At 41.0% G+C, this 71,855-nt stretch overlaps 6 protein-coding genes across 6 annotated transcripts in view; 2 read left to right on the forward strand and 4 right to left on the reverse strand.

The window, feature by feature from the left end:
• Positions 1-7,040: 7,040 nt before the first annotated feature.
• On the reverse strand, positions 7,041-11,334 carry LOC115793952 (aquaporin-10). Its single transcript, XM_075074429.1, is given in 7 exon segments — positions 7,041-7,651; positions 8,061-8,278; positions 8,356-8,474; positions 8,558-8,695; positions 9,075-9,114; positions 9,116-9,202; positions 11,144-11,334. Coding segments are annotated over 7 exon segments (894 nt in total). The 5' UTR covers positions 11,228-11,334; the 3' UTR covers positions 7,041-7,443.
• Positions 11,335-12,537: 1,203 nt separating this feature from the next.
• LOC115794040 (pro-interleukin-16) lies at positions 12,538-19,002 on the reverse strand. Its single transcript, XM_075074430.1, is given in 15 exon segments — positions 12,538-13,111; positions 13,790-13,903; positions 13,991-14,174; positions 14,176-14,244; positions 14,346-14,444; positions 14,756-14,773; positions 14,775-14,884; positions 14,887-14,929; positions 14,931-14,952; positions 15,050-15,077; positions 15,080-15,100; positions 15,103-15,891; positions 16,928-17,199; positions 17,201-17,813; positions 18,873-19,002. Coding segments are annotated over 14 exon segments (2,193 nt in total). The 5' UTR covers positions 17,461-17,813; positions 18,873-19,002; the 3' UTR covers positions 12,538-12,947.
• A 1,875-nt stretch (positions 19,003-20,877) lies between these two features.
• Positions 20,878-26,822, forward strand: ltap1 (lipid transport auxiliary protein 1). Its single transcript, XM_030749170.1, is given in 13 exon segments — positions 20,878-21,133; positions 23,376-23,477; positions 23,570-23,582; positions 23,585-23,677; positions 23,777-23,836; positions 23,947-23,993; positions 23,995-24,088; positions 24,091-24,107; positions 25,636-25,683; positions 25,685-25,695; positions 25,814-25,955; positions 25,957-25,995; positions 25,997-26,822. Coding segments are annotated over 13 exon segments (765 nt in total). The 5' UTR covers positions 20,878-21,070; the 3' UTR covers positions 26,033-26,822.
• Positions 26,823-27,139: 317 nt separating this feature from the next.
• Positions 27,140-37,604, reverse strand: tuft1a (tuftelin 1a). Its single transcript, XM_030749125.1, has 12 exons — positions 37,406-37,604; positions 31,802-31,879; positions 30,827-30,928; positions 30,657-30,743; positions 30,339-30,389; positions 30,150-30,233; positions 29,417-29,527; positions 29,082-29,305; positions 28,877-28,982; positions 28,690-28,773; positions 28,386-28,480; positions 27,140-28,234 (listed from the first exon to the last, which is right to left on the reverse strand). Exons 1-12 carry the CDS (start codon positions 37,463-37,465, stop codon positions 28,162-28,164), a joined length of 1,155 nt encoding a protein of 384 aa, XP_030604985.1. The 5' UTR covers positions 37,466-37,604; the 3' UTR covers positions 27,140-28,161.
• A 7,519-nt stretch (positions 37,605-45,123) lies between these two features.
• On the reverse strand, positions 45,124-60,717 carry cgna (cingulin a). Its single transcript, XM_030749169.1, is given in 24 exon segments — positions 45,124-46,874; positions 50,451-50,614; positions 50,708-50,816; positions 51,424-51,542; positions 51,722-51,759; positions 51,762-51,930; positions 52,259-52,420; positions 52,720-52,890; positions 53,020-53,044; positions 53,046-53,266; positions 53,366-53,587; positions 53,736-53,951; positions 54,043-54,163; positions 55,564-55,712; positions 57,425-57,637; positions 57,890-58,001; positions 58,099-58,127; positions 58,129-58,221; positions 59,229-59,324; positions 59,426-59,495; positions 59,626-59,723; positions 59,833-60,242; positions 60,245-60,671; positions 60,673-60,717. Coding segments are annotated over 24 exon segments (3,615 nt in total). The 3' UTR covers positions 45,124-46,738.
• An 8,198-nt stretch (positions 60,718-68,915) lies between these two features.
• she (Src homology 2 domain containing E) overlaps positions 68,916-71,855 on the forward strand; it is a 7,570-nt gene continuing 4,630 nt past the window's right edge. The window contains exons 1-2 of the mRNA XM_030749120.1: positions 68,916-69,832; positions 70,236-70,362. Of these exons, the coding sequence (XP_030604980.1) occupies positions 69,386-69,832; positions 70,236-70,362 (574 nt within the window). The 5' untranslated portion in view covers positions 68,916-69,385. The remainder of the gene's footprint in view (positions 69,833-70,235; positions 70,363-71,855) is intronic.

Genomic DNA, 71,855 nt, shown 5'->3' on the forward strand with positions numbered 1-71,855 from the left:
TTTTGCCAGTATATGTCTATGTGGACAAATATGTGAATACATTCTTGCATTAGAGCACTCCTAACACTGCTCTTTCTGTGTATAGATTAATATGTGGTCATTTGGTTAACTGCAATTGTCACTGTCGACCCACCAGGATTAGATGAAACTAGTTTAATTGCAGATGTGATGAATGTGTTTAATGTGTCGTGCTGACCTGGAGGAGGCCTCTTTCTGAACATATCCACTCTGCTGGCGTCCTTCTGCTATGGCCCATGGGACTGTCTGCCAAGGGAAAGAATGGAGGTGCATGAGACAGTCATAAAGAGAGACTGAGCAGGACACAGTGGAGACTACAGAGTTGACTGGTTACAGAGCATGAGCAGGAAAAAAGTGAAACGAGAGCCGTAAAAATCTGATTGCGCATGGAAGAGAAACAACCCTTTTTGTTTCAAACTAAACCATGGTCAGGTGATGCATCCTATTTACTGTAAAGTATCCTGTTTGCTTTTCACAGCTTTGAGCTTGCAGTGAGAAAGTGAAAATCAGTCATGCTTTAAAACCGCTGCACAACAGGACACACACACACACACACACACACACACACACACACACACACACACACACACACGACCCTCTCTGGTCTTCTTTGAGCCATAATGAGGAAATGACATTCAGCAGAGAGCTGCATCTGTCTCTGTAGCACTGTGTCTGGGGACTGGTGGCTGGGGCCAGATCCATTGTCAGTCTCACCCTATAGTGGATCAGAGAGAGTAATGGAGCAGCATTTTTTGCATGCATAGCACAGTTAAGCATCTTCTCTTCTCCCACTTCTCTCCTCTCTCCATTTATGCTGACCTGTTAATCTCACCCATCTAACTGCTTTTATTCACTGTGTTTTACCACATCTAAGTACAAAAAGCTGAAAGGCAGAGGATGAGAAATGAGGCTGCAAAGGTGAGGCATTACAATCTTTGCCTTGGATTTGTTGTGCATACTACAAGATACACACAATATGACAGTCAGGGGGCTCAAGGGAGCCAGAATCCAATCGATACTCTTGAGAAAGAGCTGCTCTGTCTTTCTCCACGCGAGCTGGACTGATCAGCTTTCAGCTACAGTTTCCAGCACTATCCCTGGCCCTGACATATAGTCCTTTTTCCATGTTCTCTACTCACTTTCTATCCTATATACTCACCATTTATCATTCTAACAGATACTAATGAGAGAGAGTGTTTGCCATGTTCTTGCATCCCCCTCCTCTCGCCACCCTTTCAGTCCCCCCCCCCCCCCACACACACACACACTCCATCTGTGGCTGGCATCTTGTATAACCCATAAGACCCACAAAATGCCCTTATGAAATAATGCTGGCAGCCAGGGGAGTGAGGACACACCAAATATCTGACCACCTTTCTTGCCCTCTGAGTGAAATTCCTTTCGACTCTCCCGCTGGCGTTTGGCTGACATTTCAGAGGATTTGAAGCTCCAAAGTTCCTTATTAAGCCATTTTACAGTGTTGTTAATCACCTCAAAAGCGAAAAGCTAAAATACAGCAGAATAATACAGCAGTCCTGCTAGGATGTAATTAGGAAAATGGTCACAATGCATGCTATACAGAACACTTTTCAGCCCCCTTTAGAAATGCATTACAGTTACTTTTCAATATCTGCATGCCACCCCTGAAATAAATCTCAAGAGTACTACTTTTGTGCCACAACTTTCATAAGGAAGTACACAACATGAAACTGAAACAACAAAAGATTAAACGATAACTAACAAAGTTAAGACGTTATGCAACCAGTCTGCTACCAGAACAGGCTATATATTTCCTGAGGTCAAATTAAATGACTAGATTTTCCTCTTGTGTCTTGTAGGCGGTACATTCATTTGATCTTTTCCTAGTATACACCTTCTCTACACAGGGTCATATCAAAGCATTTTGCAGGCTAAGCTCTGATATACTGATACTGTAAAACCTAAATACATAAAATCTGCATTATATTCTACGACAGTAAAATGAAACACCACAGAGCTATTAATATCATAAGGAAAACAACAAAGTGGAACACTATCAAAGTTAAACCAATACATGCTGGATGCTCTGATAACAAGCTGTGCAGCATTTGAGGTTAATTTGACCTAAACAAGTTGATCAGCTTTATCAGATAATCTACTTTTATAGACTACCTGCCTTTGAAGCCATCCACTCCATTACAAGTCAATTCTGTCTGATATCAGGTTAATATACTATCATAAATTCTACTAATATACTAAGAAAAATGTTGGGTCCGCCATTCAAAGTAAAGCTATAAGCCGGCTGTTTGCCACTGAGGCAATTTCCAAAAGGAAGCATAGAACAAAAAGTTGGATAATTTTCACACAGTATTATTTTAATGCTTTCTAGTCTATGCTTACACACTCTGTACATCCTGTTTTTATTGCTGCTCTCCACGAGCATATTAATAAATATTTGTTCTAGCTAAACAGAACCCTATTAAAAACAGCTCTAACAAAGGTAAGCCGATATGCCCTGCCTTGAATGCAGTCATTTCTTAAGTAAGCTTACTGTACCTCAAAGGTCATGCCGCTGTTTTCTGCAACCTTTAGAGCAAATGCGTTCAGTCTAGTGATGTCTGGAGTCGCTCCAGTGACAGGACTAACTTTCACTTTGAGTTTGGGAAATGTTATCATGACTAATACCAGCCTACAGTCTTTGCAGCAGAGGTGTGAGGTTGAAACTGTACCTACTGTACACCGGTGCAGTAACAAGAGCTGAGCACTTCTCAACGTAAAGCGAGACTCGCATCAGTATTTGCAAATAATTAAGTAACAGATTGCACAGCAAATCCTCACGGCCGTTTAAGAAGATGAGGGCCAGCCACCCAAGGCTAAGACAGCTCGGATCTTACCTTGGCTAATTTGCGTTATAAACGGGTTTCTTTTGGAGGCGTCCTCGCTGCTCCCGTCGCCGAGGTCATGATGAGGTTTGGGAGATGAAGAGGCGCCGCTATATGATATATGATAAAGGCCACTGAGGTGGGAGGGGGAGACGGGCACAGGGGATGCGCTACATGCACCGTGCAGAGGTGAGGGAGGGTTTGGCTTCAGCTGCGGGAGAAGAGGAGGAGAAGAAGGAGCAGGCGGAGAGGTTGCACCTCCTTCACTTTCTCCTCTTTCTGAACTTCCTGCAATCAGGAAGCAAATTTTACATCACACTGGGCGTCACCTGGGTGTTTTATTACTGTATTAATCCTGGCAGCACAATCTTCTTCAACATTTCACTGACTGCACGTGCTGATGGCTTTTCAACACTTTATGACTGATAACCAGTCGCTCCCTCAGCAGCTTGAACACACCTCACAGTGTTTGAAGTTTTTTATTTAGTGTGTGTGTTATACCGCCCTCTATTGGTCCATCAGCGCTATCTCCTCCAACATCTGTTCACTCCACTCAATTGATATCATGATGCAAATAATACTTCACTAGATATAGATTTGACAATGAAATTGTAAACATGTGTTATAACAGGCTAATATTCTGATGCGTATTATGGCAACATGGTTTCCGTTCGCGAAGAGAAAAACCAGTAATTTGAAACCATCGTTCAGAATTTAATACATTTTTTCAGAGTTTGCAATAATAGAGAGCAAGGCTGCTTTGAAGACACAATCCTCCCAGACAGTGTGTTTTGTAAATGAGCTGCACTGTGGGTAATCTATATTAGAGTTCTAGGTTTTTAAGCAATGGGTATGTCTTAATGGGTACAGGTAAATAAACGTATGCATACTAGGGACAAAGTGTGAGCAAAAATAATTTTTATATGTTCAAAAATACTTTGAGAGTTATTAAATTCAGAAACACAGTCCATATATGTCTATTATTGCTCAAATGGATGCAGAAATATGCAAAAACAGAGCTTAAATTTATTAAACCATCACCCAGTGTAAGGTTTATCCCACAGATGCCCTAAATTAGCAGCACAGGAAATGACCAAAATCATGTTTTATGTTTGTGTAAAATGTCAAATTAAAGTTATTTACCTGCATTCCTGAACAGAAAAGTTTTGTTTCAGTGGTTGAATGTTACGCTTGATTTCAGACTTCTCGGAGAAGCACAGCGTGCTGGCTAAAATTTGGTATAAAAACGCGGATTTGGTTTCTTATTGGCCTAATAGATCATTTTTAGCTTTAAACAAGTTTTTTTTTTTTTGACAGTTTTCTAAAATGTGTTTGTTTTTATGAAAGGTGGTCTAATAAATTTAAGTACTGAAAATGACCTAACCCTGCGTGCAAAGCAGTCGAGCAGTGAGGGGATTTTGTCCTTAATCAAACAAGGATTCAGAGTTAGCTGGAAAATAAGTTTATTTTGCATTATTTTTACATTTTAACAGCAGTTATTCCTGATAGTGAAGACATGTGTTCATCTTTTTCTCTACATGAAAGATGCTGTGTTGAACGTTTGTTGAACGTCTGTCAGACTCGAACATTTTGATGTTTGACAGTGACTATCATCACTGGGGGTATTATGCTCTATCATATACTATAATGTGCACAGCCTTTGCCTTATTTATTAACACATAGAAAAAAGTTGGGACACTAAAATGTTAAACAGAATGCAATGATTTGCAAATCTCATAAAGCCGGATTTTATTCAGAATAGAAAACATCAAATGCTTCAACTGAGAAAATGAACCATTTCAAGAAAAATGAAACAAAAAAGGCTCATTTTGAACTTTATGGCAGCAGCGCATCTAAAAAAAAGTTGGGATAAGGCCCTGCAAACATTTAGGAACCGAGACCACTTGCTGCTGGACTTTTGGGAGAGAAATGTTGTCCCATTCTTGTCTGATATGAATTCTAGCTGCTCACCAGTCCGGGGTCTTTGTCCTATTTTTTGTTTCATGATACTCCAAATGTTATCAATTGGTCAAAGGTCAGCACTCTTCTACTACAAAGCCATGCAGTTGTAATGGCTGCAGTTTAGAGTCATCTTGCTGAAATACACAGGACCGTCCCTGACAAAGACATCTGAATGGGAGCATATGTTGCTCTAAACCCTGTGTATACCTTGCACCCCCATACGATCAGTGACATGGGCTTTTAAACTAAGGGCTGATAAACCAGATGGTCCCCCTCCACCTTAGTCAAGAGAACGTGGCATCCATGTTTTCCCAAAATAATTTCAATTTTCAATTCATCTCAATTGATCTGCAGTTTTCCCACATTGCCTCAGTCCATTTTAAATTAACTTTGGCCCAAAGAAAACAGCTTTGTTGTTGGATCTTGTTCAGATGGTTTCTTTGCGTGCCCATCTTTACTTCTGAGAAACTTTCAGAAGATGCTCTTTTTTATACACAGTCATGTTAGTGACTTGTTGCCAGCTAGGTGCAAAATGTTCCTCCTGCCTTTTCTTTTCAGTACCACTTTTTCCCAGCCTTTTGTTGCACCCTCCCAAGTTGTGAGACATGCTGCTGATAAATTCAAAATATTGAGAGTTTATGATGTAGCAAGTGACCGTGAATCAAAAATAAAACCAAAGACCAAATAGAAGACAATTAAACTACATTTATTTCAGACTATGGCCCTCCCAATTCATTCACCAGACCTGGCTAATTGTATATGCTGATATCACCCTGGCTGTAATTGAGGCCTAACCCCCCCCCAAACAAACAAAAAAACAAAAACAGGTGAAAACATGTCACTATTGAAATCTATACATACTTTGTCCACACAATTCAGGCAAACTGGGTGTCAGTACTACCAACAATTGGAGCATCAACTGCAGCAGATTTAGAAAGGGAAGTTGCACAATAAAATAAAGAGAAGTTAGCCTGCCCTCACAAGATACTCTTCCCGATGTTTTTATATAATGGGCCTACAAGGCTGGATAGTATAAACCAAAATTACAACTTAAAAAAAAAAAAAATAAAAACACAAAAAACAAATTAAAATTGAGTTTTGTCTGCAAGTGTTTAAACAATTTGTATGAATCTAAAAACTACCGACTATACCTGCGACGTCAATCAGCCCCCCCCCCCCCCCCCCCCCCCCCCAACCACACACACACACACACACACACACACACACACACACACACACACACACACACACATCTTAATTATTTTATAAAAACTTGTGGGCACACTGGAATGTCCAAATGCATGTTAAAGCAGCACCTGTGTCACCAGATGACCCAACTCCAAAAACTACCAACGCTAAAATTCCTCACTACAGCACAAACTCACCAGCAAGAGGACATCATCTCCTGGAGCTTCCACAGAAGAGAACTAATACACCTCCCCACCCACACACACACACACACACACACACACACACACACACCTCTTCCATCCAAGACTCCTCTGTCAAACACATGACAGTGAGCAGCAAACAGTCAGGTGATGCTCGTTACAGCGAGATTTACAAATCGCTGCATTCTGTTTATTTTAATTTTGCATAGCATCCCAACTTTTTTGGAACTTGGGTTCCATTTATGCCATAAGCAAAGAACTTTGAGACATAGTTAATACACAACTGAAAACGCAGCTTCATGGACAAAGAAACTGGACCACAAGTGGAAAAATCTTTGTTAGATTAGTAGATAAACTTTGGCTGTTACACACTACAACAGAGAAGAGCCACAGTCTGTTACCACAGACCATGAATGTTGTTCTTGCCTTCATCTCTAATCTGCTGCTTGTGGATTAATGTCACATTGTGACCATATCAGTATCTCGCATGCTGCGAAATAGATCCCTCAATAGTTTGAGTACAGATAAATTTGTTCAAGCTACATATCATATATGTATTTAAAATGCTTACATTTTATGTCCATCTCTAACCTCTGTAAGAGAGCGCAAATCTAACACTAATGAACAAACTCAGTTACGCAGACCTGTGCGTGATGTACAACTGTCCCTCATTTAAACATCTTCTTACATGCTATCTATACATGTCCTGACAGACTTATGGCAAAACAGCATTACTAAGAAACAAGGTGGGGTCTCTGTCACCACCAAGTAAAAGTTTAAAAAAAAAAAAAAAAAAAAAGGCCAGAACTGTCTTTTCACAAATTAAGTCAAAGCGTTACATGGATTTCTTGGGTTGCAAGAATGTGAATATAAAAAACCCCAAACATCTAATCTCAAAAGCTTATGCTAACAATTTTCCTAGCTGGATATAAAGTGAAGGAGAGTCAGTGATTGTTATATTAAATCATCATTCTGGAAAAAAAGCAGATGTCATTGCAAAGAACTTTATCTTATGGTTGACACACATTTCAGCTGCCTCCCCTCTGCTGGCTGTGTTTAGGAGGCAAACAGTGACATCATTTGAAAAAGGATACCACCCCCCACCCCCCAAACAGTCACTTAGAAGATGTCTGAGACTTAACAGTGGATAAGCTCAGATTGGTTTTAGCTGAAAGCAGTGAATTTTTGAGATATTTCTAATACAGCAACAGTTAAAGATGTGCAACCTTTAACTCATCTCCTTTTTCCCAGGTGGCGGCTGGCTGCTCTTCTGCAAGTTTTTCACTGATGGTGGAGATCCTCTCATGGTGGTCTGGGTCAGGCAGCTGCCAGTCGATGAAGAACAGATACATGAAACTACCGAAAATACCTCCAACAAGTGGAGCCACCAGTGGTACCCAGAACCAGTAATTGTAACACCTGCAGAACAAAGCGCAGCAGGACAACACCGTTTCATTATTGTCATTTTTTACATTAGGAACAAATGAAGTGATAAAGTTTTTTCACAGTGAGAAACTTTTACAGTCATTTTAATGTTAATAATGACTTATCAAGGCTCTAGAAAAACAGGTTCAATAAACCCATTTGTACCTTTCAGTAACAAAGAATCTAATTAGCTAAAAAAAAAAACAAACAAAAAAAAAAAAAACCACATTTAAATAAAATAATAAAACTACTAAGAATCTGAATGAATTCTGCAGCTCAGATGGGCCCTAAAAACATGTATCATTTGTATATTGCTTAACTTAAAAAAAAAAAAAAAAAAAAAAAAAAAAAAAATCCACAGTTGTCCACGTGCTCTGTACAGTAAGACAGATAAGATACTTACGTGAAGACCTCTGTCCCCCAGCCTGCAGCCAGTGTAAAGAGGCGAGGCCCCAGATCCCGAGCAGGATTTATGGCAGCACCACAGTTAGCTGACATTGACATGGAGATCCCCAGGACAATTCCTGCTACTATAACAGGAACCAGGTCAGAGGGAGCGGGGGTGTTCCTCTTTTCCTCCAAACCCAGTATACACAACAGCAACATGCTGGTGCCCACTACCTAGTGAAATATGCAATTATTAAGTTAAGTACAGGAACAGCTGCTCAAGATCGGATCCTGTTAACAATCATACTCACTTGGTCAAGGAAACTTCTGCCCAAACTCAAGAAGTCTGAGGGGTATGTGGCAAATATTGACGCGGTCTCATTTCTGCCATATACAGTCAACACTCCTCCACTAAAATTCATTATAGCATCTGCGACAGGAACAGAGGTATTGTAGGAGACAGAAAAACAAACTAATTTGTATTTATGTGTGACAGACAATAGAAAGACAAACCGTAGTAGACAAGATAGACAACCCCTGATGCCACAAAAGCCCCCACCAACTGGGAGAGGCAATAGGGCACCAGCCTTGACCAGGACACCTTCTCCAAAACACAGAAACTCAGAGTCACCGCTGGGTTCAGATGAGCACCTGCAGGGATTGACGGGACATATTAGAGGAATAAAGGAAGGTGAAAGTTAAAAAGGGAAGGTAATTAGACACATTGGAAGGTAATGACATCTCTGATTATCTGTATTATTGGTGCTTTATGGTGTGATGTAACAGGATTTTTATAGGTATGAGCCAAGGGAAATACTTCAAGATAAATAATGCCTCTTTGTAGAGAGGCCTGGTGATAAACCTAACCATGACTTTTATTGCAATTATTAACACTTTGACTTTATAGACTGTGAAAAGCTGATGGGTTTTAGACTGAATAGAGCAGTTTAAATGTGATAGCATATTAAAAAAAAAAAAAAAAAAAAAAAAAAAAAAAGTGTGTCCATTTTAGATTTCTTTAACTTATTACCTGAGATGCCCTTGGTGAGATACATAGCTGACATAACACCCCACAGAGAAGGCCATGTTGACAGACAGAAACTGGCCTTTAGTCTCATTGCTGGTTTTTACTTGTGCAGCAGCAGCGCAGCCGAAGAGCTTCATGGCAAATAAAGAGGACAGAGAAAGTTAGAAGTTATCGCAAACGTCAGGTGAACAAGGAACAAAAATCTTTTCATGCCTAAAATCCAGACATCAAAGCTCACTTCAAGTAGAGAAACCAAAATACATGCGCACATTTCACCATTTCTTTGACTAATTATTAATAGTTCAAAGACAAATTTGCCATTAAAGTGTCATTTAATCTCCTCCTCTTTAGACTTTGCAATGAACAGTCTTATCTAAATGACCACGTAACAGACAATTGTCTCACCACAGATAACATGTTACACAGACAATCCAAGAGATGGAAAACTAATGAAAATTTCTGTGCCATAAAACACTAATTGTTGTAAACTGCATTACTTGTAGGCCAAGGTTACATTATGTAAATCCCTCTATCACCTTGATTCTGCACTCAAAAAATATTGTTTTCCAAAATGTTGACTGTAAGTAATTACATGTACATTTTCCATGTAATTTGTTAAGTACAAAGTAAAATGTTAAATTTTATGGAATCTGGTCAAATGAAATTTACATGATTGATACCAAGCAGTTTATACCAAGCAGATTTTCCTTAATGATTAATTATTTGAATAAATAAACCTTTGACTTGTTCTATTTAAAATGCATTTTACTCAAAATTATTGCTTCATGTTTATGGAGGGCCACGAATAATTTTTTGAGTGAAGTGGAGTTTTTTTTCTCTCTCTCTGCATAAACTACCTTCACCTGACTTCAGTCTTAGATTTAGTGATATATACAGTCATGTGAAGAGCTTTCACAGCACAGTCCTGTGAAAAACTGAATACCCTCCATGACTCCACCTTCATCAGCAACAGGTTGAAGTAATAATTTTCTGTGTGACTAGCAGTCTCTCACGTCAATGTGGAGGATTTTTGTTCCACCCTTCTTTCAAATGTTGCTTCAGTTCATTGAGATTTGTGGGTATTCCTTTATGCATTGCTCTCTTGAGGTCCTGCCACAGCATTTCAGTTGGCTTTGACTTTGACTGTGTCATTGCAGCACTGTGATTCTTCTCTTTGTCAGCCAGTCTATTGGAGATTTGCTGCTGTGCTTGGGATCATTGTCCTTTTGCATGACCTGTTGGACAGATGGCCTCATATCTGACTCAAGAATACTTTGGTTTACAGAGGATTTTGTGGTCGACTCAATGACTTCAAGGTGCCCAGGTCCTGTGGTTGCAAAATAGGCACAAGTCATTACCCCTCCACCACTGTGCTCGACCGCTAGGATGAGGCATTTTTACAGATATGCTGTGTTTGGTTTTCACCATGCTGATGCTGTGCATTATGGTCAAACATGTCCAATATGTTCTCATCTGTTCAAAGGGCATTCTTCCAGAATTATTGTTTGTTCAGATGCAACTTTGCCGACCTAGGCCATGCTGTCATGATGTTTTAGCAGGAAGAGGCTTCCTCCTGGCAACCCTTCTGAACAAGCCACACTTGGACAGTCTTTTTCTAATTGTACTATGATGAACTTTAACATTTCACATGACTATACAAGATAAAGTGATATATTAATGAGTACAAAACATATCCACCATTTATATGAAAATGCTCAATGCAGTGACAAAGGCTATTTTAATGTGATGCTAATAAATAATTGAAGTTTTTGAGAGTTGTTTAATTCAATAAATATTCTATCAATGTGAGGGTAGAATTTCTAACTTGGAACTACTCACATGTTGTATGCACCAATTTAGAAACATCTTAAAATTATAACACTGAAAAATTACCAACATAAGGGTGCTTCTTAGACTGGGTCTGGAAAGAGTTTAAATTTGCATATTCACATTTTAACTTATCTTTTCTTTCTCTAAGCCGTTTCCAGGTTTGATTTTATTTTGAAGGAAACACCGTCTGATTCCTTTTGTCCTTTTGATTCAAAATCAAAATGCAACTTAAAGTCTCTTACCAGCAAGACGAAAGTTCCCAAGAATTCAGCCATGCACTCTCGGACGAGGGGATTCCTCACCCTCATTGCACGTAGCTTCATCATGGCTGGAGTTCAATGAAAGCCCTCTTCTTAGCTCACCCCGCTGAGCACAGCAGCAAATGAATGCGTCTGTCACGCCTTCCGGGGATTTGCGCACTGTATCCCACCGCCCACCCCCATCTCCTCTTTGTCCACAGCTGGACAAACACTACTCATTTATGGGGTTGTCACACCTCAGGATTGGCCAGTGCAGTGAGCGTAATTGGCGCAGCTGTTAGAGGCTGATATATGAACAAAGGCCATAAAACCCCATTATATAATAAAACCAACAGATCCCCGTTAACTTCTTAAAAGAAGCCGCCTAAAGAAAATCATATTATTATTAATTATATTTTGCGTATTACTGCTGTAAAGAGCGGCTCTATAGTGGAGTGGTTTGCACATTTGACTCCTCTGTTCGAACCCGGGTGGAGACGCAACTCCCATTGGGGGCTGGTAGGAAGGGTCTCCAGCGTAAATAATCCCCCCCACCCCCCCATGAATAAGGGAGCAACCGGAAGTAGTTCTGTGTAGGTACATCGAAGCATGGCCTTTAGGCCTCCTTAATTTTTAGCTATATATAAAATATAAATATGCGTTGTGCACGAATATAACAAATTGTGTTTACCTAAAGCAAATTTCTAAGTGTGTTTATATGTAATAAGACCAACCAGTGTTAAAGGGAACATTCTCCATTAGCGTTAAGTTGATCATTAATAATTGTTCATGTTCTTCAAACACCGGACTGCTGTAACTCCAACTCAACAACAATTAGTCTGCAAAATATGTTAAAAGTTTATTTAGCAGGATTGAAATGGATTGTGAAACCTGTTAAATATATCCTTGAATTTCCATGCAGAAAGGCGCTAAACAATAAATGCACAAATTCCTGACGCACCATTTGTTGCAGATAGAAGCCCCTCTCATCATCACCGTGATTCATGTCACTGTAACCCGTGCCACTGGACTCTGGACTCTCAAGATTATGTAACCTTAATATTTGCTGTATTATTGCTGATTATTTCCACAGAGGTACGTAATCGAGGCATGAACATGGCCGTTTGATAAGATATAACGCGAATGACTGTCACACCAGGTTAATCTTGTTCATTTTTGTTATAATTTCATCTAAATCTTTCCAAAATAGAAACCTTGACTTGGTGTTTGGAGGATGTACTTTTAAGGCGTTTATGAATGTTTAAAAAGAAAAAATACTTTTAACTCCGATGCAAACGACAGCATGAGGGCGCTTTACTCCCTCTGCTGGTTGTAAGAATGACAAACATTTTATTAAGCATTTTATTAAAAAGAAATATAAAGTCTCAATGGAAAAATTATTAACTATTTACAGTATATTACATGTTTTTTCACGTAAAGGTGTCAAATGACCTGTTTTGAACTGATCAAACTCTCTGTTACAAATGTTGAATGATTTGATGACTGTACCAGCCCCCATTATTCATTAATTTCTGGCTGATACAGACGTATGCCAGGCCTTGAGGTAGAAATAATCCTGTTTTTAAAAAGAGAATGTAAGAAAAATATACACCTTTGACCTGGTCTCCAAGCTTATCTTTCTTTTTGCTTTAGGGTATTGTTATAATGACTGTACAGAAACACTTTTTTTTTTAATGACATCATGTCCAAACTTCATCACTGCAGGCGATGCTTTCTCTTATAGACAGCTTTTTGTTTTTTGGTTCATCCTCTGAATCTTACAGGGAACAAATCACTTCCTAAATCCTCATGTTTCTGAATGCTAAAGAGAGCGACGCAGCAGCACTTCCACAGGCCCAGAGGGAAGTCCTCTGATCAAAGTCCAGGCCTCTAAGCGCCTCATCCCTACCACACTTGTCCCTTGAATTTCTAAGAGCTCATCACCAGGACAGACCGTGTCAACAGGACCTCCTGAGGGGAAAAGAGAGAAAACAAGCATTCAATAAATAGCTCAAAAGAAAAATCCTCCTTGGCATAAAATGGCAATTAATGACTACTATAAATATGCATTTGTATAACGATTGGTTATAATGAGACAAACTTGGAAGATGAATATCCTTTTTTACAGCTATACCCAACAGATTACTGAAGGAAATGTGGATTGATGGAGTGCCACAGTTACTCAGTTCTTCTGCTCAGCTGGAGCCTATCCCAGCTTTCACAAGGCAAGAGATGGGGTACACCTGGACAGGTCGCCATAGACACAGACAACCATTCATATGGATAGTTAATACCCGGAGAAAACGCAGGCAGAGGGACAATGTGAAAACGCCCACAGAAGGGCCCAGCTGGCTGGAGGGTCTCCTTGCTGTGAGTCAACAGTGCTAACCACTGTACCCACCATGCTGCCCCTATCTTTTGATAAGTGGCAGGGTACACCCTGGACATGTTGCCAATCTAGCACATATTCCTAGTTTTGGTGAAGTTAATTATTGTAGCCAGTGCTGTAAATCAATGAGTATGACTGCAAAGTAAACTTTTTGCATTTGTGTGTGTGTTCATGTCCTCCAGATTGAGGAAAAGCAACAATCTGAATCTTTAAACCTCAGGATTCGCTGAAGAACTGAAGACAAGAGTTTCAGTTCTCACCTTGGAAGATCTTCCTGCACGGTGGAGCGGTCTGTTTCCCCAGACTGGAGCCTTCACCTCCCTCCAGGCTGAAGCCCAGATCCCTGCTGTTCTTCTGCAGTTGCACCACACACTAGGTGACCTAAGGGGAGTGGAAAACAGAGATCAAGTATCTCACTTTAAATTCAAGAGTAAAGATGTCTTTTCAGATCTTTGTTGAAGTATCACCTGTCTCATAGTGTTCCTGTGTTTGCCCCTGATTATTTCCTTCCTCTCTCTTCTTAGGGGCGTCTATGATGTCCCCCTTCCTGAGGACCACAACAACCATGTCCCGAGTCTTGGCCCTTCTTAAAACCCTCAAAGCCTCCCAGTGGGCACTCCCAGATAGTGCTGTGCCATTGATGGATTAAAACATGGTCACCTTCCTTTATAGAGCCTTGCTTGGCTGCAACACCTGTGTGAAAAACTTTGTGAACCTGAGCAGAGGACAAGAAAAAAAAAAGAAAACACATGAAGATACTGAAGACAATGCATTTAAATATTTGCCAAGGCGAGGCAGGAAGGAATATTTTCTCACAGTGATGGGCTTGTTTTGGTCCACGCCTCCTGCCAAACTGAAGCCTAGTCCAGCTCCCACTTCTTTATGGAGAACCACCACCTGCACGTCGTCATAGTCCTGAGGGAGACAAAGTGTTCAAAATGTTCACTTGCATTGGACTTCAGGGGTTGCTGCTGCTTTGAGTTTAAAAAAGGCAGATTTTTGTTTGAGCCTACTCAATTTAGCCTTTTGGTTTAATAGTCAGTACATAACCTAATCAGCTGCAATAGCTGTAGCAAAATTACATGTGATGTGCTTTGGTATAATCTTATCTGGATGCAAAGCATTAAAGGGAGCAGTGAAATCACCAGTGCAACCACAGTTAGAAAAAGATCAAACAACTGATTGCAAAACATAGTAGAGTATTTTAAAAGTTTTGCTGTTTTTACCTGTAGGGCATCGTCCCCCCAGGTTCCTCACTTCCTCTATGAGCTTGTCAAGCTCCTCAGTGGGCAGCACGGACACACATGAAAAGCTTGACATATCCGAGCTCAGTGAGGCAGACCGCCGGTCAGTTGATGCCAGTCATTGCTATCAATCTCTGAATCGTAGTCAGCTCCAGCCAAAATTACACAGGTCTGAAAGACTAGGGGAAGAAAAAAAAATAGTTTGGGGTAAAAACTAATCAGATGCTTTAATGAGCATCACCATAAAACCAGAAATATACATGCCACAGTGCACACCTGAGAGAGAAGCTCTTATGATCTGACGACTAATATTACTGGTGATGGTGATGAGGACCCTCCAGAGTCTGAATCGTAGTTTGAATCTTCATCTTTCTGCGTGCTTTCATCATCATCCATATCCTCATCATCACTAAAGACCTTCAAATCTGGGTTCAACCCAGCTATCCAAGCATTCAGGTCCAAAAACCGCTTCTTCCCTTTCTGGGTTGCTGTTTTGACATCCGGGGAGATGAGATCTTGAAGGTTGCTGTGGGAGGATGTGGCAAGAGTGTGAGGATGAGAGCCTGGATCTTGAGTTTTGGCTTGATATGTGACGACAGGAGTGTTTCTGTTTTCTCTGTCCGCAGTGGGAGTGTCATTCCCCAGCTGTGCCATAGGTGAAGTAGGCTGCAAGTAGCTAGGGCTGTTTGTTGGAGTCTGTTCATCATCACTTACTGGTGAAGTCATTTCAGCATGTGTCCTCTCCTGCTGTAAAGGGTCACAGGGCAGTAGTGGGGTTGGCGTGCTGTTGGCCGTCATGTCTGTCTTGCTTGCCTCTTCAGGGCTTGAGACTTTGAAGAAATCTGTCTCATCTGTGCCATGCTTTTCACTTTTGGCTCCACCTCTTTGAGGCATTTCTGGTGTGGTTTTGAGTCCAGAATATTCACCAGAATCTTTAGAACAGTCGTTTTCCCCTTTCCGATCCAAACTATTTAATCTCATCTGTTCCTTCTCTATTCTTAGTCCAGCTTCATCCAGTGATAAAGCCCTGTCTGACCAAACTTTCTTTCCTGTTCCCATCACATTGGCTTCAGCTTTAACATGTACCTCTCCCTTCTTTGAGTCCCTCCCACTTTTTCCTTAGTTCACTTATTTCTTTTACCGACCCGCTTTTCTTCACTCCTTCATGGCCCCTACTGACTGGTGATGGAACAGAAAAGGTGCGTCTGGGGCCCGTTGCCAAACCCTGAGCTCGCTGTGTCAGAGCCTCAAACTGATTGATCTTATTTTTGACACTGGCTGCTGTTTTCACTTTGGCTTTCTGTGGATTTGTCTCAAACACATCCCCGTAAGTATTCGGTTCAGTTATTTGATTTGCTCCATCATCTGTATCTATCTCATTTTTCTGATCTTTCACACTTCTGGTTCTGTCTCTCAGCATCCCGTTTATTACATTAGTTTCACTCTTTTCCTCTCCCTGGCTTGCAATGCTCTCTTCTTTGCTTTCATTTGTTTTTTTGACTCTGAATCCATTTGAATCTCTAAAAACTCTGATGTCTCTTCTAAGAAAATGTTTGGCTGTGCGTTTGCCCTAACAGCTCTAATCTGAGCACCTACACTGGACCTACTCCTGGCTCTATCCAGGGACTTTGTACCTGTTTCCACAAACCCCTTGCCCCAGTTAACTCCACCTTCCTCTGAGTATCTTCCCTGCATCCGCACTCCCGGTGAGCTCTCTCTTGTCATGCTTATCCCAGAAGAAAATGAAGTATCGCAGCCTGAAGTATTGGTGTCTTTTTGTGTCCAGATAAATGGCTTCCTGCTTTTCACTGGACTATTATTCCCCCCTGGGAAGAAACTCCAAGGTAAAGTTCCTCTCGCTGTCTTCTCGGGTGACTTTGCCGTGGTGAAATAAGAGAATCTACTGATGTTTCAGGGTTATTACAGGAACTCCTCTGTTTATAGTCATCCACTGACCAAAACCAGCAGGTCCATAGAGTTTCTCTATCCGCTCCCGTATACTTTGCGGCTCTGGACCCCGTGAAAAGTTGTTTCTGTGCACCTAGAGCTAGACCCAGACAGGGCTCTTAACCTGGAAGGAGGTGTTACCCCTACTGGCCCTTTCCAAAGCTGGCTTCTGTCTTGAACATTACTTGCACCTGCAGAATTATAAGCCTGTAGTGAAGAAATTCCTGCCTATTGCACTGCCTTCAACTCTTGTCCGCCTTCCCTCCAAAGCTCCTGCCTGTTTACTGATGTCCCCTCCACTTTTGTTGGACAACTGAGAAATGTCAGCTCTGGTACACTGATCAGGGCTTCTAGCCCCTGTGCTGAAATCTAAACTCTTACTTCTACTTGTTAAGTTAGATCTCCTCCACTCCGACCTTCCCCGTCTTTCAAATGCAGGGTTTTCCCTTCTATCAGTGCCAATCTCTGGGATTGTCTTGTTTGTTCTGACACTGATGGCCACTCCTAGTCCTGGTTTCATATCCAGTGATTGTGTCGTCATCCTTATTTGTGACATTTGTGCCAGTGTGTGTCCCATATCGTTCTCTTTCTGCAACTTCTCCTGTGCTCTCCTGCTTCCTGACATATGACCTGCGAGAGAGACTGTATGAGGGAGAGTTAGCTGAGCGGACAGTGAATTGCATCCCTGTCCTCTGCTTACTATACTCACTCAGTGAAATGGGGAGAAAAGACGAGTCCATTGTCTGAGAGTAAACAAAGTTAATGACCTCCTGTCAAATGCCAGATCCCAAAAAAAGAGCGGAAACGTGAACTTGATATTTTGGGGAATCCAAGCAACTGTTTTTTAGACTGCACTCTGGAAGCAGTTCATCTGGAAGCTCCTGTTTGGGTGTGTAAAAAACAAATAGTGGCACAGTTACAATCCTCTCATTAGATTCTTCCATAGACAGACATCCTCAATTCAGAAGTTTGATATTCCTAATTGTCCTCTGGTTTGTGGTCTGGAAGCGAGGACTCCTCTGGCTTTTCTTCTTGTTTTGACCGCAGGAGACTTTAGCTCCCCAGCTCGACCTCAGTGAACAGCTCCCATTGCCTGCCAAGCATAAAAATGCACCAAATTTTATACTCAGAATGGATTGGACTGGAATGTAGAGATATGTGGATTGTGGTTATTCTGGTCACTCAGAACGGTCAACAGAATCTCAGAGTGTTAGAGGACAGGGAGCGTAACGTGGAGTATCATTTGGGTGGAGAACATTAAAAAATGATAGGAAATTAGAACAAAACTAGACAACACTCACCCCAAACCACTTGTCATTTTGCAACATGTTCCTGCTGTCCTAACATTCCCCTATCACTGACTCACTGAACTCGCAGAACTCACAGTGTTCTCTTGCTGTACATGCATATTACACACTATGTTTACATAGGCAACATATTTGAGACTACCTGTCAGCATCAACTAAACCTGAAGATAAACTGGTCAAACTCACCTTACAGCAATCCACTCAGTTAAAAAAAAGAAAAGAACAAAGTATTAAGTGTTACAATCAGTCTCTGCAGCACGTTTCAGTCTCATGGTAAAGGAGAGACAGCAACCTTGTGGAATTCAGTTAAATGACCATAAGCGCACAGATTGACTTTGATTTACATACAGCCCTGCAGATAGCATTACTAAGGTAATGACTCATCAGGGTTATCTGTGTATACAGCCGATGAAAACATTCGTCCTGCATAACCATCTTTGATCGCTAATCAGGTCTGACTGAAGATCCAATCATCCCTAATGCCATTAAAGATAAAAAACTGGAAGCTGATAGTTTCTTGTAATTATACATTATAAGATTAGATTTATAATATGCTGTGCTTTATTAAGTCTGAAGCAAAGAACTTCTGGACCATCTCTGGAGGTGCTTTCCAGTGCAGGTGAGTCTGAGTGTCATTTTACAGAAACACCTGTTACACGGTCACAAACCTTCCCATCTGTGTAACCGGGCAACGCATACCCTTTCACTTCAAACTTCCTTTTCGAATCGAAAGGAAGAAACAAATGCACTCTGACATCAAGAAAACATACACACATTTACTCAGTTACACAGTTACAAATTAGCCCACTAAGTCCACTCATAAATTCCAAAAACAGGTACCATACCTCCTTTAAGTGTGATTCCTGTTCTTGTCCTAGGTCATTCTGTTAACTCGGCTTCATAATGAAGACAGCACTCTGCAATGACATCAACTCCTCTGTCCTCTCTCCCGTTCTCTCAGTCTTTTGTCTGATTCTCTTTCCATCAGCTTTGCATGATAGACTGTGTACAGTGACGCAGACCTGCCACACTGGTTTGTCCTCTCTCCTTTTCTTCCTCCCTGTTGCTCTCTGTCTTTCTCTCTCCTCCCCTCCTATTGTTGTTCTCTCCCTCTTTTCCTTATTCTCACAGGGTAGCATTCCTGACTGAGGTTCAATGTGTCACCCTCTAAACGCCTTGATAGGGAATGCGCGCACAAACACACACACACACACACACACACACACACACACACACACACACACACACACACACACACACACACACATAGGTTCACCTACATTTAAATACACACCCATGTGATTTGAACATGTTATATAGCTTTAGGGAGAAGAGATAGAGTTCCGATTGTGTGAAATGGTACAAGAATGACATTTCCTAAAACAGTCTTATAATATCACCCCACCTCAGGCAAACCCAAGTCCAATCATCTGGGCTGACCAGGTAACAAAATACATAATAACAGAGCACCTTTAATTAGGTCCAGAGACCACAAAGAGCCAGAAATACTAGTGGGGGATAAATATTGCTATAAGAAAGCATCTCATGTGTCATCTGTTCAACAAAACAGAGCTGTACTGCGCACGTGCACACACACGCACACACTTTGTGAGAGTCTGTGGGTTTGTAATGCTGACTAAAGGGAAAAGTATCCGAGATTGCTGATAAGTTTCTTTCTCACAAAAGAAAGAAGTATTGTTTGGGGAACAAGCAGCTTTGAACATACAGATTAAAAAAACAGGGGCGGGCCAGACATAATGTTGAAAATAAAAAGCCAAAACAAATCCTACCGATTTATTGTCAGACGCTCATCTTCTTACTGCTGCTTCGCTGCAGGCAACTGTTACTTTTACTGTCTTCCGTTGAGACAGAGGAATTGTGGTTTACCACACTAGCTTGCTGCACTACTAAATAGAGAAGTCTTAATGTCTGTGTGTGCCTACTGAAATAAATACACTTACATACAGTGCACCTAGGATAAGAATTAGGACCCTTATGATCCAATCAATGACTAGTCTTCCAGACAGAGGGCTTTTAGGTTGCACAGTGCCTCTGGGGACAGAGATAAGTGTGTGAGTAGGGGTAAATAGCCCCATGCAACTCCACAGACCCCACCCTTGTTCCTGACAGAAGAATAGCACCCACTGTCTCTGCAGGATGGATGCAAATAACAGTTCAGCTCACACAGACACACGCTGGTGCCTTGAAATTCATCTTCAGGGTGTAGGACTTAGAACAGTCTGTGTGATACAGAAATGTTGTGGGAAAGGACAGTGTATTTAATAAGTAGGTCACACGCAGTTTTTTAAACAGACAACAAGAAATTTGGTGTCAGGGAAACACAAAATATAATAGGAAGAATGGGAAAACTATATGAAATGAATTTCTGTAGAAAGCTGAAGATGAAATGACTTGGACTGAAAATCCTTTATTTTCCACTGCAGCAACATTTTGTATTTTTATTTTTATTTTTTTGATGACTTGCCTGTTGTGTTAGTTTCAGCAGCACGTTTAGTAGAATTATTTTAAAATCTAGTACATTTTATTGAAGTAACAATAAGGTAACAAAGCAGACGGCAGCATAATAGAAGTAGGATACACTGTCAAAGAGGAGAGGACAGTAAATCCACATGAAGTCTTGATGGTTTTATGGTTTTTGTGGAAGAAATGTAGAAACACATTGCTCCATTTCCTTCATTAAAAAACAAGAAGTTAGGCTGTTTTTTTTCTTCTCTTCTTCTTCCTTTTTTTTTTTTGCTCAGCATCAGTAAATATATAGTTAATGTGGGAAGCGTCAGACCTGACGTCAACCCTGTCGTACCGTCACGTGACTAGCGCGGAAGTCAACAAATGAGGCACCGGAATGTAACCGCAACAGGAGCTTGACTCCGCTGAACTTCCCCGTTTTTGTCATGTTCGTTTAATGTTGCTTGCGCGTTGTTCAAAACAGTTTAGTTAAATGAGACTCACACCGGGCCGTGGGCGCACTTCGAACCGAGATTTATTCAGTTAATTCGTCAAAAATAAACCAGCAAATACTCAAATGTTTAACGAATCTTTTCCTTCGAGAATTAACGTGGTGCTTGTGATGGCCTACGGCAGTCTGGTGAGTTTTGTTCACATTGTTGTCAGAGATCTGATCAGACTGGAAAACAATGAAAATAATCCCTAATAATCTATTAGGCTTTGACAGGTGCATCTTTTTTTTTTCACCAAAGACTTTCAGTATATAACACCTAAAGACTCACTTTGACTTGTCAATTTGTTACTGAACACAAAATGCCGTTGTTACAAGTTCGATCCCAGCACCCACGTGACTCACAATCCTCTTTTCCTTTTGTTTGCACCATTGAAATGTGTTAAGTTACTAATAGTATGTAAAATATGGTTTTTAATATTCAATATTTAATATATTTCTGTAATGCGGGGATTGATCACATTAAGAGTCAGAATTACTGCAATGTTCAGTCAGACTTGCACCCACACTGTGTGTGATTTTAAAGGATTTAGAGTAATACTGACAGCATTTAAACATTGGGGTTCTCACAGCCTGGCTCATGGACTGTGGTAAGGAACTGAATACAAAACAGGACAACTATTGGCAAAAATATAATAAAAGTAAATCAGTGTGTGTTTCTCAGCAGGTCTGTAGTGTAATGTATGTTATAGATGAGTGGCTGTGGAAACCAAAAGAAATAAAACCGAGGAGCATTCTACAGACGGACCAGTTAAACACTAATCAGACTGAGTATAGGAAAGAGGAAAGTTTTATAGCTGAGCACACCAGGGCCCAGGTGCAGCTCATGGCAATGACCGTGTTATTTAGATATTACATTTCATTATACTTAAACTCAATGTTCTTAACACAGAAGATAAAAACCTAAAACCCATGTAGGTTTAAAATTTCTTAAAGCAGTGAAAACGACAAAATAAAACATAACTTGTATTTCACTTATTTGTAAACGTGTGTGTGCGCGCGCGCGCACACACACACACACACACACCACACACACACACACACACACACACACACAAACAGCTATTGCATGTAGGCCTTTGAGAACAAAAGGCTTTGGTTGTTTTTGAATGTATGCACAGATTTGATTGTCCTTGTAGCAGCCCAGGCAGCTTGTTCCAAAGACAGGTCCACAGGAACTGAAAGCACCCTCAGCACACTTTGATCTAATTCAGTTAAAAGATCTGCACCTGATGACCTGAGAGGGCTGACGGGGGTTATTGACAGAGATGATCTTGGGGGCCAAACCATTAAGAGCTTTATGAATTAAAAAGGGGGATTTTAAAGGTAATTCTGTATAGAACTGGAAGCTGATGAAGTGACTTTAATACTGGGGTAATTCAGATTTCTGTGTGTGTGTGTGCAGACATTCTGAATAAGCTGAAGTTGTCCTACTCATGATTTAGATACTCTGCAAATAGAGCGCTACAGTAGTCTAACTTGCTTGATATGAATGCACAAGCCAATTTCTCAAGAGTCATTTTGAGATAAGAACTTCTAACTTTAGATATAATCTACAAGTGGTAGAAAACAGTTCTGGTGACCTTATTAAAATGATCAAAAAAAGAGATCATGTCCAAAATGAAGCGAAGGTTTCTGACTTGCTTACTGTGTTTCAGAGAAAGGTGGTTGATAAATATGAGCAAACCGTGAGTCTGACTTTTTGGAAAAACAACATGTTTAAAAAAAATGCAGCTAATTATTGCTCCACTTTGCCCCTGCAGGACAAAATAAGGCACTTAGGGCCTGGATAGCCTATAAGCAGTCATAGGGGTTATGCTTATTTACGCTACATGGACAAAAGTACTGGGCCACCTGCAGGAGCTGCTTGGTGATGGAAACCCATCCCATGAAGCTCTTGGCGCATCGTTTTGTGCTGATGTTAATGCCACAGCAGGTTTGGACTTCTGCGGTTTTTTGAGTCAGCAGAACGGTGGCAACGTTTAAGCACTATGTGCCTCAGCACCCGGCGACCCGCTCCCTAACTTCCTAAATGTCTAGGAGGTAAAAAAATGTCATCAATGACTTGTTTCAACAGCGCCACCTATTGGCAGTACCACACTTGAATTCAGTGAGCTCTTAGAATGACCCATTCTTTCACAGATGATTGTAAAGCTGGACGCCATGGCTGCGAGACCTTATACACTTGTGGCAATGTGACTGAAAACACCTGAATTCAAAGATTAAGAGGTGTGGCCAATAGTTTTGCCATATCACATCATATTGTTTGCATTGTGTTTCTTGTAAGGAACAAAATGAACAAACTCAGTTTAATGTGTTTGAAACGGAGAAGCAAAAGAGAGAATCGTCTACAACATTTAACTTTCTTCAGATTTTTGTCTTGTTGTTCATCTTTGTCAAGAGACAAATTATGCGACTTGCCATGAAGTCTCGAAGAGGACCACATGTATCCCTTGGCCACAATGCACCTAAGGTAAAACAAACAGCATGCAGGCATATGATCCTGAAAAGTATTCTGATGGGGGGTTTATGTGTGCGTGCTGAAGAATTGTGTGTATATTGCAGGAGCTGAGACAAGAATTGAAGCCAAGCTGAACCTAGTCCAGAAAATCCATTTTGAGCCTCGTCTGCTGGCTCCAGATGATGACCGATTAACGCAGAGCGAACAGTCTGGTTAGAGGAACAAACACACACACACACACCACTCCTGAAGCTATCCACATAAATAGTTTTCATGCCTGTGCACGTAAGGAGTCTGTGTGTGTGTTGCAGGGTCCTGTGACTATTTGTATAGAATGAGAGCACTTGATGCCATCAGAGATGCTGGTGAGCTTTTCTGTCACCATTTAATTTTGGTTTTGCCATGAATCCAAATCCAACCCAATCATAGTATATCCTCCCCACTGTTACAGCAACATCTTCAACTTTTTGTCATTAGATTTCCTTTCGTGAACTTGGAGGAACGTCCACCGCTGTGACTGGAAAAAGAATTTCGGACCTGGCTTCTGCAGCTACGAAATTCCCCATGCATGTTCAGAGACAACGAGAGCTCTGTCATTGACACAGTGCTAGATGGCTACAATAAGCTCGTCATGGGGCCGAGGTCAGCATTATTTGTGTATGTACGTGTGTACCACAGACAATCCACAATTCAGTGCTCTCATTCAAACTCACTGACCAACTTCATTAGGTACACCTTGCTAGTATCATGCTGGACATCCTTTTGCCTTCAGAACTGCTTTAATCTTCATGGCACCAATTCAGCAAACGCTTGCAGTTCCATCCAAAGGTGCTCTATTGGATTGAGATCGGGTGATTGTAGAGGCCCTTTGAGTTACAGGAGCTCAGTGTCATGTTCAAGAAACCCGTTTGTTATGATTTGAGCTTTGTGACATGGTGCATCAGAAGATGGGCACACTGGTCCTAAAGGGATGGACATGGTCAGTGATAATACTCAGGTAGGCTGTGGTGTTTAAACTGCTTTAAATGCTCAGCTAGGGGTAAGGGGCCCAAAGTGTTCCAAGAAAATATCCCCCACACTATACACCACCAAGCTGAACAGGAATCCATCTATAAAGCAGGATGAATCCATACTTTCATGTTACGCCAAATTCAGACCTTACCATCTGAATGCTCAAATCATCAGACCACACAATGTTTTTCCAGTCTTCTGCTGTCCAATTTTGATGAACTATAGCTTGAGTTTTCTGCTCTAGCTAATAGTAGAGGCACGTGGTGTGGTCTTCTGCTGCTGTAGACCAAGGTTTGATGTGTTGTGCCTTCAGAGTTGTTCTTCAGCATACCTTGGCTGTAATGAGTGGTTATTTGTGTTACTGTTGCCCTCCTTTCAGCTTGAAGCAATCCGCCCATTCTAACCTGACATTTTCACCCAGAGAACTGCCGCTCAGTGGATATTTTCTCCTATTGTTTGAACCATTCTCTGTAAACCCTAGAGATGGTTGTGTAAGAAAATCCCAGTAGATCAGCAGTTTCTGAAATACTTGGATCAGCTCGTCTGACACCAGCAGCAACGCTACATTCAAAGTCACTTAAATCACCGTTCTGCTCCCTTTATGATGCTCAGTTTGAACTTCAGCAGGTCATCTTGACCATGTCCACAAGCCTGAATGTCCTGAGTTGCTACCATGTGATTGGCTGTGTTGTGTTAACATGTAGTTGAACAGATGTGCCTGGTGAGTGTGTATCATCATCAAACACATTAGGTAATGTGGTCCACAGTTCCATGAAAAAGTGGTTAACAGCCGTGCTGAACGAACATCTCCATGTTGACCATCCACAGTAACTGTGGGAGTTCTGGTGCACTTGGCACCATTTTGCTCAGTGATTCTGTGGGTTTTTCTTAACAAAAACATCACAAAGATAAAAACTTTTGCAGACTTATCAGTGGTGATTTTTGTGGTACACTAAAGCCAGAGGTATAAGCTTTATTAACCATTAATCTGTATGCCCAGCATGCCATCTACTGCATTTTTCAATGCCATTAAAAGCACTAAAAGCATTTTTATGGGATGCATAAAAATGTATCACATGTGAAGATTTTGTCCTTGATGCACCACAGAATGTCTTTCCTGATCTTGATGTTTTCCTCTTTTTTTTTTTTTTATCTTTAGGCTTTTGGTGAAACAGAATTCTTGAAGTATCAGGAAGCTCTAACAGAAACTAGCCTCCATGTAAGAACACACATCCATTGCTCATGCTGCTCCCTTACAGCTTTTCCTTTTTGCTAATCCCAGCATGGAATGTTAATCAGGCAGCAGGAACAATCTGTTTCTCCTTGCATTGTTTCAGTGTGAAGTCTCAGAGCCAGCAGCACTTAAGTCAGCAACATCAGTCGGCAGCCAAAGACTTGACCAGCACATCGGAGCCCGCAAGCACCTCCTCTCCTTCCCCCACCCAGCCCATCTACCTCACATCTACAATGCAGCAGCGCAAGCAAGAGGCCCAGACACTTCCTGGAGCTGAAGAACTTTAAAGGACAACTACAACACTCTAGACAGTACACTCTGAAAATAAGCCCATCCAACAGAAGGTGAAGGACAAAATAGTGCTGCCAGTGATTACAGTGCCTAAAGTTTTAGAGTGAAAAGACTAAAACACTGCCTTCATATACTAACTTGTATTGCCTTGTTTACACTGTTGTGCATATCAGATTACTGTTACAGTGCTCTTTACCTAAGTGTAGCATATGCGTATTATTGCATGTATGTATTATTGCATGTGTGAGCGCTATATTTGGGCTATGCAATGAATAAAAGACCATCAGTATTTAATGCACAATGTAAAGGCCTATGCAGACTTGTTGAAATAACCAACTGTTTAAAAATGCTAATAGTACGTTTTCAGAGAAAACCAGCATTAATGGTTGCTTATTGAGGAAAAATACGCTGTTTATGACACTTCTGTTTACACGTACATTTTCACTGTCCTTTGTTGCAGAGTGAATTTGTTTACCTGTTTTTCTTTTGGTTGGTTTTTTTTTAGCCTTGCTTATTTCCTTTTACAGAAGCCATAGTGCTACTTGTTTTCAGGAACTGTGATAAGTGTTTTTTTTTTTGTTGTTGTTTAATTATTACCTCAGCGCAATGTAAATTAACAGTATTTCAGTGCATTGATGTATTCTGAATGTGAGGTATTGCATCAGGGGCTCCTCTTCCTTGCTCTTATGGACAGGCATACTGATATCTGAGCTTCTTTTTTTTCCCATCTACTATTATGGGTTCCCAGGGAGGCATTTTAATGCCTGAATAATTTATTTTATGTGGTGCCTACTATACAATTTTCCGTCCAAATAAAACTGTGACATACAGTTGAGTCATGAATTTTCTTTGATAAGAAAAGCCTAATATACACTTCATTAGGGTTGGGTCAGGAAGGGCATTCAATGTAAAACTCAGACTCTGTGATGCTCAGTTTGAATTTCATCCAGCTGTCTTGACCATGTCTACATGCCTGAATGCATTGAGTGCTGCCATATAATAGGCTATTGAACAGGTGTATCTAATAAAGTGACCAGTAAATGTACTTTTTGTCATGTGAATGGTGTCCAGCAGAGGGAGCCCACTTCACCTTATTCACTAGTCCTTTTGGAGTAAGAACTGAAAGGAAGCCCATTCATTTCAGGGATTTATTCAAAACCATAAACACAGATAACAGATTAAGATGTACTTCATACAAAAGCTTTCATATCAAACTGTCTAAGGTTTTATTTAATATTAATAAATACAAAGGAAAAAGCTGTTAGCTAGAAATTAAAACATCAAATCACATCGACATGTACAACAACAAGGTGACCGACAGGGAACTGAAATGCTTTACAAGAAATATGGAGAATAAGGACGCCTCTGAAGCAGCAGCGCTGCCAAACATCCTCACAGTTTCATAAAGTGCCATACTTTCATTGGAGTCTTGACAACCATATATTTACTTAAAAAAAAAAAACAGATCAAAGAAAAATAAATAGCCTATAAAATAATCACAGGGTGTCGCCCTTTTATAGGCTACAGTTAGTATTTACATGTTAAAGCATCACATCGTTCACATAGCAAGCGAACAGTCACGGGGGAGTCAGTAATGAGCACAAAGACTGAATTTAGATCGAGTTAATGATTCTTCACATCATGTGTCGTGAAGCTGGTGTTAGCTACGGTTTATTGATGCTGCGCTGCTGCATGTGAACTTTATCATGTCATTAGGAATTATGGCCTCCCGCCTTCCTGCACTTACAGTTTTGTTTTGATCAAACAAACACTGTAAACTCAAAAGGTCAAAACGTAGCAGGTCAAGGAAAAACACTTGCACACAGTTTGCAGTATTACATGTAAACTTAAAATGCACATCACTGTCTCTAATGCATCTACATTAAAGCTGACCATACACGTATCCATTCATTATGCATATGCGCAGACACACAAGCCCCGGTGTGTGAATGCGTACGTGTGCTGAACCCCCCCCCTTTCCTTCAAGACTGTTTGGTTTGGTAGTTGAAATTGTTGCAGTCCCCGATGTTCAGCACAGACATCGGAAACAATCATTCTTTCGTGGTCGTTGGTGGAGCTGTCAGTCAGCATCGAACAGATGATTGGTGGTTCTGAGCCCTTCTCAACAGTAACTGATTTTTATTCTTCTGGGCAGCTGGTTCACGACTTGATCTCGATGACTTTGATGAAAGGAAGTGGTTTGTTTGTTGAAGTGGACGGCCTGATTGGTTTGCTGTGGTGATGAGAGGAAGATAGATTACTTTTGAGATGGTAAACAGCATTAAGTGTATTAACCAAAGCCATGCATAAGTAAACGAGGGTGATGTGCGACCTATCAGCATTCTGGAGTGTTTACAGGTGAAATATGAGCAAAAATAAGTCACCTGTAGACAATCTGGGCGTTGCGTTCTGATGAAAGGTAGGAATTTGACCTTTGTCCTCCCAGAAAATAGTCCACTTGGTCATGCATTTCTCGGTTCTGTGCACACAGGAAGATTTCAGAGGTCACGTACAATAAAAGCAGGAAAGAAATGTGCAAATGATAAACACAGAACAGACACTGGCTTCAGCTTTTCTCCTTTTATCTTCTCTCTTTTTGCAGAGATTAGCTCAGCACATCCATTTTTTTACTCTGACCCTTCAATTTAAATTCCTCAGATATAGCTTTACAGGAGAAGCAGTCCTCACCTCAGCCTCCAAAAATGCCACCTTCTCCTCCAGCTCCTTGATCACGCGGTCTCGCTCCTGGATCACCATGCGAGAGTTCTGGAGCTAAAGATGAACAAACACGCAGTCAGACACTGAGTGATCCCTACGCAAACATGAAAATGGAGACAATGTGTTTGCTTTATAAAGTCACACATGCTCATCCCACCTGCTCGATCATGTGTCTGACTTTTCTCTGTTGACTTTTCAGCATGTCATCCAGATGGTGGATCTTTTCTTTGAGTATAGCCACCTCCTTCTCCAACTGCTCAGCTCTAAAAATACACACAGAGATTTACAGCAAACTATTGAACACACCATTGTCAGATAATTGATAAGTGTAGAGTTTTGGTTGTGTGTGTGTATTAGCTGACCTCTCCTCCCCTTTGTGGCCCTCCTCTCTGATCTTCCGGAGTTCCCGTAGTTCATCCTCACGGTTGCGGATGGCATCCCGCAGTGTGGCGCTCTCCTGCTCCATTCCTCCCAGCAGCCTCTGGAGCTCTTCGATGCGCTTGTCTTTCTTCTCGCTGGCCTCTTCTGTAATCCTCAACTTGTCCTCCTGGTCACTCAGACGCTCTCTAAGCCTGCTGCCTTCAGCCTGGATGGGTCAAGGAGGTTGATTTATTCTAAATATCACTTTCATACAACATATAAATATAAATATTGTCCGCAGTAATGCATGATGAATGTAAAAATAAGTCCGTGTTACCTGCAGTCTGTCTTTCTCCTCCAGGTGTTTCTTTTCTGCTTCCTGCAGCTGTGCATATAAGCGCTTGCTGACTTCTCTCAGCTTGGCTCTCTCTACTTCGTCATCCACATCCTAATAGAGAATAAAGCACTGGATTACTCTAATAGTACTTGCATGTTTTCATCATGATGTAATATACAATCTTGGCTCAGTTTCGGAGAAGCTGTGGGTGTGGCTGTTACGAAGAAAACAGGCGTGTCAGCGTGCGTCACTGGAGTTGGAACCTGACCGGTGTTTGCCTCGTATTTCTGCCACACTAAAGCTGTGGTGTGAGTCACAAATGTTGCTATAATCGGTGCAAAAAACAGTTAGACCAAACACAATGGTGTCACTTTTTTGTGTTTGTGCAAAACATTGCTCACACGCACACAGCAAGTGGATGCAATGTCTGGTTTAAAGGCGGCGAAGGATGAAGCATGTGTGGAATGAAGGGGGGGGGCCTGAAAACAATAACAGTAACAGGCAAGCGGTACATAGTGTGCTGGAACAGCTCTTCGCACATTTTCATACACCCTGGGGTGCTGTAAATGTAGCTGCTTTTTGTTTATGACACTGCTGTTTAACGTTACACCTCATTCTGTCTGTGAGCCTCCGGGAGGTGATCGCTTTACAGGCACCTCATAGAAAACAGCCCATAGAAAAAAGACAAACAAGGTAACATGCTTGATATATAAAAGCATGCTAGTTTGCTCACCTGCCCGTCATCTTTAGCTCCTCCTTTAGCAGATGAGGTGCTCTTTTTGAAGGGGATTCCAACTTTCCACCCATTTGTGTGCGGCTGGACAGATAAGAGGAAGTGCACACGGAAAGCATTAAAGACAGTGAGGGAGAGGTGAAGGAAATGCCATCGAGCACACAGGATGCTAGGTTAACAATGGCCTACCTTGTTTTTGGCCGCCATCTGCTCCCTCAAAGTCTTCAGGCAATACCTCACCTGTGTGACACAAAAAAAAAGGAATATTGTCATAAATTATGATATTATTTGAACATCTGTATTTTCTACTTGACCAACAGACAAACAAAAGGAAAGTCATCAGCTGAAAGGAATCACAACAGAAAGGGGTAGAATCCTGTGACCGAGGGGACTCTGGGGATGAATGATGCAAATTCTTACACAAGAAACGAAATAGGAACGACAGAGACTGTAGAATTACTGTGCGCGTTTGTGAAACTCTCAGTTAGATACTGTCCAGAGACTGACCTCCTGTATCTGTGAAACTTCATCTGACAGCATCTTCAGGCTCTCTTGGTGTTTCTGCTGCTCTTGTTTGCGGGCCTCTAGATACACCTGGAACGAGGAGATACATGAATGTGTATGCTGGTTTAACACCAGCAGAATACAAAAAAGAAAACAAATATAAAGAACCCTACCTTGATGACTTCTACCTGCTCCTCTGTGGATTTGACCGGTTCGCTGGTAAAAGCTGTTCTCTCATTGGCTGGCTGCACCAGCGCAAAAGCTCGTCCGATAGGCTGGAGATTAACAGAGATAAGAGGAGTTTACAATTGGGGTTTTTTGTGTGAGCAGACAGGCTCGATGAATTTCCAACTAAATGCAAGCACGAGTGGAGATGACAACAAAGGTTTGGCTGTGTTTCTGATCAACATTCCAACATGGGATCTGTAAGAACTGAATCAGAGTAATAATTATGAAATGTTTGTCAGGAACATCTGCATGCCTGATGAAATTAAACTGCTAACAGGCAAAAATGAAGAATATGCGGTCTTATGCAGAGCCATTTCTGTCTGTGTGGGTGTGACAGACTACGAGCCTCTATAATAAGGAGCCAGAAACATTGCGCACTAATCACTATGGAGACTAACCCATAAACATCTGGTGCTTCTTGGTCAAAACCATAAGCACAGAGAGAAAAAGATGGAGACATGTTATGCAACTGCTGCTCTGGTGGTCCCGCTGGTTTTGGTAGAACAATGGCTGTCTTGAGACATTCTGAGTGTGGGAACCACAATAATGAAAGCCTGATGGCAGCTATGGCATGTTTATAAATGACTGGTGTCTTTTTTTTTTTTTTCTTTTTCAAAGCTAATTTCTAAGGATCATAGAGAAGATTAACTGTCTGAATCTTCAGATCCAAATACGGAGTGAACAAATCCACCTTCAACACTTCTTTTCTCATCCAATAAATACATTCTCTATCATGTCTACCACCACACAAATTTAAATAGGTGAAAAATCTATTCAAAAAAAAAAAAAAGTCAAAGTATAATATTTTAAACCACACTCCAAACTACTTTTCATTGCTAAGCTCTTCCATCTGCTGATGTTCTAATGCCCAGGCTGGCCTTTCTGGTGGCCAGAACTTATCAGGTGCAAGATGTTCTTACCTTGTCCCTGTGCTGCTCTATGCTCCGAGCCACCTGGTTCTGGTCGTGAAGTGTGAGCCGCAGTCGCCTGCACCCCTCCTGAAAAAGGCAGTGAAAGTAAGAGCTTGATGAAGTGAAGCCACAAAGAGACCGTTATGTGATGGAGAGACTGATTGAGGACTATTTTGAGGAGGAGAGGGGAAAAAGAGAGGAGGAGAGACTGAGTCATACTCAGAGCGAAACAGAGAAGGAGGGACAGAGGGGGGAGTATCCAGTAAGAAAGTGAGGTATGAGCATCAGACAGAAAGCAAAACTTTTTTCACAGCTGCACAGAGACAGATTGTTTGATTTAAACTGAGTGCTACGGACGTCAGAGGGACTTAAGTGGAAACCGTCCATATGCTCACAGCCAATTGGGGGCAGTGGCTGGATTTCTGGGAAAGCAGGCAGCAAATGTAACCTCAAGCAAGATGGAATATTTCCATAGCAACATAACCTCACAGTAGCAATAAACTGTATGGCGCACTAACAATACAAGAAGGAGGAGTAAGTCAGAGGGCAAACAATGCACAGATGCCATACTTGAGCAAAACACATGGATATTTCTTTTAGTCACAGGAGAAAAGTCTCTTTAACAGAACGATTCTCAAGCAGGATGCTACTCCGTGTGCGTCTTCCAGCACAGGGAAGCCTCTAATAAGCAGTGACCTTTAAGTGTCTGTGCTAATGCAAGCATGCGGATGTGAGGGAGGAGGTCAGAGACATTATATAACTCTCATTCCAGCTGAGACAACTTGTTCTGTTTATTTTCCCATGGGTATTCACTGTGTCCGCCAAACAACTCAAAACAGAAGCAATGGGAGGCCGGCACACCGGCAAGAACGAGGAGGGAGAGAGAGAGAGAGAGAGAGAGAGAGAGAGAAGAGAGAGAAGAAGAGAGAAGAGAGAGAGAGAGAGACACACACACACAGAGATAGAGAGACACACACACAAGAGAGACACACACACACAATATATAACACACACACATAATAACACACACACACACACACACACACACATACACACATATATATATATATATACACACACACACACACACACATTTTTGATTTCTACATTTGTGTTTGTTTGTGTGTGCGCACCTGCACTCTGGTGTGTTTGAGTGGGAGTGTCTGGCCCTGTTTAGCCACTTGTATGATAATAGTTAACTTGTTTTCTTTTGCTGCACTTTGTGCAGCACAAAAAAAGCCCTACCTAGTTTGTGTTACCTTTCAAAAACAATGTTTTAGGATGTGTCAACAATCTTGCCTAAATGTCAGTTTAATTGGCGTTACCTAGGATCGATTAAATCACATGAACTCCATCTGCGGATGGACTTCGCCCAGTTGTCACGGAATTATAGATGCGTGTGTTTTCTCTGAACTTTTAATACAACTTAATGATCTTAAAGCATTTGAACAATCATTCAACAGGACTGAAAGTGCAGCTAGTACGGACCTTCCAACAAGGTCAAAGGTTAAGGTATTTACCTGGATTGATATGTTAATGTAATTTATCAAACAATTAAAAAAAACGACATTCATCAATAATGGACAATAAAAATGATGTTTTAAACCTTCTATTCTCTGCTTCTGTCTGGAAACCATGTCTGACTGCATCTTGATTCTGACCAGATGAGGGGAAATGAGCTCGCTCTGTTGCGTAATGCAATGATAAAGAGCTGTTGTGTTGGAGAAGGTCTAGGGCTAGATTCGCTGGTTATCTGTTCAGGATGCAATGAAAGGAAAGGCAAAACATGTGGGACTCATATTCAGGAGATCAAATAATCGAAAATGAACAGTGAAGACAATTTAAAAAAAAAAAGGCCAGAGGAAATACTGTAAAAGTTTTGGTAGAGGTCCAACTACAGAACTCAGGGAAATGAAAGGAAAAATTCCCCCTTTGTTCTTCATGCTTTCCTCTCAGATTGCAGACGTCTGAATGCTCTAATACGGTGCACGATTACGGGATGGGGAAAAGAGGAGGGGGTGAGGAAAGGAGAACAGCGGGATGGTTGTTAAGAAGCAAACCATCATTATACGACTTTTCTGCACTTCCACAGACAACCAAACAAAGACTCTGCTAATCCCAGCTCTGAGCTATTTAGTCTCTCTGCTGGTTTCCTCTTTTATATCCTCCTGACACAAAAATGCTGTCCCTTCCACCTTCAGCCACAACCTGTAATACTAGCCTTCCTGGGAACACAGACAAAAGGACCAGTTGGCTGCATTTATGGATGCTGACGCATGCATACACACATACACAGCTAGTCGCACACAAGAAAACACACACATGAAGTTAAGTGCACACTACCTTTATAACGGCAGAAACATGAGACTAAGCTTTATGCACGGCGTCTACGCAGCTGGGTGCGCAACAATGGACACAAAAGATCACGAGGTACCTGCGGGCTGAAAGGCTCAAAGGATACGAAGATTTTTTTTGTTTCGTACTTTGGTTTCAGGAGCCTGTAATCATGAGGGGTGAATTTACCATGAGTAAATTCCCAAGACTAGCAGCTTGGGAATGTTGCTGTTCAACACGCAAAGCTTCTGAATTTGACACTTAGAAATTGATACCATTTAAAAAGAAGAGTTCAGATTTCTGAACGGAGGTAGGAGCAGGTGTTACACCCTTAAATGGTAAAGCATCCCTTGTCTCTCCAGGTGTACTTCCTGCATTCCAAAAAAAATAAAAAATTCCTCAAATATGTGTGTGTGCAAACTTAAATCACATTCTCCCTCTCTTGCACTGCTTTCCCACACACGCTGCGCAGATGTCACTTTTGTCTTTTGTCCAATCTCGGCCTTTAAAGCGACAGGTGTGATCCGAGCCAGGTTCTTCAGTAACGTCCACACTGTTGGTGAGTTTTCAGTGTCTTACTTGCATGAGGGGAAAAAAGGAACATAAACAGACTTCTGAAGAAATCTTTTATTCTCATAGGTGTAACCTAACAAACTACATCAGCGTTGTCTCCTGTGGTACAGTTTCTTTGTGTTGTTCAGAATAACACAAGGAAATATGCAATCAAAGATTAAGTAAACAAAACTGAGAATCAAAGTTTCAATACCAACTTATCAGCGACTGGAACTGGATTATATGGCCACCTTTATGTTCGCTCACACCCAGCCTCAGCTACATGAAACCGCAAAATTCAAATCAAAATAGAATTAATACGCAGCCATGCTGATAACTTATTTGGCATTTCAGTGCTTCTTCAGGTAACAAACTTGGCATTTACAAGCCTCCAGAGGGATTTACTGCTTTTCTTTATCACATGAGAGAGTAAATGAAACACCCACTTCGGCTTTTGGTCTGTTTTCTTTACAAAGAAGGAGTCATCTAGGATTATGTGATGACCTTCATTCAGTACTTCTCAAAATTTAAACGGAATGATTAATCATCTAATTTTAGACCATTACTGGAGGATTAACTTATAAATAAGTGAATCATAAGCTGTAGACCTAGTTCATGCATCTGTGGTTCCTAGGGAGTGAAAAGGTTACTGTCTAACTGACACAGCAACCTGCGCCAACTAAAGAGTTAAATTAGGTTAAGTCCATTTTAAAGAGGGCAGAGGAGCCAACTGTTGCCATCATGTAAGAACCTGAGAAGGTGAACAGGTGATGATTAAACAACAGTCCAGGATCACGGACCCGGAGCTGTCATCGGGACAGGAGAGGAGAACACTATAATTTCTGCAATCAATAATTTTCCTGGTCTGTGGGGCATGTAAAGCAGGTGTGCGCTGGCATATTGCAATCGTTTCTCACATAAATGTGCCTACATGTCATGTTTGGCCCATCCCAGCTGGTGATGTCAGACTCTCCTGACTGAGATGACTGATGATGAGGAGAGACGTTGGGAATGTGTTCAACAGCACACAAAACACTAAACAGTGCTTGGGCTGAAAATAATACCTGGATAAATTCTGCTATTCGAGAAAGAGAAAGCACCAATGTTTCAAACACAGATAAAAAATTTAAAAAAGATTTCTGGTCACTAGCATTAACTTTAGAGCACTCTCTGTTCCAGAGTTGGTGCTAGTTGTTCCTCTTGTTTTATTTTTATCACCTCATCCCAGTTCCTGAAAATCTACTTAACAAACCAGCCACTGAAGGCTCTCTGTGCTACATCAGGCGCATTCCTCCTCCTCTTGTATCGTTACAGACGTGTCGCTGATAACTGTGTCATTAACTAATCTTTCACTACCCTACAGTTGTTACAGTATGCTGGGGTGGAAGTTCCTCGGCTGCTTCATTAACTCAGAACAGCCATATCAGATGCAAATACTGCAGGTGGGTGCCTATTTGACTGTTGCTAAAAGATAAATTTCTGTTCTCTTTAGTTGATGCAAATGTGCTATCGGCCGCATGTTCAAATGTCTCGTATGATTAGATAAACACAGGCTGGACAAACATACAGTTATATATATTGCTCCATGACACATTCCTCAGAACAGCCAGTCAGTTTATTGCCTATGTGTGTGCGTGTGTGTGAGCGGGACAGCCCTCTGTACACCTTGACATTTACGTCAGTTTATGGTTACACAACATAAAGTGACATGCAGGTCTGGACCAACGGCTCCCAAATGGTGCGAGATTGTGTGTCAATCATAGATTACAGACAAATGCACAAAAAATAATGAATTAGACAGAGATTAGCGACATTCATACACTATCTGATTGATAGCGAGGAAGTAAAATAAATAATTCGCTTTCTTTTTATGCTCACTGCAGTAAATGTGTTATCAGAAGCACCTTTATCTGACTTTATATAATGAAATAAATAATTTTTAGACAAATGATGTGTGGCTTGGAAGTTTGGCTTGCTCTTTGTTTCCTATAATAAGTGCAACCTAACAAACTACAACTGTGTTGTCTTGACAGCTTTTCTACCCTGTTAGATTTTATTTAACATATTTTATATGTTTCTGTCAAATCATTAGATATGAGCTCAGTGGATGGCATGTGTGAGGCTCAGCAGTTGGGAGTGCTGAGGTGGACGGTGACCTCAAACTACAGCGCAGGTCAACAGTTTTTTTTTTTTTCCCAGGTGAGGTAAATGATTAACGTTTTTACTGTCACGAAAGCAGACAAAGCCCATTCAGTGGATGTGAAGTGCAGCTGATGATTACCGCTGATCAAACATTCACATGCGCAGGTGGTGCACATACTGCACAAGCACAACCTTCAGGACCTGAGCTGCCTTCACTGTCTGTCACAAGTGCAACTGTAAGCCTTTAAATGATGTGGCCAGAAGGTACTTTTGACAGACACAGATGTTATTTGGATTAATACTGAGCTGCGGCCTTGTCGCTGCTGGTACGAGGAGGGGGGGGGGTGACGGGCTAATACTTTAATTACAACAAAGCCAGGGACAGTAAATACAGCAATTAGAGCAGATGAAGCCACACAGAGCACCAAACCCAGTCTATAAAGCAGAGCACAGACAGAAAAAAGAAATACACTAAAAAAGGATAGACTTGTTTAAAGACCCACTTCATTACGCATCCACACAGACAACTCACACACAGACACAAAAATACACGTAAGCCTACGAGCAAAAATATAGTAAACTTACCCCATATTCTTGACTTCTGATGTCCTCAAAGGTGCACAGACTTCTCGTCACTCCGTTCATCTTTCACAGAAATAAATAAACACTCCACACACAATAAATAAAGAATAAAACGCTTCGGTGCCTCTCTGGCCACAGCAGTCAGTCAGTGACTGTTATCAATCTCCGGGCCGGTACGTGTGCGTGGGGTATTCATTGCCTCGCAGCGCTGCGCAGCTACTTTTCTCTGCACGTCACAGTGGGAGTGCGCCACGAAACCCGCCCACAGAGAGACCGAAACAGCCAAATAGGGAACTGGGAGAATCGGGAATATCTGTGAGGGGAGGGTCAGCACCGGTACAACAACTTCTAGGACAACAACATGTAAAAACTTTACATCACGATTATTACACGATGTTCAGAGAGCAATGCAAAGGCAGGAAACAGAGGAACGTTGCTGAGCTACGGCAGGCAGCTCCTCTTTAAATGCTGTCCAGTGCGCACACTGCTCAGTGAATTATTAAGTGAGGCTGAACTTCTGGCAGAGCCTTATTAGGTTACAAAGCAAGGGACTGAATTTAGTGATTATTATTTTTTAAAATTAACTTTTCCCAGCAAAACTGACATGTGACTGCAAATGCAAATGTCAATATAACACTAATGCCAAATATAATGCAATAAGATGGCCCCAAAAAAGTAAAATAGTGCCATAAAGCTAAATAAAAGAATAAAACTGAATGTAATAAGCTACTTTAATATGGTGCCATAACCTGAACCTTTCCTTTAATGTCTATAAATGCCATCAACCTGCCAGGGACTGGAGATGAAAATTAGGCTGTATGAGCAAATCTGGCATATGTACACAATGAACTTATGTGCTCATGTTAATAAATTTGCACTGCCCCCTTTAAATAAAATAAATATTGATATACTGTTTTGAGATTAACAACTACACACCATTCAGTTCAATCTGTTCTTAGAGCAACAGTTAAAATAAATTAAAAAAAGGTTCATAACAATTCTATTTACATAAAATAATACAACAACTTGTTCGGGAACTTCCAACAGCTTGACAAAAAAGGTACATCTGTTTTCTTTCTTTCTTTATCAACTCCTTTATGCTAAGCAGATTTTCAACAGCAATGTAAAACATGCAATCTAAAGCTTACAAAACATTCCTGCAGAATTCGTAGTGTTGCACAACCTGGGCTGCAGATTTCTGTTGTGTCACCCCGAAGGCACAACTGTGACAGAGCAAATCAGTAGCAGAGCGAGCGTTCCTCTGCTGGCATGTAGCTGATGCAGCAGCAGCTGATCCAGCTCTGCCCAGATCTCAAATTGGATGACGACTTTAGTGGCATTTAGGAACAAACAACAGCTCAGCGTGATATACAAAGGATGGCGTAAAGTGAATTTGAAACAGGAGCAGAAACGGACACAAGCACAAAAGCAGGGAAAAATATTTCAGCTTATCAGACATTAACAAAATCATCTACGTTACCTGGATTTTTAATAAGTAATCATTTCTCAAACTCTACACCACATCACTAACCAAGAATGTAGTTAATCTTTATATCAGAGTGATTGTTTTTTAACTAATCATTGATTTATCACTGGGAATGAGGTTCCTCCAAATGCGCCCATCTACAAAACTAGAAGACCAGCACACCTACACCTAATGAATGTGCTACCCAACAATCAGCCATAATTGCGTGTTTACATCACACCGTTGACCACACTCAGACAGACTGATCCCGAGATCAGACAGTTGACTGTTATGAGAGTTTATGTTTTCATACGTTCACGCCTGAGACTGAGACCACGGAGTGAGTCAGATTCCTGCTAGTACATACAGTCGCGCTTCTTGTCTGCTTGGAATTTGTGCCAACTTAAAATATGTACACTATATGTACACTATAATGAACTTTGTGTTTTCAGAACCTGAAGGGTGTGTTTGCACTGAAGGTTTTTTGGTTTTTTGTAGAGGACTAAATGAAAAAGTTCCATGGCTACCTCAATAGGACAAACACAAGCGAGTCAAGAAAAGTGCTGATCTGTAGAAGGGTCCCTGCTGAAACCCAGACATAACCAGAGAACAGTTTTAATGGCTTTTGTGACAGAAAAAGGGAAACACAAATGTGTTTAAAAAAAAAAAAAAAGGCAAAAAAAAAAACAACCTTCCTTTTGTGCTTACTGTATCTACTTGGCTAAGGAGTAGGAGGCGAGAACTATAAATGAAATATAGTATATTTATTCTTTACATGCTCAATGCCAAATCTATGTGTGTATTTCTTAAGTTAGAAACAGAAACATTTCCCTCAGCATTCGTGACCTGCATTTTAGTTAGTTTGGATTTGTCCATCCCACACCACCAGCAGGTCCAATATGGTTCAACATAGATTCCACCGAAAAACTCTGATTTAAAAAGCATTCTGAAACATTCTTGAAAATAATAATGTCACTAAGTGTAGCCACATATTGTAGATTAGCAAAGTGAAACACATGGAAAACAATGGCTTGTCCACCCTTTCTGCTCATTTCCTATCATCAGGGCTGAGCTCACCGCTGAGGACACAGAGGTCACGTCCTTACATGCAGATAAAAATGATGAGTCTCTCTGGAGTTACTGGAGTTTGAATGAGTTTACTTCTAGGAAACAAAATAACCATTTCTTTACTGAATTATAAATAATACCAGCAGAAACCATTTAACTCATTTTGGTAACAAGTAGAGAAATGGGATGAGGGTTTGAGCAGTTAGTGAAAAAGGTTGAGTCTCTTTTGAGAGAGAGAAAAAAAAAAGTCTTTATTGGTATCATGAGCTCAGATTCTGGACACAGCCCTCATGTGTTATTGAACACAAGAATAGGCATTTTTATAGCACTGTATAATGACAGTCTTTGCTCCACTCCTTATCTTTTTTATTAATCATGCACTGTAATTGCAACAGGACTACTGAAAGCACATTAGTCACCATGTGTTGATAATTTCATGCACTGTTTTTATTGTATTTGTACACATGAAAACACCTGCGGGCAGATGGAAATATTTTTACACCTGTGGCACGACTGCGTTCAACAGCAGCCATACGTAACAGCAAACACGCCACGCTTTCAAAACTCAACACACCCAGTCCGTTGGTGTAGCAGCTCTCGGGTTTAAGGTTGTGCCTGGAAAACAGGAAATGTATGGAAACCCAATCCCACCCATGGAAAGTATGTTCTAGTCTAGCAAAACAGGTAATGTACACAACATGTCGGAGCTGTCCAGGTTTGGGGTATCTGGTCCTACAGCAAACATTAAAGGCGTGACTTCATGCCAACAACTTTGTTCCAAGAAAATATTTTAATGTTCAGTTCCCCGTAAGAAGGCGAAGAATGGCACTTTTTTTTTTTTTTTTACATCTTTTGTAGATCAATCACACAATAGCTCCACGGGAAGTAAAATAACTTAGTTCAAATCAGCAAGAGACTTAAAGTCTGTTGTTCCAATGTGCCAAAAAGGATGTAAAGACATAAATAACCCAGGGTGTTGGTGAAGTGCCCCCTCCAGGGTGCTGACTTTGATACCAACCCAGTGAAAACAAACTCCTAAATTCATAAAATAAATAAAAATGTTGCCTCAAAGGCATGGATCTGTTCCCAGTACAGTGAAGAGATTTTGCTGATTGTCTCCTTTCATTATTTCACTTAAATTTCAGCTCTGTAGAAGCTTCCTTGAACTTGTTTTCACATGGACTCCACACATTCCTGGCATGCCTTAACCCGGTGGTGCTCCTGGCACCCACAAAAACTATCCATCACAGTGCCAGCTCAAAGACACTGGCCTATTTGTAGTAACCTGTATTACACACCATAATCCTATTTGCACAGTTAGAGGTTCGACAAACAGACATTATTAATAGACCTAAGTCTGTCAGGGTGTTGCAGAGGTTTTATTGTTTCAGGATTTTCACACTCTCTGCTGTGAACCCTGTGAAAGCTCACATTCAACTCTAAAGCAGCCATGGTGTAATGTAACTTTAATATTAATATTAACAATAAACACTTGAGTTCTGCTTATCTTCTGATTTTGTTTTTGTGAAATGTCAGATTCAACTGAGAAAAGTGTCTTTCAGAACAATATTAGTCTCGCTTGCTTGTTGGCTCATCTTTTGTTCTCTTACTGGCATCATCAGCGTGCACAATGTCAGCATTTGGCCTGAGATACTGGAGAATACATGTGTTGAGTCAGCGCACTGCACAGAAATCTGAAGTACCACACGTAAAGAAGAGAAAACCCAAACAATTCATCCAGGTTTGATTGAACCCTGTAATCACATGGATGTATGTTTATGTTGATAAACTCTTCTATCAGCCCATCGGCTGCGGCTGATTCCGCTCTGCCTGATGCATATGGCAGCCACGATGAACAAAAACGATTATGCAACAGCAGACACAAGAAGCCAAAACAACACTGGCACTCACTTGTGGCCTCTGCAATCAACTAAATCTGCAGTTTTAAAAAATATAGATTGTTGTTTTATTCTGGCACAGATTACAACAACAAGGGTGTATCTTGCTGCCCCACCACGAGCCTGAATTGGATAAGTGGACGAAGATGGATGGATTTTTGTTCTATTTGGTGTTTTCTTCACAAAACCTCAAGAAGGCTCCAAATGAAACAATGGTGTTAACTTAAAATGGGCGTCTATCAGTGCAGTGTGTGAATCTCTTGTAATTCTATCCAGTGTTAATAAATGAAGGATAAGTTTCTTCACTCATGTAAGAAAATGCACGTGCATTTAACAAATTAGTAAACCTGAACCTGCATGGTGAAAAAAAAAGAAAAAAGAAGCTAGTCCACATATTTTGACTGCAGACATTTTACCATAGCAGAAAAGCAAAGCTATATTAAAAGATTTATGAATGAAGTGCACCAGTAAGTCATGCTACTGTGTCTGAGCCTTGGGGCAGGTAAATCCAAATTAACAGAAGCTGTGTTATCAAAGTTATTCGTTTCACTTGTGGTTTTCTAGGCTGTAGAAAAAGCTAAAAGAAAAAGCTGCTGCTCCAGAATAGCAGGAAGCAGGCTGGCAGTCTGAATAAAGACTGGAGGCTGGACACAGTCACAGTCTTTGTTATATTCTTTGGCAGTGACAATAACTGTGGCATGCTTCACCAGCTCCGGATGCAAATAGCAACTGGTAATAGATTTCAGCAGAACTCGCATAAAAAAAAACACTCCTCTGATTCTCGATAAGGATGGAGCTGCAGCCAAAACAAACATGAACTAACTCTGTGATATCTTTTGAAATACCAATATTCAGTCATGTACTTGTAAAGACAAGAAGAGTGGCAGTTTCTCAACTGGAAACATGTTTCCTACTTGAACACGGTTGCTGACCATGTCCATTCCTTTATGACCACAGTGTATCCAACTTCTGATGCAGTGGTTCCCAAAGTCGAGAGTGCTGCGGCCCACCTAAAAACCAGAAAATCCCATGGATTCCCTGCCCCCCCCCCTTCCTCCAGGTGTCCGATAGCATCGGCCTGTGAAATTTTCCTGGCTAGAAGCCTGTCTTCACTCACAATAACACAGGCTGTTGACTATAAATCGCTAATGCTATGCCAATATGTGCCCCACTTGCCACTAGCACACAAACTTCAATACAAGAGCAGTAATTTTATTTAAGAGTGGTACTATCACAAACTAACCACCTCCCATTACCAGTTTTAATTCACTTTTTATATAAATACATTTATATTAATATGTAATTATGTAAACTTGTGAGGAATTTCAAACTGAAGGAAAGTGATGACTAGTGAGTGTTAGAGCCACTATCCAAGATGAAACAACAAAGATCCATGAATACATCAGGAAGTTGGCCACAAATGATCACGTACTTAGTGAATACCTCAGGCAGCAGAAACCTGAGAAAGAAGAGGAGGAAGAGCAAGAACCATCACGGAAGGACAGACCTCTGCACGGCATGTACCACCAGCAGATAGAAGAAGTGGCTGATATCAAAAAATCCTACCAATGCCTGGATTAAGTTTGATGGATAGAGGCTGGGTCTACCACAACAAGTAAGACCCCAGGTGCAGGCTGTGCAGAGATGCCCCTGAGACAATCCAGCACATAGCAGCAGGGTGCAAGATGCTAGCAGGCGGGGCATACATGGAATGCCATAACCATGTGGCTGGCATAGTGCTGAGTATGGAATGGAAGGCCCGAGGTCAAAATGGGATATAACCCATGGGTGGTTGAGAATGAGCAAGCTAAGATCCTGTGGGGCTTCCAGATACAGTTTGTCTGTATCTGGAAGTGGTGGACAAGAAGAGAAAGAAACCCACGGTGATATTATGTAGCAATACCAAGCGATGGCAACACTAGGAAGAAGGAACACGAGAAGCTTGAGAAATACCAAGCTCTGAGAGAAGAGCTAGAGAGGATGCAGAATGTGAAGGTAATAGTGGTCGCCTTGGTAATCGGAACACTCGGGGGAGTGAACCCCAAACTGGGACAGTGGCTCCAACAGGTTCCAGGAACGATATCTACGCAGTTCTAGGAACACCTAAGATACTGCACAGGATCCCAAAGCTCTATAGCTTGAAAAATATAATTTTGCTAAAATTATCTGAAAGGTGAAACATGTAGATACTATTTGTCAGTCACTGAGTGTGTGAAAGAGATGGCTAGAAACATGTTAAAATGTCATTTTATTACTAAGTGGGCTTTATTTTGAAAGGTACGAGCGCAGTACATCATTTTTATACAATAGTAGCCATAACAGGAACCACTAAGGCAGCCATGGAATAGTTCAGTATATCCAGGAAAGCAAGCATCTTGTACCAGGTAAGTGGCTTTAATATGTGTGAGCTTTTATTTTGAAGGACACTTTTATAGAGAGTTTTACTTTGAAAGTGAAACTAGTTTGTGTCTATCAACAATTTGCATGAAAGATACAGCTAAAACATCTGTTGAAGGGTCTTTTTTGTATTTATGAGATATTATTTTGAAATTCCATAATTCCAGCATTATTTGCAGCCCCTGTTAAACAGCATTATTTTTTTTAGAAGCTTTTATTTTGAAAGCCTACCACACTTCTATTGAAGGTGTTGTTCATATGATGAATAACAGCTGTGCTGATTTGCTGTTTAAAGCTGCTGTTTGAATGGTTCTGATAAAAAGATGCGATCTTGAGAGAGACACAGAAAGGAAGGCAGACTAGGAATTCGGTCTTCAACAAAAGCTCACCAAGTGAAAACAACAAGTTGTATCCAAAAGTGAGAGGCAGCAACTTCTCAAGTACAAAATGTTCATTTTTCACATTTATATATTTGTATAAATTATGCCCAAGAAGTAAGGCTCCAAAGTTGTCTGGATTTGCACACTTTTTGGGATGCTCACCCGTTAAAATTTGTAAAATCCATGTAGGGAATTAATGCCAAAAGTCATACACTATTCCAGATTGAGCTGCATGTCCTGTCGTGGGGGTTTTCTTAAAGCTGCAAGACAAGTTACACATAAACATTTTAGGTGCAAGGATATTAATAATAATAATTATAATAATAATATAAAAACAATAAGAAGAAAAACAGACAAATAATAGAGTGCCTTAATGTTACTGCATTGGTGCACCCAACAAAGAAAAATGGACTGTCTATTCTGTGCAAAAAACAAACTATACAGTAAATACAGCAAATTAAAAATCTAACGATAAGGCAAAATATGTAATTTAACTTAATAGATTTATTGGTGATTAATTAATGTAATAGAAAACGTTTTTTCTTAATACAGCCAGCATGAAATATTTCCAGTCAACATTTACAGTGTACCAGTATCTTGAAATCCAACATATTCATGCAAAAAACATCTAATAAATCATATTCAGCACCATTTTCCAGTTTAATTGAAAACAGCTTTACACTGCCAAAGAAAATGTGATTTTAAACCTCAGCTGACTGTTCAAAGAAATCTTGAAAAAATCTACAAATATGAAATACACTATACAAAACTCATTCTCAAAGAATAAATCAATTACAAATTATTCTTTCAAAGCATTATAATTACATGATAATTACATATATGTTTAACAGGCTTGATATAAGGGAATGCATACAAGTTGTGCAGCTTTAAATTTCCGGCTGATGAAATATTCTAGCCACTATTTTTTCTTTGAAAGTGAAAAGACATTTTTCTTTCATATTCTTACAAAGGACAGTTATTAAGTGAGCAGTGTCTGTCGTGGTCAACCACAAAACAAAAACACTGGTACGTTTGCCAGGAAGACTCACCGGTTAAGTCTAATCTGAACTTTCACACTTACTGTAACACTTTTGTACCATTTATCATTATACCTGAAGCAGAATGTGTGTCTCTCCTCACGACAAGATAAGAAGCCAATTTTGTTCCAATTGTACAATTCAGCATCCCTGTGTATTATGCGACACTGAATTCTGGACAGTGGAATAAACCTATGTCTCAAATGTAAAGGACATGTTCTATAGATAAAATATAAACAAAAAAATATATATTTTTGTCATTAGTGAAAAAAATCATTTCATTCAGAAAGACTGATCTGCAGCCCATATGAGGTTTATGTTAGTAAATTAACTTTCAGACAATGTAAGAATTTTATGAGGTTGCTTTTAATGCTTTCAATGTCAACATTTGGTCCATGTTTGTTAGTTAATTCTTTGCATTGTGGACAACTGCGGTACAAAAAAAAAAAAAAAAAAAAAGAGAGGAAAAGAAAAACAAGTAACCAAAGAGAAAAGTCCAACATTTAAATTGTCTACTGTGCGAGGAAATGATGGGAATATCACTGAGGATTCCATCAAGGAACCTTTAAGTGCTTGACCCAGAATCTCAACCCTGAAAAAAGACCTAATGAATTTGTGCCAAAAAAAATGCATATCATATTCTGCTTGTTTTTTGTGTGTGTGTGTGTGTGTTTCAGACTGCATTTCTTGTCATGCAGTTGACCTACTGACTTTGTTACAGATAGAGTTTTTGTATGCTGGAGAATCTTGAGTAGTCCTTAATGTCTGCTACTGTACAATGTGCATCAAATGGAGGCATTTCAACTGTGCCCTAGAGGACATGCGTGTATGCTGTAGGCTGAAGGAAACTCCCTCAAATGTTGAGGATGTTTTGTTTCCTTCAATTCACTCTGGTATGGGGAAAAAAAATAAAAAATCACTCTCCTGTTAACCCAAATATGTCATTACCACCCCAGGTTCCCCTTCCTCATTGTCTGTAGTGCCTTTTGGTTTTACTCCAAGCCTATAAAGGAACGAATGGACACCCTCCTCCACTTCCGTCTTAGCAGAGTTATATTTTCCAACCTTCAACCTGCTCCCGAAGCACTGCTTTAACAGGAGCTGGTCTGGAGGTTGCTCTCAGTGAGGATGGAGGTAATGGTGGAAGGGTCGTAAAGGCTGTCGTCATCATCTGAGCTGAGAGCGGATGAATCCAAAGTTGGGCGCATTGCTGCCTGAGTTTTCCTCCTGTGAGACATAATTATCATTATCAGTAACTACAGTGGGGGGGAAAAATTGTAAGTTTGCTCTCTTACAAATAAATGAACAACCTCTCTCTTTTTTTTTTTTTGATAGCTTTATTTTAATGGAGAGAGACAGAATATCAACCAAAAATCCAGAAAAATCACATTACATTAAAGTTATGATTTGATTTGCTTCTCATTGAGTGAACTAAGTAATTGATCCTCTACAACCCAGCCAGAATTCTGGCTCCCACAGATTGCCTGTGTGCCCACGTGACACATACTGTAGATACCAACTCACCACAGATAATCCTGAGCTCAACTTGTTATGTGTGTAAAACACACCTGTCCACAGAATCAATTTCTTCCATTCCAACCTCTCAACCACCGTGGGCAAAACCAAAGAGCTGTCAAAGGTCGTCAGGGACAAGACTGTAGACCTGCACAGAGCTAGAAGCTAGAAGGGGCTACAAGACCATCAACAAGAAGCTTGGTGAGAAGGTGCCAACTGTTGGTGCGATTATTTGGAAATGGAAGAAATATAAAATGACCATCAATCACCCTTGGTCTGGAGCTCCATGCAAGATCTTTCCTCACATGGGTGAGGACGGTCATCAGAAATATGGTGGATCAGCCTAAAACTACATGGGAGGAGCCTGTTATTGATCTGAAGGCAAAGTTAGGACCATAGTAACCAAGAACAGAATTAGCAACACTCTTTAATGGACTGACATTCTGCATCACCCACAAGGTCCCCCTGCACATGAAGGCCCATGTACAGGCCCGTCTTAGGTTTGCCAGTCAACATTTAATTGATTCAGAAAAGGCTTGGGAAAAAGTGCCGTGGTCAGATGAAACCAAGGTCAAGTTCTTTGACATCAACTTGACCCACCGTGTTTGGAAGAAGAGAAATGCTGAGCATGACCCAAAGAAAACCATCCCCACAGTCAAGCCTGGAGGTGGAAACATTATGCGTCTGGGCTGTTTTTCTGCTAAGGGTACAGGACGACTTCACTGCATTGAGAAGCCAGTGGCCAGGGCCATGAACCTCCTTCCCTCAGCCAGAACACTGAAGATGGGTCATGGTCGGGTCTTCCAGCATGACAATAACCCAAAATATACTGCCAGGAAAACAAAGAAGTGGCTAAAGAAGAAGCATGTAAGGTCATGGAGTGGCCTATCCAGTCTCCAGACCTCAGTCTTATAGAAAATCTGTGAAGGGAGCTGAAGCTTTGAGTGGCCAAGCGGTAGCCAAGAATTTAGAAAGTTCTTATAAAGAGGAGTGAGCCAGAATCCCTCCTGAGATGAGTGCAAACCTGGAGCGCAACTACAAGAAATGTCTTACTGCTGTGCTTCCCAACAAGGGTTTCTCCACCAACTACTAAGTCATGTTTTGCTTGGGGATCAAATACTTATTTCACTCAATGACATGCAAATCAATTTATAATTTTTATGTAATAAGTTTTTTTTTTCTAGATTTTTGGTTGATATTCTGTCTTATGTGTTATGTGTAAGTGAACCAACTGAAAAATTTAGCAGGGGATCAAATAATTATTAACCCCCCCCCCCCCCCACACACACACACACACACACTGTATATTCACAAAGTAAGCTGCTATCAAGGATTTAAACATTTTCCTTATCAAATCTATCTACACAAGTACAACTGTGGCCAGATGTTTACATACATCATCGTGGACATGGATGATTTTATCCTTTTAATGATTTCTTTGAACTGGGTGGACAAGTTTGAAATTATTTGGGTTTTCACTAATCCACACAGGGTCAAAATTATACATATAGGTTCAAATATATATACATACACCCCCACTAATATTTTGCTAAATGCCCTGCAGCAAGTTGTACCTCCATCAGATACTTTTGGTAGTTATCAACAAGCTTCTGTTATAATTCTGGCTGGATATTTGACCACTCTTTTGGCAGAATTGTTAAGAATTAATTTAAATTATAGTTGGTTTTCTGTAACTTTTAAGCATGGCCCACAAATTTCAAACAGGATTGAGGTCGGGGTTTTGGGAATGCCATTCCAGAAACTTAATGTTATCCTGCTTTATCCATTCCAAAAACCAGTGTGTGTGTTTGGGATCATTGTCCTGCTTGAAAACCCAACTGTATCCAAGGTTCAAGTGTCTAGCTGTTGACATACATGACAGTTGGTACAGTGTTCCAACCAAGCATAACACTTTTTTCCAGAAGACATTGGCTTGTCCATGTGGGTGGCTGCAAAATTCAGCTGAGCTTGAAGGTACCAATTTTGGAGCAGGGGCTTTTTTCTTCTTTCTTTCTTTCAGCATCCTCTCTGTCCATGGCAATGTAACGCTTGCTTCACTGTGGACAGTGATACTGGTGTTCCAGCAGTTTCCAAGTAGTGTCAGGCTTGAGCCTTGGTGGTTCCTGGGTTGTTCCTCTCATTCAAGGGTGACAGTTTGAGTCTTCTTCCAGACCTTGGCAAAGCGGTGACACATCCAATAAATTGTATTTATAGCTGTTTGAACTGATGATCCTGACATATATACCTGACTGAAACTCTTCAAATAAGCAATTCATCTGGAGATGATCCGTTAGCTGTTTTACTCATTCAAGAATTTTTGACATAAAAGGAACATTGGAGATTGATCTATAATTAGCTAAGACAGCTGGGCCAAGTGATGGCTTTTTAAGTAATGGCTTAATTGCTGCCACCGTAAAAGCCTGTGGCACATAACCAATTAATAAAGATAGACTGATCATATTTAAGATCGAAGCATTAATTAACAGTAGGACTTCTTCGAGCAGTTTTGTAGGAATGGGGTCTATTTATATATGTGAGCCTGTATATGCTTTTGACCCTATGTGGATTAGAGAGTTAAATTATTAGGATTAATTCAAACTTGTGCACCCAATTCTTGTTTTTTTAAAGTAATTAAAGATGTATGTTGTACAATCACTCCACCCTGGAAAAAAAACAATTCAAAGAAATCATTAAAAGCTCCAAATTACTGTGACATTCATGCCCACGATGAGTGTATGTAATCACCCTTAAAGTGGTTGTCATAGCCCTCCCTCTGCTGGTAATATGAGGGAACAACATGCAAGTCCTTGGAACTTGTTCGAAGACATTTGCAATTTAATTTCCCCTGTGGTACACGAGTAATGTACCATTTTACTTTAATGAAATACACGATTCACATGTGGGTGATTGCTGGAATGTTTTACATCACACTGTGTAATGCTGCACCTCAGGGAGGTTGTGTGAATCATTTCCAGGTGTCTGTATTGGTGTGTCACAGCTAAAGAATCTGGATTCACTGATTATTACATCACTTACACACAGCTTTCTTCATTCTGTGACGTACGTAGGAGGAGAGGGTGTCTCTCTCATTCACACACACACACACACACACACCACACACACACAAACACACACACACACACACACACACACACACACCACACACACACACACACACACACACTGCTGTAATAATCTGGCTGCCAGGGAGGGTCTTGCATAATCACTACCAAAAGCTCACAGTGAGTAACAAATTAGAAGGTTGGGACAGGAAAAGGAAGCACTTACTTAAGCTCAGTTTCCAGTGCTGTGACTCTGGCCTGCAGAGCCTCTTTCAGCTCCATCTGTTCCTCCAGGTCTCTCTGAGCTTTTCTTCTCAGTCCGTCTAACCTTTCCAGCTCTGTCTCTCCTTCATCCACCTGCCTCTTCAGAGCCTTCACTCTCAGTGCAAGCTGCAGCACCAATACAGATTTAATGTTTGATGTATTCCCTTTTCTGTGAGTGCATTTCTATATTTATATTCGGCACATGGTAAACGTTTATACCTGGTCTCTCTGTTCAGTGTGTGTTTGTCTCTCCTCATCCAGTGTCATATTGAGGTCTTTCAGTTTCCTCTCCAAACGGCGTTGTGTTGCCAACACAGCGTTCTTCTCTCTATACATCAGCAAAAGAAAACATGTAAAATACTTAGCAGTTACCGAGAAAAGCCACTTGCCAGCTCACTTGTTACAAGTTCCAACTAAAAAAAAATGATTCAATCACTTACGTAAAATTGATTGACCTAGAAACCCTACACTGTTAAACCTCCTAATTTTTTAAATTAGATATTTTCAGGCATAAATTCAAGCACTTTGCCATCCAGTCTGTCTTTAAAAACATTTATGAGAAAATTCTAAAGAGCTCACTGAATTGTGTATGTGACCCACTGCTTTTGTCCACATAGTGTAAGTGAAAGATGAGGGCTTTCCTGTGATTTTGGCTACATTAATCACTGTCATAGACTGCATGACTTGCTGAACAGTCAGAGGATGAGTGAGGTGTGCCTGTTGCAGGATAACAGATTTTATGACAAGTGTTTTTTTGGAAAAGATTTTTGAAAAAGCCCCCCCCCCCAAAAAAAACCCAAAAAAAACAAAAAACAAAAACCAAAGGGAAAAACCCACAACCTCTAGTCTAGTGTTATTGTCAAACAAACGCTGCAAAAAATCTGTTTGAGAGTAAAGATCTACATGAGTGCTGTAGTCGGCTGTTTTCATTGCACCTTTCCTCACTACGTAGGCGTTCTTCCAGCTCCTGAATCTTGTTTTCCAGCTGGGAGACTCCCGCAGAGGAGCGTGACTGACCCTCCATGTCAGCCACTCGACTCCTCAGCTCCTTCAGCTGCAGGGAAAGACATGGGCAAACAGCTCTTAAAAAATACTCTAGAGTGGAGCCACAGCAGCACGTGCATGTTGGACTTTAACCTAAAGGTTTTATTTCTAATTAAATAGAGAATAAAGAGGAGTGAAATTATAGTTGGTGAGTGTTAACAAACACAAATTTGGTGCATGCGCACATACATGTCTCTCCATTGCATTCTTATCCAGCTCCAGGTCTGCTTTGAGGATCTCTCCTGCATGAGCTCAGAGCGGAGCTGATCAATCTGGTCCTGCTCGAGCCACTCGCTCCGTCAGCGATCAATCTGGTCTCTGCTCCGAGCACTCGCTCCGTCAGCATGTCCACGCTGCTTCTCCTCCTCCACCTCCAACTCCAAACGCTTCAGTTTGTCCTGAGCGAAACAAGAAGAGATCGGTTTAATTAGCTGCTCAGAGGAGAGAATGCTAAAAAAAAAAAAAAACCCACACACTAACAAATACATCAAATTACTCATGTTTATTATAATTATCAGATTCATTATATTGTAATAGAGCACATAAACAGCAGACAAGTCACCATGCTACTCTTGATTTATAAATGTAAGTAATACATGTGCAGGCTGTCACACAGGCAGTGTATGCAGAGCACAACTAGTAAAAGCTGTGAGTACAGTAGCCATGGTTTACACTCCCAAATGGTTTATTCTCCCAAAGCAGGAAGAGAGCAGATGAGCCTCTTACCTCCAGGATGCGGATTTCTCGGGTTTTCTCACTGTGGCTGTTTTTGCTGGCCTCCAGCTCTCCCTCCAAGTGGCGCAGTCTGTTGGTGAGAAGCTCTTTATCCAGCTGGTGGTTGTCTCTCTCCTCACATGCAAGAAGCAGCTCCTTCTTCTGTCGTGATATCTAGTTAGATTGATCGTAATATAGAGAAACAGAAATGTCACACTCATGCAAGAGAAAGCTGAATTAAACCATTGATCTCATACATAGGGGAGGCCATGCTGTCATGGTTTGGGTCAATTCCCTTTGGAGTGAACAGTCATTTTGCAGCATGCAGGGGCCAAGGCCTTAATCAGACACTTATCATAGTTTTTCTCTTTAATTTATCATCTGTCTGTACATGAAGACAATGAGCCAAGCATGCATCAAAAACTACTACTCAAAATGTTAAAAACACAAATACTTAAATCACTGGGACACACCTCTTCCTCCATTTTCCTTATATTTATCTGGCTTCGTTCCAGCTCAGACTGAGCATCATTTCCATGACGCTGCGCCTCCTGCATTTCCTTGCGTGCTCTCTCTTTCTGTTCATCCAGCTGAACCCTGAGAGCCTGCGCTTCCTCTCTTAACGACATGTTTACAGACTCATTCTGACGGGGACGGAGGCAGACAAGACAAAACAGAAACAGAATGAATTTTTGTGCTGTGTGCAGTGAGGACAAACAAGGACACACAAACTTATCATTTGTACAGGTATATAAACGGTCTCTCCTTCTTACTTCTTTGTTGAGTTTCTCTAGAGCTCTCCTGCTGTCGTTTGGTGTCCTCCAGCTGGCTGATGGTCTGTCTGAGTGTCTCCTTGTCCTTTTCTGAATCCTCCAGATGCTGGCTGAGTTCACGGTGCTCCTGGCTCAGTCTGGAGGCTTTCCTCTTAGCCTCATCAAGCTCAGATCTCAGGCCTCTCACCTCAGTGTGGAGGGCGAGCTCTGCCTCTGAGCTCTCTGTAGCATTGCTCTGCAGCTGAGCCTGAGCAAACCACACAGGACATCCAAATAAGCCTGAACGGGAACAGTTTACAGGGCAACACTGAGCTGGATGGTGCTGTTATTGAGGATGCAACCTTACCTCTAATCTTGAGATTTTCTCTTTGAGACGAGTGTTGGCCTCCTTCTGCTCCAGCTGGGCATCTTGGAGTGAGTTCATGTCCAGGTGAGCTCTGTTTAGCTGTGTTTTACTGCTGTCCAATTCCTCTTCAGTCAGTGAGAGCTTCTTTTTGAGCTGGGTAACTTCACTCAGTGCCTCATTAAACTTCTGCTCCAGCTCTGAGATTGTTGCTGGGTCTGGCAGCTATAGGAAGGAAATCACCAAATATTCTCTTAATATAAGAATTAAAACTTTTGAACCAACTAGTCATTCAAACACATACTTTTAATACCAAAACTACTTGACCAAGCTAGCTAGTTTATATGATCCATTTCCTGCTGTAAGATCAGACATACCCGTTTATTTTCTCTTGTGCCTTAGCGAAGTCCTCTTTGGCCTTCTGTAACTGGTCCTTCAGCCTGTTAATCTCATACTTCAGTTCAGCCTCTTGGTTCTGGTGAGATTTCTTTAAGGAGATGACCTCCATGACCTTTTTGTCAAACTCTACCCGCAATTTCTCTACCTCAGACTTGGCCTTCTGCCAATCAGCTTTGGACTGCTGGAGCTCCTAAACAGAAATGTAACAAAATGCCTCATTTTTGTTAAACAGGTTATTCAGCAGTGTCTTAGTGGTTAGGTGTAGTGTTAGTTTACTGCACCTGGTTGAGACTTTGTGTGTGGCTGGGATCTGGTATTTGTTGTTTGACAGAGTTCATTTTCTCTTGGAGTTCCTTTAGCTCTTCCTCAAATTCTTCTTTCTCCAGACGGGTTTGCAGGAGCCTGAGAAATGTGCACGTGCATCTGATCTTAACCAATCGTTCCATCCATAATTATTTTAAGCATGCTTTGTTATCTGATCAAAAGCAGTCGGAATTTATGAGTGAATCATGACAAGTGATCATAATTTACTTTGGTGTCAGCGAGCTAATAAGAGATTTCATCTTTAAGCGAAGACAAAATAAATCAATTTCCTGCTATGACATTACAGTCAGATATTCAAAGGAAAAATCTACAGTAATTTTTTACTAAACACACACAAACAAGACCATCCACACCACTCTTCATGCCAAAATCTAATTTACACATTTTTTTCTCTGTAGAGCTTGTTATATATTATGTAAAAGGGGCAGCACTGGTTAGCACTGTTCGACTCCACCTTGGTCCGGGCTTTCTGTGTGGAGTTTGCATGTTCTGCCTGTGTTTGTGTGGGTTTTCTCCAGGTACTCCGGTTTCCTCCCGTAGTCCAAAGACATGCAGTTAAAGGGGTTCGATTAATTGGTGATTCTAAACTGACCATAGGCGTGAATGGTTGTCTATCTTTTTGTGTTGGCCCTGCGACAGGCTGGCGACCTGTACAGGGTGTACCCTGTCTCTCACCCTATGACAGCTGTGATAGGCAAGTATCTAATCAGCCAATCACTTGGCAGCAACTTAGTGCATTTAAGCATGTTGACATGATCAAGATGACCTGCTGAGGTTCAATCTGAGCATCAGAATGGGGAAGGAAGGTGATTTAAGGGGCTAGCAAGACGTACCTAATAAAGTGTCCACTGAGCGTATCTGCCTCAGGTAAAGGACTCATATTTGATTTTGGAGTTAACTGTCCCTTTAATTGTTTCTGCTGACATATCATGTTTACAGTAACTGAGCCCACTGTACAGACACAATGATGAACGTAAAAGTAGAATTTCCTGAAGCTCCAGTCTGTGATTGGCATTCAGCATCACGTGTGTTAAACCAAACTACAATCATCTACGTTCAAACTGGAAGCAGAATGAATATGATCCATATTTGATTGTGAGTCATACAAACACTTGGATTTGGGCTAAAAATCATGAACTACATGAATGGAGTGTGAATGGCCTTGACACTATACAGACAGTTGTTAGCACAGTTCACCACACCTACAGTATATTTGTATATCTAAAACACAAACGCTGTTTAGTTTGTGACTCTCACTGTGTTTCAGGGTGGCTGGGTGGCTCTCTGACAGAGAGGGTGAGAAACATTTACCAGGTAGAATGAGAGAGAAAGAATGGAAACACATTAGTAAAGAGAGTGCAAAGGAAAACACGAAAAGATGGTGACCAGATGAACACTGGAAATCTCAAAGCCAGGTCAGTAATGATGAATAAACTCTGAACGATGCGACTGTTAAATCTGAATGTACTGAGACTCACTCTTGCTTAGTTGTTCGAAGCTCATCTCTGGTAGAGTGAAACTGCTCCATCCAGTGGCTGCTCTCATCTCGACAGTCCTCCAACTGCTGCTGAAGGGAGCGAACTGATGCATTTACACGCAAGCGCTCGGCCTCAATTCCTGCATGAGACTTAAGTAGGAGACAGAAAAATTGATACCACCTGTCATCTCTCTTTCACAGGGTGTCTGTAAAATCACTCTACTTGCAAGTTATTTGAACAGCTTTTCTTTCAAACATTCAAAAAAAATTTGACAGATGCTGCACTTAGGATGAGCACGCTCACCGCACTTACAGCTTCATGCTGCAGATGCTCTTAGTCAGGAAAGCTTTCGTCGCAGTACTTGGAAAGGCTGTTCAAATAAAATCAGTCCTTTTCTACTGATGGGGTGGAATTTCATGGGATGGAAATGAAAGAAGCTAAGGACATCACAATTGTCTGAGTCAATTGCACCGTATAGCATGTAATATTACAGTAGTACTTAACATGCTGTGAACTTAACCATATAATCAATCTACAGGGCTTTGAGCTGTAAAAATGTCTACATGTAAAAATGATAAATTGACACTGTAAAAGAATAAAATCATTCCTAATGTTCTCTAGAAAACTGTACAACAGCCTCCTTTTTGTAACAGGTGAACACACCTGTCCGGACATAAGAGTCCACATATATTTCTGTATTATACCTTCTTGCTGCTTCAAGAACCAGGGTGATGTGCAGAACTGTAGAGGGATAAAGCTGATTGAGCTATACTGTGAATATATAGAAAAGAGTGGTTGAAGCTAGGTTAAGAAGAGAGGTGATGATCAGCGAGCAGCAGTGTGGCTTCATGCCGAGAAAGAGCGCTACAAATACGATATGGAGACGGGCAGAAGAAGCTGCACTGTGTGGATCAAGAGAAAGCATTTGATTCCAAGAGAGAAATTGTGGTACTGTATGAGGAAGTCAGGAGTGGCAGAGAAGTTATGTGAGGCTTGTGCAGGACATGCACGAGGACAGCAAGACTATGGTAAAGTGTATGGTAGGAATGACATATGGGTTGAAGGTGGGTGTGGGATTACATCAGGGATCTGCTCTGAGCCCCCTTCTTGTTTGTAATGGCGATGGACAGGTTAACAGATGAAGTCAGTCAGGAGTCTCCGTGGACTATGATTTTTGCAAATGACACTGTGATCTGTAGTTAGAGTAGGGAGCAGGTGGAAGAGGGCCTGGAGGGGTGGAGGTACGCAGCAGAGAGAGGAGGAATGAAAGTCAGCAGAAGCAAGACAGAATACATGTGTGTGAATGAGAGGGGACAGATAGGAAGGTGAACATGCAAAGACTAGAGATAGTGAAAGTAGATGAATTTCAATAGCTGGGGTCAACCATCCAAAGCAATGGACAGCGCACAAGAGAGGTGAAGAAGAGTGCAGGCAGGGTGGAGTGGCTGGAGACAAGTGTCAGGGGTGATTTGTGACAGAAGGAGATGCTAAACATAGGGCCAGATGGAGCAGATGATCCACTGTAGTAACCCCTAAAGGGAGGAACATTTTTTGCTGCTGTTTCTTAGATTCAAAGTGTACATATTATTTATTAATGTCATTTGCAATTCTTTAATGCAACTTTATTTTATCACAATGTTTATATAGATTTTTTCCACGACCTCGCATTATAAGGCCTTCACTATGGGCTGTGGTACTTTTACTTTTCACAGTGTTAGTTTTATTGTAGATTACACAATTTCTATTCTTTATCCTGCTGCTGCTGCAACACTGTAATTTCCAAGATCAATAAAGTAACCTATTTATCTATCTACATGTCAACTGTTACTGTGATCAGCTGAGTATTGTGAGCAGTGCACACCTGAGACACCTGCTCCATGCTGCTGCGGAGCTTCTCCATATCAGCACTGTACTGCTCTCGCAGCGCCTCGATCTCTCTGTCATGTGTTGCCACCTCTTCCTTCAAAGCGCCCTTCAAAGCTGTAAGCTCCCTCTCTCTTTGTCGCAGAGTCTCCTCCAGCTTCTTCTTCAGCTGGCAGAACTCCATCAGCTGTGCCTGACATGACACCAGGTCCTGCAGACACAAGAGAAATACAGTATTAACCTGATACTGACGACAACTCAGTCATCAAAATTTTCCAACAGAAAGCTAATCTTGGGTTTAACAGTGAAGGGTTTTTTTTCACCCTGCAAAAATGAAGCTTCACAATAACGTAAGATTGTTTCTACTAAAGCTTTAAGTTTCAATTTATTTAAAATGAACCAATAACGAGGTGAGAAAAACTGTCCCGGTGCGCATGCATGTTTGTTTGTGTGTAAGTGATACCGTCTTGTTGCTGTTCTCTCTTCTCAGCTCATCTTGAAACTCAGCCAGCTGGTCCTCCATTTCTCTGACCCGCTTCTCAGCGTTCTCCCTATCCATACGCAACTGAGTCAACCTGCGAGGAAACAAGGATAAACACATGCCTGTGAGGGATTCTTTGAATGTGACCGACACACTTGTTTGTTTTTGTGTGTATGTTGCTGTGTCCTCACTCTGATTGTGTTTCATTTAATTCTTTTTTCCTTCCGGTCCAGCATCTCCTGGAGTTGCAGACTTTCATCCAGACACCTCTCCAGCTCAGCTTTCAGAGCAGGATCAGAATTGCTAACAGAGTCCTAGGCGCGGGCAGACATGATGAATAAAAGAGCGGTGAAACATAACACTCTCTGTTCTGCTGCCGTAAACAATGGGCTTTTAAGAAATGTTGAAGCAGGGTTGCATTTGCCCACCAATCACTATGCATAAGAGATTAAGTTTATAAAGAGCTATTAGAGATTAAGCCCTGCCCAGCTTCCTTAAGACAACATATAATGGGTAATTATTTAAGTTAGATTATTTTTTTTGTGTGCACCTCTGACCCGACCAGAGCTTAAGGGATTAATCTGAGGATTAATCTGAAGCACACTCCAAGCTAAGGATCCCCGAGTCCTCCTGGTAAGATTGTTTAAAAAGGCACAAAAACTCATTTTCTCAGTTGATTTGGTTGGTGGAGTTGCTGCTCTCATTCAAGAAGAGTGGCTTAAGTGTTTATGTGTAGCACTAGATGTGATCCGTGTAATTAGAACTGAGTTCCTTTGGTAGGCTGCTCTGAATGTTAACATCTTCTGGAGGCTGATTTGAGAAAAACTTGCTGGGTCTTACAAGACACTGAAACTAAACACTAGCACACAGTTTCCACTTATACCAACAGAAGATTATGACTAAAATAAGATTCAAGTTGATATTATGGTTCAATTTGTCCCATGTATAAATAAAATAATTAAATTTATCAGCACATATAATTTTAACACTTCTGAAGTTTCAGTTCAAATGTAATTTGATGTATGCAGTGCCAGTTTACAGCAACAGCTGGCTGAAGGTGCTTTATATTGTACTGTAACGGCCTTACAATATTAGAGAGAAAACCCCAACAATCAGATGATTCTCTTTGAGCAAGCACTTAGCAACGTTTGGGAGCAAGAACTCCCTTTTAACACAAAGAAAACTCCAGTAAAACCAGGCTCAGGGAGGGGCAGCCATCTGCTCTGAACGGGTGGAGGGTGAGGGGAAAAAAAGAGCAGACAAAAGTGTTGTTATAAATATCAATATCTCTACCTCACTTCTTTCTCTCTGCTCCACTTACCTTCCTTTCTTCCAGCAGTGCAATTTGTAGTTCAGTCACCTTTTCTTCAAGCTTCCGTTTCTCACTTATCCACTCCTGCCTCAGGTTTTGTTTGGGCTATCAACAAAGTGGACATCCATGTAAACTGTCTCTTCAGTAAACAGCAGAAGAAAAGAAAATACTTCTCATAGAACTTTATACTTTCAAAACAAGCAAACCTTTAGGTTCTGAATCCTCTGAAAGATGAGCTTTACTTTGTGCCTGATAATAACATCGGTCTCACTGCTCCTGTGGAAAGGCAAAACTGGTCAAATGACACATTTACGCACATGTAACCATTTGCTTTTTCCCACTATTTTATTGAGCCAACTCAATGTGTGCAAAAGTAGCAACGGGAAGATAAAGTGGAAGTCTGTACCCTTGTCTCAGGATGTTGTATACAGTCTGCATGGCCTGCTCCTCTTCACTGCTCAGCTCTGCACTCTGACCCTGGTCCAGCAAAAGGTCAGGGGTCACCTTAAGACATAGATCAGAAAACTACTCTTGCACTTTTGCCTGCGTTGTGGTGGGTGTAGCTCATTGAAAATCTAATTTAATATCCAACCACAAAAGACTGAATTCTTACTTGTGCCTCAGTCAGATTTCGCTGTGGTGGCTCCACTGAAGTCCACTGATTCGCTGAGTGTCCTGGAACTTTGAAAGTGCCCTGGCTGCGGCCCAAGCTGCTGTGAGTTGAGGATGCAGGCAAGGTGTAGGGGTTGGCCGTGGTGGGAGGAGATGCAGCTCTTGGATGTTGCTGTGGAGGAGAAAGTCCTCTCTGCTGGCCTCCAGCATTAACACCACCAAACCTGTTTATTAGCCTGTTGACAGACGTCTGTCTCTTATTATGGTCTAGATCATATTGCTGAGGAGGGGGTTCAGGACTGTCCCTCACTGATCCCAGTGACCTGTTAAGCCCTGACTGATAAGAACCGTGCCACATATTTCTTTCAGTGCCCCCCTCTCTATCACTGACATGCCATCCCTGCTCTCCATCTCCCTTACTCCAAGTCCTGCATCCAGATTCCCATAACTACCAGACTTCCCATCCCCTGGTGGTCTAGACAGCTGAAAATCTTCACTATCAGCCCGTCCATCCCTGTCAAGCAGCGACCCATGCGACTGAGCTCTACGTAGTGGCCCTCCCTGCTCTCCTCCTCCTACATGATCTCCCTCTATTCCTGGGTCTGCCTTCTCTCTCTTCCGGGGAAGGCTATTATGGCCAGGAGAGTACTGGGTCTTTATCTGAACCCCATACGAATCTCCTTTCTTTCCATCCTTCAGGACCACATATGGATGGCCATCAATACCTTGCACCCTGACTGCTACACCATATTTAGAAGCAGTTTGAGACTTGGTCTTGGGCTGGGTGACAGGCTGCACGCCACCATTCTCGTAGAGATCATTAATGAAGCGGATCTGGACAACCATAGTCCACTGGGGTCTTCCGATCTGAAGATGGTGTGGTCATGCTGGCGACAACAAGCAGAATAAGAGGAAGAAGAAAGAGGAGGAAATAAGTTGTGGTCGGTTATATTTGCGTAATTTAAAAAATTAACTTTGGATTTGAGATTTATTGTACTGTGCAATGTCTTAAGCCAGCCCTCATTTCTTTAGATTTTTCTTCCAAGGAGACAGTCTTGTAATTTTTTAAAAGTGGCCTTGAACAAAAGCTCTCCAGGCTTTATGACCCGAGAGCTGCATCTGACCCTTCAGTTGAGCCATCTACTGTTCGCCAAAGCCTCATCACAAATAGTTTCAGTGAAAGGGTGGCTTTCAAGAAGCCATTCTTGAAGGGAGGGGAAAGGGAAGGGAATCAGGGAGAAAAGGCTGAGGTATGCCAGATTAAACAAAAACTGGACTGAAAATCAGCAGCAACAGGTCTTTTAAAGTGATAAATCCAAATTTGAATTTTTTTAGTTTAAATGATCATCAGTACATATGGAGAAGGTAAAACACAGTGGAGGCTCTGTCATGGTTTGGAGATGCATTTCAGCCAACGGTGTTGAAGATCTTGTTAAAATTAATGGAATTATGAATGCAGAAAAGGACCATCAGATTTTGATACACCATGAAATACCATCTGATTGGTAACATCTTAATTTTTCAGCATGACAATGATCCCAAACACACTGCCAAGCAGTAAAAGCATATCTAGATAAAAAACAAACAATAGAACACTATCAGTCACAGACTGGCCTCCTCAGAGCCCGGACCTCAACATTATTGAAGCAGCGTGGGATCATCTCAACAGAACAGAACAAAAGACAGCCAACATCCAAATAAGAGCTTTGAATGTCCTTCAAGAACACTCGAGAACTATTCCTGAAGACTAAAGAAATGAGAGGGAAGCTGCCTCAGAGAGTATATACTGTATTTACATGTTCATTTGTACATATTTTAATAAATGCTGCACCCATTTCCAATGTACCTAGCAACACATAAAAGGAACCATTCAAATCACATTTTGGTAAAAAAAAGTAAGAAAAAAAAAAAAGAAAGAAAGTTGTAGTGTGACACCCCTGTCTCTGTTACACACAGATCTTGGTCCTATTTGGGTTTCTTCTTTCTCGTTTGTTTTTATATTCAAAAACAACAACAACAACAAAACACTTGTACTTTGTTTTGCACAGAGACACTGACATTGCTTTGTTTACAGCCACTCTGTAGATAAATTATCTAATTCTGACCAAGCATATCAATGTTGCACATCAAGCAGTTATTCTCAGGGCTGATATGATGGTTACTTATATCAACTGTATTACTGTATCAAAGCAGGAAAAACAATCTGCACCCATCAGACTTAGCCCAGGACAAAAAGAGATTTCTACATGCAGGGTTTAGCTGAGGTATGTGTGTAGCTGTTCCCACACCTCAAATATAAAATGAGTAATACTGAAAAATATATAACCACAGCCACACCTAAAGCATCAGCTGATAACTTTTTGAAGCTATATCAGTCTCAGCGGTTTGCTGTCCACCTCACCTGGACTCATGAGTTTATTTTTCATTGTAGAACGTCCCCCTCAGCTATAAATGTTTAGGGTACGACAAATCTAATGGGCCTGTAACATAAAATCTTTATGTAAATGGTTATTTTCTCTTTTTTTTTTCAAATATCAATATCAGTACCAGCTTTAAAATTCATAATCATAAAAAGATTGCCTGGATAGTAGACTTTTATCCTGAAATGTAAAAAGCGAGAGATACAGCCTTTCTCTTAAAATACATGGACTGAGATTTATAGGCACTTACTTTCTGGCTCTTTACTGCTTATATGGACTTTGACCTCAGTGCACACCATTAGTCATTAACCTGAGAGCACACACCCATATATCGCTTTCCCCTTGTGATGACCAACTAAGCCATTCCAAACTTTGGACGTTTCCAAGTCTAAAGTTGTATTCCCTCAATAAAACTTGGACAGTTTGAATACAGACAGCGACTACAGCAACTAGTCAAGTGTCATTGCTCCATTCATGAACTACCTCTGCAATTTCTCAGCTCTTTTCTTTTCCTGTCTCCCTAATCTTAACTCTTTGTACTCCCTGATAACACATGAAGAGGACTTCTAAAAGTACTGCTTCAACTGATCACGCCAATGTAAAGGTTTAGTCAGTGCCAGCCTTCTTCATCACTATACTGGCTGATAATGACTTGTTTGTGACACAGTAAAACCCCAACCACAGAACACTACAGTGGTAGGGTTCATTCAACTCTCTCCCAAACTATTACAAAACTATCCCCACCCCCACCAGTACCTTCCACTTCCTGTCTGAAGCTTTCCGAGGTGACAGACAGAAAGTGGGTTGGGAAACAGAATGGGAGGGTGAAGTGAGAGGGAAAGAAAAAAAAACAAAAAAACACTCAACTTTTCTTCTCTTATCAGTGCTGTGTGTGATAAAATCCAAAGTCAACCTGTTCCTCTGAAACAACTCTCCATCTCAGCCTCCTGCCCACACAAAGGTCCGGCTACAAATGTAATCATCAAATAGATAACTGTTTTTCACAGACACATGTACCCATAAATTATTGCAACACTTTTTATTTCTACACTGACTTTGGAATCTGTGGGACAACACATCCCAGCCAATCTCCTTTGAGAAATTAGAAAGGCAAGCAGGACTGGTCACTATGAAAGTAAATTTTATATGTGAAACAGTTTCAGAGCAAGATAAGAAGGTAATGACTGGCCTGGTAATGAATGGAGTGACATCACTGAGAATGACCTTCAAAGGTATCTGTGTGCAGCTGATTGATTTTTTTTTTTCTTTTTTTCTTCACCCTTTGGGAACAACAGAAGCAGCGCCGTTTGTCACAACAAGTTTGTGAAATCGAGCATTAAAGCCTTCAGTTCACTGTTGTAAACCAAGGTCAAACAAATATGCCGTGCACTGACAGCTGCAGCACAGACATACAAGAAATGAATTAATCAACATTCTTGATTTGATGCGACTCGCTCATCTAAACAGGCGTGATCTGTAAAGCTACGAGTGGGCGAAACTGACTTGAAGAAATCAAACTGTAAAGCAGAAACATATTTTCCTCTGTGAATATCTGTTTATTTCTCACAGAGGAGCAAGGCACTTCTAGCTCTGGCAGAGGGACATGGTTGAGGAAGAACTCATCCCATTGTCCAGATGATGTGGGGCAGAAAATGAGGGCAGCAATTCTGGGAATGCTATAACTATCCCCGCTGTTCCTGCCCCTTTCCCTTCCGTCACACTGTCCATCTGATTACCAAGAATCATTCTCAATACTTAAATTTCCCTTTTAGTCTTCACTCCAATATTTCCCCCCACAGTATTCTAAGTAAAGATCCTTTCCATACTGAGAGTAGGATGGCAAACAAGCTCTCCTTAATCTTGAACTCGTGATGTGAAACTAACATGTCACACATAAGGTGATTACGCTCTTAAAAAAACTAAACAAAAAACTCTGCATGTGTTTTCAGAGCTGAAACAATCTAGCAACCAATAAGCATGTGAACAGTGATTATTCTCTAGATCCACCACCGTAATTATGAGTTACTGCAACTTTAACAACAGACCAGCTCTGCTTGCATGGCTATATCCGCAGCTTTTGTAATTTCTTGAGTCATGCTACCCTGCAGTTATGCTGACAGGCCTGTGCCTGCAGCCTCAGTTGAACTGAAGTTGCTTTCCTTTTAAGACTTAAGGTGGAAAAGAAAAGGGAATTAGGAGATCAGAGTTGGTGAGGAGGGAAATAAACAACAGCAGCATGTGGAATCACATGCCTCTGCTGACTCAAAATTCACATGGCTAATATGATCACATTATCTCAGGACTAGCCCGAAAATGACACAGCTGGAGATAGCAGCAAGGGTGAAAAACTTATACTAAGGATGTAAAAACAATCCTTTTGCCAAATGGTATGCACTAAGAGTATTCGAGAATGTGCTATGTTTTTAACTGAACCCAATATGCTCCTTCCCAACATTTCTCTCTCATTCTCAGACTGAACTAAAGCAGCTTTGCATGAGTCACAGCTCAAAACAATCCTGATTCAGCCCATACTGGTCCTTGGTGCAGCCACTAAATTCATAAACACCTGAAATAAGCTGTTTAGCTCCTCTCCCTTTAAGACCATCCTCCTTTTAAGCCAACTTTTTTTTCATTGGCTACCAAAAGCAAACAGAAGGTTTGAACAGCATGTGGGTGAGGCTCTGCTTTAAAATTACCCATTATGACTTATCAAGCTGAAATTATTACATGGTGTTAAACCCAGTACATACGGTGCTTATCAAATTTCTTAGAAATTGTCACAAAAACAAGAAAATGCAAATATTTTAGAAATCTGTCAAAACATTTTTTAAAACTAAAAATTATATTATTTATTAGGCAAATAAAGTGAATTTCATATTTTTATAGCCAAACGTGAGCCGGCACACTGGACTCCTCTGATATGTTAGAAATTAAGCAAGCATAACGTTCAACCACTGAAATGAAGTTTTCTGTTCATGAACGCAATTAAATTAAAAAAAAAAAAAAAAAAAAAGTAAATTGAAAATTCATGGATAACAACAATTATATTTTGTATTAAAAATAGGATTTAAATTAAAGAGATTGTGCATTCTGGCAGATTAACCAGTACAGAAACATAAAAATTATCTTTACTGTTAATCTGGGGCAGATGTGGCATAAAACTTACATTGGTGGTGGTCTAATAAATTTATTAAGGATAGAAATGTAAACCTCTCTGCTGAAAAATGTTGAAAGTGATGGAGGACAGACAGATACTAAATTATGGAAGCATGAAATCACCACATTTGATTTGATTCAAACTCATTCCAATTGTCATCCAGGCATTACAGTCTATTTGCTAACTGGACTAATTATGTGAGAGTTAGTTTACAGCTTGCTATAAAGCAGACATATACACGCTGTAAAAAGTATTTAATCTCTTTTCCTTCAAGTGAATCATTAAGTTTTACAGGAGCGTCCCGGAAAACACGAATGTGAGGGTGTAACAACAGCGATACAAGTGGCATACTCTCTCCTCTGCTCTTAAAGGACAGTCAGGTACTCAGTATTCACCTTCTCCATTACATTCTTGACATAACAACAAGCCCTCATCCTCTTTCACTCTCAAACAAACACCCATTTATTCCTCTTCTCAATCTAAAGGAGTTCATTGGCATAACAATGCACAAAAATGACACAAAAGTAGGAGCACATAAATACACTCCCTTTTCCACATTCCTGACACTTGTCTCTCTGTCCTTTACACATACAGGGGCTGAAAGTGTGTCAGTAGGGGTGGGGGCTGTTACATGGGGGTTTTTATCTGCACACTTGAGTGTATCAGCAGCTTGTACGTGTAACACTGCACTAGTCTTTAACTGTTAGTCCAGAGTGAAGCATTCCCACCATATTAAGTGTTTTGAAACTGTACCCGAGGCTTTGCAGACTCAGTGCTATAATTAGTGAAATTCATGACACAATCCATGAGCCTTTCCCCACCTCAAAACTATAATCTGCTGTTCCTTCCTGCCTGTGTCATCAGTTTCACATGAGCTGTGAAGAGAACAAAAGCAGGTGAACTTTTAATGCATGTTTACCCATCATTTACCCGGGTTTAATCCTTACATGGTTTGACCTATGGTTGCATTTATCCTTTGAGCACTGGTGCCTGTGGTAAAACGTTTCTCCTGTGCAGTTTTTCCACTGACAGATCTCCCAGGTGTGCACAGAAACAGGGATACCTGATTTGTGCATAAACAACAATATGGTTTTAAATTATAACTCTTTGACATTAAAACGATAGTCGCTAATTCTACATTTGTCTTACAGAGACCATATAACCATATAGTTTTAACACACACTTCTTATTTAGTTCACCTCACTTAACGGGCAAATCTGAGTTATCTTGGAGTAACGTTAGCTGGTAGCGCGGTCTCCTCTCTCTCTCGCGAACCATCGTTAGCTGCCCAGGCAACAGGGGAAAAAAAGCCCACAGTGTTTTTTTTTTCCTGTAAACTATTACATAACTGCCATAAACGAAGAAATAAGTTCCGCTAGGCAGCACCAGAAACCCACAAAGTGCCAAACTAACTGTCTGAGGAGTCGTGCGTGTCTGTTTAGCAGTCTGGCTATATGAGAGGTCCCAAACCAAGCGTAAGTTACCTCTTTTTTTTTTACTTATTCTTCAGCTCCTCTCGTATCCTCTCGCCTCCCGTATGCCGATAATAATTCAAATATCTTCAGTAACAACCATCAAAGCCCGAACATAAATGTACATAGAAAAGCCTAACTGCTACTCAAATTATCACAGCAACAAGTTCATTATGCTGCTGCTGGGAATGCAACCTGTTACCTTTTGTCAGGGATGTAAACGTCCCGCCCAGTCCCGCCAGACAGAACTCTGTGATTGGACCGTTGTGCTGGCTTGGGCGGGGTTATAAAAACTGGCTAGGTTGTTATTGGTGAAATCTCCATGTCAGTCATTCTCTGTTTCTGGACCATTTGACACCTTTTCGCTGAAAATGGAACCTGTATTTTTATTTATTTTTTTAATATTTATTTAAATATATACCTTACAAATAATGACCCCCATGACCTAGATAAACAACACTTTTCAAGGACTACTGATGGACGCAGGTGACTGCTACCTCAATATTTTTGTTTCTCCTGCTTACCAGTAGATGGAGCAGCTGTACTCCAGCTGGTAGACGACCGACCTCCCTTAAAACAAAACAGTTTTGACTGAGTGCCAGTTTGCTAGATAGCGCATGAAAAACTGACACAAAAATACCTTTTTGTTGGTGTTTAGAATGTGTCTGTTCAGAAGATAGCAGTTTAGGTTATAGATGTAATTTTTAATTATAATTTATAGTTTGTGTATTTTTTATTTATTTATTTTGCCAATCGTGAGATGGTTATTACTAATTTACAACAGCTGTATTTGTCATTTTTGCATCTTCTATGATGGGTACAATAAACCGGTTGAAAAATTTCACATCTGTATTATAGTAATAAGATTGCAGATGACACTGGTTGATGATGAATCAATGATTATCCAATAATATGATCTATATGATTCTGAAAAGTGCCATTCTACATAATGAGTATGTTCGTTTTAGGTAAAGTATTTTATTATAGAACTTGTGTACTATAGAGCTATGCAAGTAGGATTATCATTTTTACATTTAAATAGTCTAAATAATCATTTTGCCACTTTCAACCCTGAACCATTGCTTACTTTTGCTGCAATATGCCTAGGCTGCTGGGGGGGGGGGGGGGGGGGGGGGGGGGGCGCTTCCCATGATGCACTGAGCATTCCTTCTTCACTCATCTCTTTTCAATACAGTAGTGTTTATACAACACTACTGTATTTAATCATTAGTAATTATTAAACTCTGTCTCTCTCTCCCATAACACGTCTTTTGTACCTTCTGCCTCTGCTCTCTTCTCTTTCCCCTCCCACCAAACCGCAAATGGTTGGGTGTGAGGGCTGTCCCTCCCTGAGCCTGGTTCTGCTGGAGATTTCTTCCTGTTTAAAAGGGAGTTTTTCCTTCCCACTGTCATCAAGTGGTTGCTCACAGGGGGTCGTTTGATTGTTGGTGTGTCTTTTTAGGGCCTTTACCTTACAATATAAAGGGCCTTGAGGCGACTGTGGTTGTAAATTGGCACTATATAAATAAAACTGACTTTAACTGAAAACTGAGTGCTTGAAAAGAAAGCGAGGCAAAACTTCTTTACAAATCTAAAGAAGTCCAGTCCACTTCTTTTTAGACACTCAAGAGACTCCCATGACCTGGATAACAAGAACCTACACAGATGTTTAAACTTCACTTCCATTTTTAAGCACAACTTTTCACACTATAATGGGCCCCTCTGCTTTTGTTCCTGGTCACCCCACGTACCTCGCCATTTAAAAAAAATCACGGAAACGCCCCTGAGCGTAAAAACATATTAGGTAAAGCTAACTTTTATGTCCTTTGTTATCGTTTGCTGCAGAAATAGTTGCCATGTTATTTGGAGCTGAGCTGACCACAATTACTAAATTAATTGTTTAAGTTAACGTTTTTATGAGATTTTTATTAGATTTACATCTTGGTAAGTAAAACTCCTACTCCGCCCATTGCGCACAGCTCCTCCCCAGAAACCAGCGACATCCCACAGTCTGCTCGCTCGAACTTTACTCTCCTCTCATCACTTCGCCAGGCACAGACTGGCCGCACCATCTCACGCTCCGGGAATGGGATCTTTACTGGGTTCAAAGAAAAACTTCCAATTCTTTCGAGTTTATGCTCTGCAAAAGTTACTTTTCAAACTGCAGGGATAGTTGTTACTGCAGTGTGCAGGGTGACAGCAGCACAGAGCCACTGGCCAATGATCTCCAAGACGCACCAGAAGTTGTGTGAGAGGTTCAGGAGCTAGGAATCAGTATAGTATCATAAAGTGGGCTCTGCTTACAGTGATTAGTCAGGTATCCTTGCTTACCACAGTTTCTACCGTCGAAGTGTAAGCAAAGTAAGTGTGCGTAAAGTTGGAGCTGTTAAGCACGGTTGAAAGTTAGTTTATGGGGGAGGCTAATGCAAGGAGGTGTAAAAACAAAACAAAACACGGATTTAGTAACTTTTAAAATAAGTAAGAGTTGTCAAAAACCTGACAACCATGGCAAAATGGTTCAGAGATTTCCCCATCAACCTGAAGAACGGAACCGAAAGGGTGCGCTCAGCCTCCGAATCTGGTACACAAACCCGACCCAAACCTTCGTTTTCACGAGACAGTTTGAAAGGAAATCAGCGCAGAGATGGGGGAGTGGGGGGTTTGTTGGCGGGGAGAAATAGGAAGAATTCGGCTACAGAACTTGGTCGCAACAATGCTGGTTCTGGTGGAACAGTCTGGGATAGTCTCACAGCTGGAAAATGTCGCAAGAACGCCAAGAGCGAGACTGGGTCATCAGATGAGAACCGCCAGGTCAGGACCTCTAGTCTGGCGCAAGCGTACATCAGCAGAATGATCAAAGTGGACAAACAAGAAAAGACCCCCAAATTTAATGGGATAAATGAACAGAAGCTGCCTGAGAATGAGAAGGGAAGATCTGACATCAAAACTACGGTGAGTAACTTTTAGAACTTATAGATCGCAGTCAACATGCACCAGTCTTCAGATTTCAGCATTTATTTTTTATTTATAAATTAATTAATTAAAACATCAATATACTACAAGGCTTAAGGTCTGTGTTTTCTTTTGTGTTTTCCCTCTCCACCTCAGATCATAACCCTGTATTCAGTTTCCATCGCTCTTAAAAGAACACAATGCAGTTTCACTACATTGTCTCAGATCACACAGGCAAACACAATGCGCTGACCTCTTTGCACAAGTATTTCCGCTTGTCCCTCCATTACTTGTCAGTCAGTCATGGACACCACACACACACACACACACACACACACACACACACACACACACACACACACAACTTTTGAATAGATAGCATTGTGCTTTTTCCTTTTCACAGCTTATTATCCTGGAGGACTATGCAGATCCTTTTGATGCGGAGAAAACCAAGGAGCAGAGAGAGGCTGAGAGAGCAGGGGTGAATGATGGGTACATGGAGCCTTATGATGCCCAAGTCATCATCACAGGTGAGGTCAGGGTCATCAGCTAGTATCTCAGCAACTGCAATTTCATTGCAGAGGTGCCAAGGTGACCACCAGCCTGTGCCAATTTCAGACCAGTACATCTTGGTTTTTCAGTTTTCTTTAACTGTTTTCTCAGGGGCTGAGCGATGTACACTACATATTTTAGTGACCATACCATAAGAGTTCATTTGTGAACTTAGGCCTACAGCAGAGCTTTGAACAGTAAAGTCAGAGTCACTTACAGAAAGATGACAAAAATACTAGTATTTTTAACAGCAACATTGATTTGTACATCTTCACCTTGTAAACATTTTTTCTTTGATTTGACCATCTTTTGTCTCCTGAGAGCATAATTCTTTTTTTTTTCTTTTTTTTTACCTTTTGCCTCACTTTCTATCGTGCTTGATAAGCCAAGTCAATTATAAGCAAGTAAAGGAGCACCAGTTACTAATCTTATTTAAGTTTCTCAGTGCTTAACTATATTGCATTCTTGTTAATTCATCATTTTAAAGGCACTGAGAGCCAAACTAGATCCTCAGTCTCTCCACTGACTTCCCTCCCCGCTGGCGGTGGCTATAGTAACAGTGTTGTGCAGGGACAATGGGTGCAGCTTCCTCTTCCAGTTTCCTGTCTCCTGCCTCTGTTTCCTTTGCCCCATTCTCTCGATAGGACTTTGGCTCTAAATGCACGCACGCACGCGCACACACACACACACACACACACACACACACACACACACAACACACACACACACACACACACACCCAATACTTTATGGTCCCCTGCATGTGACAAGAATCGAAAGCCCCCCGACACACGTCACCCCTGCCTGAAAACCTACAGGTTTCCCCCCCTGGTCTCACCCAGTCACTTCCCAACAGTCAGGAAGTGGTCCGGTTAGTCAGCCAATCAGCGGCTGTGTTGACCTTTTCCTCCTGTAAATCCATTGTTTGGTTACACAATAGTGTAGACACACAGGCTACCTGACGGGCAGCTAAAGGGAAAAAAAAAGGAACATAACAATTAAAAGTCCCTTAAAATGTTAAAAAAAGACAATATTCAAACAATACATGATTTATTTGAAAGAAACAACCAAAAGAACAGAACAGTGGAGTCTATATATACAGTCAGCACAATGTTGTTTTGTAGACTGTGTGGAGTAACTCGCACTAGAATGAAAACATGTATTAAATTAAGGATGTTTATAAGCTGCAGCTGATGAACAGGTTTATTATGTACTCTGCCCGAAATGTCTGATTTGGACCAGTTATATTTGAGGGTTTACTTAAGTAAAAGTAAATTAGTGAATTTGTTTTTATTGTAATTTAGCTGATTTACCTGTGAACATTTACTGTAAGGCAAATATCTTTTATCAAAATGTTAACCAGAATGGGGCAAAACACAAAGTTGGGGGTGTTTGTTTTGCAAGGACAACTATGTGCCTTTAGTTGTTCAACTCCTACAGTTAGTAAATTGATCACATATCCATTGTGCTA

Source organism: Archocentrus centrarchus, chromosome 16 (genome assembly GCF_007364275.1).
Source record: "Archocentrus centrarchus isolate MPI-CPG fArcCen1 chromosome 16, fArcCen1, whole genome shotgun sequence".
NCBI lineage: Eukaryota > Metazoa > Chordata > Actinopteri > Cichliformes > Cichlidae > Archocentrus > Archocentrus centrarchus.

Bases quoted from the DNA above. Each gene is read 5' to 3' on its own strand.
- tuft1a (XM_030749125.1), bottom strand. From the start codon at position 37,465: ATGAACGGAGTGACGAGAAGTCTGTGCACCTTTGAGGACATCAGAAGT. The intron at 30,390-30,656 runs GTCAGTCTCTGG...TGTGTCACACAG, and splicing joins AAGTTTCACAGATACAGGAG to GTGAGGTATTGCCTGAAGAC. The intron at 29,306-29,416 runs GTAACACGGACT...TGACCCATCCAG, and splicing joins AGGAGAAAGACAGACTGCAG to GCTGAAGGCAGCAGGCTTAG.